General features: G+C 36.4%; 3 protein-coding genes across 4 annotated transcripts; 1 reads left to right on the top strand and 2 right to left on the bottom strand.

Annotated features, from left to right (window-relative positions):
* Positions 1-4567: 4567 nt before the first annotated feature.
* Positions 4568-9954, bottom strand: LOC141684105 (uncharacterized). 2 transcript variants are annotated; one of them, XM_074488944.1, is made up of 5 exons: positions 9797-9952; positions 7133-7301; positions 5863-6825; positions 5090-5126; positions 4568-4911 (listed from the first exon to the last, which is right to left on the bottom strand). In XM_074488944.1, the coding sequence occupies exons 3-4, from the start codon at positions 6693-6695 to the stop codon at positions 5090-5092; spliced, it is 870 nt and encodes a 289-aa protein (XP_074345045.1). In that variant the 5' UTR covers positions 6696-6825; positions 7133-7301; positions 9797-9952; the 3' UTR covers positions 4568-4911. The 2 variants fall into 2 exon arrangements, with proteins under 2 accessions (XP_074345045.1, XP_074345044.1); XM_074488943.1 differs by lacking the exon at positions 7133-7301 and having other exon boundaries at positions 9797-9954.
* A 1486-nt stretch (positions 9955-11440) lies between these two features.
* On the top strand, positions 11441-26190 carry LOC141683914 (L-arabinokinase-like). The gene is made up of 29 exons (XM_074488718.1): positions 11441-11752; positions 13236-13343; positions 13484-13552; positions 13694-13777; positions 13863-13939; positions 14367-14433; positions 15481-15538; positions 15649-15716; positions 15803-15865; positions 16060-16113; positions 16203-16305; positions 16387-16496; positions 16593-16712; positions 17903-17959; positions 18416-18588; positions 18689-18857; positions 19557-19640; positions 19894-20007; positions 20474-20604; positions 20681-20762; positions 21376-21463; positions 21858-21901; positions 22028-22123; positions 22230-22306; positions 22409-22606; positions 22856-23021; positions 23742-23813; positions 25043-25246; positions 25627-26190. Exons 1-29 carry the CDS (start codon positions 11630-11632, stop codon positions 25747-25749), a joined length of 2982 nt encoding a protein of 993 aa, XP_074344819.1. The 5' UTR covers positions 11441-11629; the 3' UTR covers positions 25750-26190.
* A 200-nt stretch (positions 26191-26390) lies between these two features.
* Positions 26391-30607, bottom strand: LOC141683915 (AIG2-like protein D). Its single transcript, XM_074488719.1, has 5 exons — positions 30361-30607; positions 29411-29483; positions 28472-28564; positions 27119-27202; positions 26391-26816 (listed from the first exon to the last, which is right to left on the bottom strand). Exons 1-5 carry the CDS (start codon positions 30507-30509, stop codon positions 26688-26690), a joined length of 528 nt encoding a protein of 175 aa, XP_074344820.1. The 5' UTR covers positions 30510-30607; the 3' UTR covers positions 26391-26687.
* Positions 30608-60948: the final 30341 nt, after the last annotated feature.

Here is a 60948-nt window from a genome sequence, read left to right as displayed (position 1 = left end):
CGTCATCCACAGCTTTTCCTTTACCAGCTCCGGACCCAGAACCAGCTTCGAAATTCTCAGCCCGGGGAGGTTTAGTCCCCAATGTCCGTAGCCTCTTCTTCTTTCTTCCGGACTCAACACCCGAAACTTCCCCAATAGGCCCGATATCCTCAAGATTTTTGAACTCATCCCCAATCTCCATCTCAACGTTCTTCTCCGGAACCCTCTCAGAAGCTTCAACCTCCGGTCTTGAAACATCATTACTCTGGGATCCCTCCTCCACAGAGGCATTAGATTCGGACCCAGCAGCAGTAGCTTTCTTCGGTAACTTAAAAGCTTTGCCCAAACCCTTCAATGCATCACTATAGGCCGAAGACGACATGTCCGGATTATAGGGCGGCAAACCTGCAAAATAACAAAATAAAAAACACAAGTCAAAAACAATAAAGAAGCACAACAGAACAAAGCAAACGACAAGTCCGGACAAGAAAACATATAAGCAGTCTGGATACGAAAAACAGAACTACTTACAGCCTAGCCTATGCATAGTTCAGTGAATCATGAAAGTGTCTCGGGTCATTTGAAAGCCCAGACATTTACAAAATGCAAATACCATCTGAATTGCTTATCCCCGGAGTACATCCCTACGGGCCTGTAGGAGCCACCATACCCACACTCCGGAGCCCGGAACCGAAGTTCATAAAGAGGAAACTGGCCGGACCGGACCAGATGGAAGATATGATGCCATAGCTTAAAGGTCGGCGGAACTTTGAACTAGTTACAGGAAGCAATAAACCAGGTCATCCATTTTATGCCACTAGGCGTTATCTGGATCAGAGAGATCTTGTATACATATTTGCACAGGTGCTTCGGGAACAAGTGCCAATGCGGGTTCCACCCGGACCGGAGATGCTCCAGCCACAATGGAACAAACCCATCAGCCGGCCTGTGATATATTCTCTCTCCGGGCTCAGGCCACCTCCATTCTATCCGAGGATCAAGCTGGAACGCAGTCCGGACTGAAGAATCCTGCGCCGCATAGTCCAAAGAAGCATACTCATCCTTCAGCTCATAGTGCTGCTTAGCCACTATACTACCAACGAACTTCCTGTCAAATTCTTCCTCATTATAAGGCCCCAGACCCGCGTTGGGATACCTAGCGTAACCGGACTCGATACTCCTATAATAGAAACTGTTTTCGATCTCATCACTCTTGGTAATGAAGTACCCCGGAGTCTCAACCCACGGACCCTCCGGACTGCAAGGTACTTTCCTAGAAGAAATCCTGGCTACAGAAAGCTTAGCAATAGCTTCAGAGTCCGAGGTGGAAGCCTTCTTCCCCATCTCAACCCGCTCAGATTCACTGTGAGACTCCAAATCTGAACCTGACGGCCCCGGGTAGCAAGTTATATATGCCTTGGCACGAGATTTAGTCCGGACCATAAACCTAAAATAAGTGATAAAGGTTAGTCTAAATCCCTACAGTTTATTTATCTTGAAAGCTACATGGTCCGGACTGCCCTATTTTCAATTTTATTTAGAGTAAAAAGCAATTAGTCCGGAGACCCGTAGCTCAAAAGCCATAACAAAAACCAAAAACAGATTAAACACTCCGGATTACACAACCCTAGACTTAGCCTATTACTCCAAAGCCAAACACCACAACATCAGTCCGGACTAGGTAACCAAGTCCGAACCCAAACAAAAAACCCTAAACCCAGAAACACTGTCAACAAGAATCAAAAAGCAAATCACGCCTAAAACCATATACATACACGCATATACAACAAAATCCAACAAAAACAAAACACAATATAGAACAAACAAAGAGTTCAATACAGCAGCAAACTCAAAGAATGGAACAAAGAGCAAAAGAGGGACTTACAGAGATAAAGATTAAGGAGCGGTTGGGGACGACCAAGCAACATTAAAGAACCTCTAAAAGCTCTCCTGTAACAAACGGCGGCAACGGCAAAAGCAACGAAGAAAAAGCCTCAAAGAAAACATAGAAGATAATTAGAAGAAGTGTAAAAGTAAAAAATAAAAAGATGAAGGGGGGCCTTTTAATAGGCGAGGTAAAAAATCGAAGGGTCACACCACGTGGCAACATCCCGACCGCTTATCGCACACGGTGATTAATGTTACTCATAATTGTGGCACTCCTTTTAACCAAATCTTGATTTCTGGCTCCGTCCCCGCCTGCGTGTGTGCGTGAGTGGTTTTCTTTGTTACACGACTTCAGGCAATATGATGGTTTTCGATTTAAACAAAGAGGTGTTTAGGACTGATATTCATTTTCCTAATAAAAGTTATAATTCTCGTATCACCGACTTCAATGATTGTATTGCTTGTGTCTACCCGGAGGAAAACGAATCAAATAATATAATTTACTTGTGGAAGTTGGATAATGTGGCGTGCCTGCGCGATGGCGGAGGCAAGGCATCATGGACCCCAATGCTCAATATTGATATAAATTTTACGGTTATTAGAGTTTATGGCTATTTCAGCAATGGTGATCTCCTGCTTGATGCTAAAGAAGACAATTATACAACGTTATTTTGTACAGCTCCCACAATAAGAAGGCAAGAAATACTGTCCCAATTTCAAGTTACCGGTATAAAATCTTCAAATATAATGAGAGCCCAGTTTCAATCATAAGATGGAGAAGTTAGCTAGAATGCTCATGAAGATGACAATTTATCAACACATATTCTAGTTTTATGGTGGTATTGTTTAGTAAATGTCACAATTTTAGCCATTGTATTTGCTTTTCCTACAGATGGGCACAATTTCTGCGTATCGGTCGGATTCCTGGGATTTAAATTTATCTTTTTATTTTTTAATGATTTACTATAAACATTAGAGATTCTAGTTTAAACTTTTGTGTTTTACGTGCTTATGTCATGCATTTGATTCAATTTTCATAAAACTAGTAGTTATGTTAGTGGATTTCATCATCCATAACATCAAATAATATACATGTGTTGTATATATCCCTGCACACGAATCTCCAAATTATTCTATTTCCTGATTTGTCGAATTCATGTAATCCCCGTACTAGGCACCTGTATTCTTGCTTTCTAAGTTCATTTGAAAAAGCTATTAGTGTAGATTCTTGGATACGTAGAATTTCCTAGTTTAGTGCGTAATACTCTCTTTGAGAATCCTAAATTATCCAGTGCAGTGATCAGTAGCTATTAGTAGTTAATTTCTACGTATGGTTTTGGTTGTATATTTCTCATGTGTAAGTGATATACAATTTAAACGAAACAATTAAGCTTCTAAGTTTTTTTTGTTATATTTTCCGGTTTATGAAGTTAAATTATAGTGCAATGCACCATAACTAGAGTTGGCCAATTGTGCGGGTTCGAACCGCCCGCTCGGAACCAGCTTGTACAAAAAACCGAATTTATTCGGTCCGAATCGGGCCAGTCCAAACCCACACAATTCGCTAAAATCAACTAGCCGAATACTAATCCATTTTTAAAACACAATCTTCATCGCTAATTTACATCAACCAGGTGAATTAAGCACACCCAAAAGCTTTTCAGCAGCAAGTGGGTACCGAAATAGAAGTGAGTTTTTTCAAGAAAAATAAGTAAAGAAGCTCTGAATTCAAGTGGGGTTAAGTAATCAGGGAGTGAAAGGTGAGAATTAGGGTTAAGGGGGTGTTTGGGAAGAGGAATTTTAGAGGAAGAAGATATTATGGTGGAAGAATCAATGGAGAGTTTAGAGAGAGAAGTGGAGACATGGAAAACAGTGAAGGAAGATAGCTATACTACGTGGACCAACCCTGTCCAAACACTTAATTCAACCTCCAACCCGCGAAGCCCGCACGGCTCGCGAGTCCAGTATCGGTTACGAGTCCGTGGGTGGCGGTCTAACCCGACCCGACCCAATTCGTTGAACTTGTGTGTCTGATCCAGTGTTCATCTTTCGCGGGTTCAACCCGTAATTATCCTGTCCCGGACCTCCTGAACCGCACTAGTGGCCACCCCGTAATTATCCTGTCCCGGACCTCCTGGACCGCACTACTGACTACCTCTAGCCATAACTTCATACAAGTATCAAATATCAATATCGTTATGATGTGAAGTGACATACTTCAAATTACAGACGCATTTGGATGATGTTTTGTGCTTCTAATCTTAATTTTCTTTGCTTTCCGGTAAATGTAATCATCCTGATCATGAAATTTTAATACCGAGAATAGTTGAATCTCGTTATTCAAACCAACCCTACGATCACCGACTGGGCACGTTTAATGAGTGTTTAGGAGTCTTTCCCTTCGTCTTCCTCAGCCCTGTTCATCGATTCACCGTCTTCCTCAGCCCTGTTCATCGATTCATTTCACTGACGTGAATGTACCGGTGGTCGTTCAGTTTCCTGAAAATATTCATGGTTTTCCAGCGACTTGCAGGTTATTCAAGCCTTTACCAAGCTTCAATTAAAGTTTCAATTCCATTTTTTTACTCCCGTGTTGGAAAAATAATTATATATATGCTAAATTTGATATCTGTGATCACAAAAACATTAATACAATATACCTTCATTCAGATTTCAGAAATTAAAGTGAAAAAAAAACTGCTGCGATATGAAAAGTGCATTTCAGCTAATGAATTGTTAATAAATGAAATATCAAGGATTTCAAATCTTCAAACATTTATAAACAATTTATTAAACTATATCCTGAAAAGAAACAAACCAGCCAACTAAATGTAAAAGATAAAAATAAAGATAAGCAGCCTCAACATAATTACATGAACTTCAAAATCATGTCCAGTGGGCACAGCTCAAACATCATCTTCAATTTTGCTTCAAATTTGAAAACAGTGACACAAGCTTCTTCACAGCTTTTAACATGAGCTGACCTACATAATCAACCAACCCCTTTTGGTTGATCTTTGGAGCTCCACTATCTTTCAGCATTCACTACATACATAGGAACGGGTTTAGTCAACTAACTGACGACCAAAGCCATCAACTTAGCAGCGAGTGATCCTAAATTTGATTTCGAGGACCTCTTATCCAAGGTTAGAACCCTGTATAGAGTCAATTCCACCTACCAAAATAAAAAGGCTACAAGAAACTAATACAAGAGAAAACATACCTAATTGTCAAAGAAGCGAGAGCGACGTCTTCGAGAACTGCAACATTAAACAATAACAACAATATTAGAAAATAAGTTTATCGACCACATTAAAGCTCCAGCTAACAAGATGATCTAAACCTCATAACTCAAATCCACAAGAAAGAGTCCACACTTTGTATGTAGATATCTATACATATATTCACATGTGATTTTCTGCAGCTCACTTTCATGAAATGGAGCAGCAACCCAGTATTGCTTTCACTAAATGTTAAGCAGCAAATCAGTAACTCGTTGTTAGTTTACCTCAACAATGCTACAAAGTTTTGAGGCTATAGTATGCATGAAAGGTGTGTAATTTTTGAAAGTGGCAGTATCGTACATAGTACAGCATGTTCAAAGTGGACTTAACAGTATTTTGGTGTTCTAATTCACTCATTACTTTACAAATATATTACACAAACAACTAGATGAACCAGTTAAATATTGTTCTCCCCTGATTTCTTCTTCCCTAATTCTTCAGTCCCTAAATTTTGCCCATCTACAATCCAATACCCCATCTACATTTTGTCAGATAGAACATGTAACTAAGAGGATTTGTTTATTTAGGCATGTTAAGTATAACTTTCCGATATGACTAATCTAACCGAAACCAAAAATCATAATTAATCAAAACCCATAGATAATAGAACACAGATCATAAATTTATCATAACAATAGTCATAATAGTGATATTAATATGAAATTCTAGTTCAGGAGTTCTGCGCAAACATAATGAATACCATTTCACTGACCTGCGATGACCAGTTGTACTTGAAAGACTAATGTTACTGACAAACTCATCTTCAGTCGATGTTACAGAACCTTCATCAGAATTGGAAGTATCATAATTAATATTTCGGCTTCCTCTTCTGGACTCATTTGCTCGTGTTCTTCTCCTCCTCCTAGAAGTTCTAAAGTTATCAAATACCTGATACAAGATACAAGATGTCCACCAGTTACCTTCATCTCCAGGTAAGTCTTCAAAATCATCTCCAGAATCATCATCTCCATACTCGATTACGTAATCTCCAAGAACCACCCCCCGTGGAACTTCTGAATGAATAGTGCTCAAAACATCGATGATCTCCGATGACTGCTGGAAGTTCTCCCAATCTAATTGTCTAGCAGGATCAATTTTGGAGGGGCAAGCATGAGGATGCTTTAGCTGAGCATGTTCTCGAAGTTCATTGTAGGTGCCAGTAAATGCACATTGTTCTTCTTCACAACGACGCTTTTTCTCATCCAAATGTACACGGGCCACTTCTACAATTGCCCATCCTGTAACTTCTCCTCTACAAAGGGGACATACAGGCTTGTCAGTGGCTTCAAGATCTTTGGTGTCAGTGCTCTCATTTGACAGGGACGTTGCACTAGACGTTCTAGAAGAAGATGACTCAGATAACATGCCATGTGCACTTTTGAAACGGTCTAGACAATTGGAGTGCAAATGATCGGTGTCACATACGAAAGGACGGCATCCTTTCTCAAAAGATGAGCATTGGAGGAGAACACCATTGTGAGGAAATTCTAAGCATATAGGACAACTCACACTTTCCCAATCAGAATTCTGGTGATCTATTTCCATGTTGGAGTGCCGGAGTAGATAGATTCTCTACTGAATTTTTACACCCATCCAACACACACTTTTGGTTCTAAGAACAATATTGAGCCAGTGAATGGTTACCGAATATTGACGTACGAAATTGATAATACACCTGCAAATAAGTACATTGGGTCACAAAAGAGAACTATTTAACTGTTACTTGATGTTTATGATGTTCAAACTTAAAAATTTAGATGGTGAACCTTGTGACCAGTCTGATTTCACGACCCCAATCATACAAATATTGAAAACATTTTCCCCCATAATTTAAAGATACTAGTCGTAGATTATATCGTTTAGGTCTAACATAGTAACATAAACATGTTGTAACACTTCATTCCCATTTCCCGCAATAGAGACATTTTGTTATATATTACTACATCATTGGAGACGGAAGTAAACTTAAGATCATAGTGGACCTGCTGATTGGAGAGGACAGAAAATCAGAAAACTTCCTGACCATAAGAAAATGTCTGTTGGAACTGATTCAACGGGTAGAAGTGGTAGGTTTGATTATGTTGCTGCTGAAGATGATGGACCAGAGTTGGAGAGCCCCGTAGAAGTAAAAATGGTTTCCTATAAGTAAAACTGAGATCCAAGAAAATTATTGACGGGAAATTTATATGTGAATATCATGATACAAAAAAGAAAAAGAAGTTGTATGGTGATTGGAACGAGGGCTGTCTTTTCGAGCCAAAAATGAGAAATGTAATGTTAGAAAAAAATATGGAACCTATCAAATGACAAAGTCATGTCTTCAAGGCATGTCTCTCTGTTGTTTTTGGTGTTCAGAATCTAGCTTTAATATATGAAGAATGCTGTGGAGACAAATGGTTTGTAATCTTCTGGAAAGTGTATATTAGTTTGTGTCTTATCCTGCTTGTACCAACTTGGGCGAATTTTATTTAGTGCAACTCAGTCATAAGTATCTAATGAGAAATATAACTGAAAACTATTTATTGATTTTTTATTATATGACATTGAACCTTCTATCCACAAGCGAGATTAAATTGAACAACCTATAGCAATGCCTCGGCATTGACATAGGCAACACACTTTGTTTTTTTGTTAGAATTAGGGAGTGAATTTAGTCAGTGTCCTACAGGAAACTAAAGATCATTCAGCGAACTTAAATGACTCAAATCGGATACACTAATAATATTGTTTGCAGAAATTTAATAGGATAAAAATGCTATGGAAAACAGCAAAGAAAATTATTGGAGGGAAGGATGTAGTGAAGAGATGTTATAGTAAAATGCATAAAATATTGAAATATAATATAGGCAAATGACTGAATGAGCAGAACCCACATTACAATAAATAAAAGGATGTGTAAAAATGATTAGTATAAGTAAGTAAGAACCAGATAGCATTTTTTCTAAATTTATCTTAACCATTCAGATTTTAGACCCAATGAGAACTAAATAGCATCCTTACTCTATTTATCTTATACCAATCAGACTAACCCAAGAAGAATCACGTCCTAAATTATCTATTTCAATGAACGGGCTCTTCCCAGAATTTTAGTTTTAAATGGATACTAAAGAAGGCCCGACCCCTTTTTTGTTTCCCTCTTTACTTTTTCCTGCTCAAAAAGAAAATTTTTAAGTGTATAAGGATGTTGTAAGATGTTTAATCATTAATGTGGGCACTTTGCAAGGAGAGGTTATCACAAAAAAAGAGAGGTCTATAATTTTTTAACTTTAAATTAATTAAAATTTTATACATAACAAAATATAAAATATTCATAGTTTCTTTTGTTTCTATAATATATACTAAAACTATGGACTTGAACACTTTTACGTAAAAAAAACTAATTGTAAATTCAATGACAATATCTCGTTCAATGAAAATCTTCTAAAATTCGGAAATTAAAACGACCAATTAAAGACAACTAAGATAATCATGAATAGTTTAAAAGTCATTAGATAAAAAAAAAATCCTAAATTAGCACGTAAAGTAAATAAAAATGTGTATTTGATCAAAGATAATACTTCATGCAAAATTTGGGAGCGATATTTAACACTACAATTTTCAAAAAAAATATTAATTATCACAATAGAGGGGTCATTAAATTTTAATACTGGGTCGACCAGGATTTTTTATCAATATAGAGAGGTTATTCCTTCACAGGGTATTAATTTAAAGAGGTTTTACTGTATATGCATCACCCGTTGTCCTACTTCCTATTAGCATACAATGAGACTGTAGGTGTATATTTGAGCTCACCCCACAACCTTACTAACAGGGACACACTCGAAACAAATTTTCTGACTTCAGACAGAATATAGAGGATGGAAAAATACAAAACACGAATACAGACACAGATACAAAAAGAGGCGAAACATTTATTCACATCATCCGAATTACGAGTCATATTTTCTTAACCTGCTTATACTATAATTAGCTTATTCTCATATCTACTTTTCTCATATAAAATTGTATCAACAGTTTTTTTTCAATTATCGGTTAACAATCTGTTAATCCAATTGAAGTACCTCGTACAAGCAACTAGTAATGCAGTAAAAACATATTAATATGCAACTTTCTCCTTAAGTTTGACACACAAAGAGCCACATTCGAATCGGCGGAAACATAGGCCCCTTCATTCTCTAATCAAATAATAAGTCTTAATGATATCATCACTAAAATAAAGCAGCAATAACAAATTAAACCTAAATTAACATTTTGATAAAAACACAAAACATATATAATTTAATTTAACCTAATAAATAAACAAACAAATATAAACTAATTAATAAATCGTTTTAGCATAGACATATAGGCAGTCAAAGCTAATCTGATCTAATATATAGATGGATTAGTCATCAGTCCGCAAATGCTCAGTGCATATGTAAACGAGAGAGAGAGAGAGAGAGCGGAGAGAGAGAGAGAGCGGAGAGAGAGAGAGAGCGGGAGAGAGAGAGGGAGAGAGAGGGAGAGAGAGAGAGAGAGCGAGCGGGAGAGAGAGCGAGAGCGAGCGGGAGAGAGTGAGAGAGGGAGAGGGAGAGGGGAGAGGGAGGGGGAGAGGGAGGGGGAGAGGGAGGGAGAGGGAGGGGGAGAGAGAGAGAGAGCAAACAGACCTTGAATTGAAGTGATCGGAGTTAGATTGAGTACAACAGGAACGAAGAAATGGATGAATCGAATTGAATCGGCATAGTAGTGGTTGAGAAATGGGAGTCTTTGTGGAGTCGCCGTGTGAACTGATTACATAATTTTTTGGCTGATCAATTTTTTTAATTTCTTTTTATTTTGTGTTAGTGTTAATGATAATGTACTACGATTTGACTTTTTTTGTTTACTGAAAAAAAGATCCACTTGGTTTAGCAAAAGAATATTTCCAAAAATGTTATTTTTCTTTGGTCATTGATTTTTTTTCTCTATTATTATTCCACGGCCTTTTAGAGAATGCAATAGTTAGTTAAAATTTAAAATTTACATCACAATAATCATGGAAACTTCCAGCACCAAGAAACCAAGAAAAATCATGGAAACTTTTATGAGATTGCACTTACATTTATTTCAAAAAAAAATATATATTGATTTATTATGATTTTTATTAAGAAAAATATTGGTTTAATACATACAACCAACAAATTTTTCTTAAAAATTTTAATATGTTCAACTGTAATTTTTTATTGACTATTTATAAATTATGTCACGTTTATATTATAAATAAGAGGATTCTCTTCTTTGATCTTTTATAACTCACGCTGTGTTCTGGGTTTTGTTGCGAAATAAAAAATCGAAGATTTGATAGGCACGATTGATACTAAAGATCATTTTTAGAAAGAAAAAGAAAATATATATAAAATTTCGTAAAGAAAATATTAAAAATCGGGCCCTAATTTAACAATTTTTAACATTCCCTTTCTAGGTTTTAGAAATATTAAAAAATAAATAAATAATATTATATAAAGATTTAGGGTTTAAGATTTAGGGTCGGCCCTAAATTCTAGTAACCAAACTCTAATTATTAAGTGGTTTTTAATATTTTAGGGTCGACCAGTTCTCAATTTGGATTTTAAAAATATTAAAATATTTATCTATACAAATAAATATGACCAAATACCCCTTAAAGCAACATTTTAAGTTTGAAACCATTATATTATCTATCCTTCTAATTTAAAAAAAAATGAAAAACTATGACAAACGTTAATTCTACACCTAGCGTTAACCCTAAAACCCAATACTCATGTTGCGTTTTTGCCCCCTAAATATTAACTGAAGTTGCGTTTTCAGTTTTACCAAAAAAAAAACGAACGACGCATCTGCGTTTTCATTTTACAAAAATAAAAAACATTGAAAACGGAACACAAAATAGCGTTTTTTGTTTAAAAATAAAAACGTATCCCGATATCCCGTTTTGAAATGATATTTAGGGTCAACTTTTCCCCATGACCATTTTATTCCAAAAAGTGAAAATTGGGACCAACACCCGAAATAAACGTAGCAAATATAAAAGATCAAAATAAAAATTAAATAGTTGAAATCCAAAATAAAACATAAGAAAACAATATACATGGCCCATGTTGGATAAAAATTCAAACACAAATCATAGATTCCAAAACCCATAAAAAACCAAACCAGCCCAGCCCATTAACTCTAAAAGCCCCTTATCCAAAATCCAATCCGGGTCTCATTTTCAAGAAGAATGGGCCAGACCAAACAGACTTCAATAAAGTGACGCAAACAAACACTCCAACAAAACAAACAGTTACTAACTCAATAACTGATAAGCTCCAACGCCACGTCATCTTCCCCTCACCTAAAACCTCTATAAATTCACTTCAATTAATCAGCATTTGTACATATACATACATACACAATTATAAAACACAATTTGTTTATTTGTATCTATACTTTGATCTATTTTGAGTTAATTTGATCTGTTTTGAGTTGAAGCGATAAGTAGAATGAAAGTTAATGGAGGAGATCAAGTTGGAGATCAAGTTGTTGTTTCCGCAGCTGCGAATCGTCTGATCTTCGCTTATTATGTTACTGGTCACGGTTTTGGTCACGCCACCCGTGTTACGGAGGTACATTTCGTGTTTTGACTGCTTGATCGTTTCGGTTTTTTAGTTGATTAGTTTTTGTTAAAGATATAATTTATGATCATATTAAATTACACGATATGATCATATATTATATCTTAATCTCGAGGTTTTAAGTTGCGGAGTCCCCTAAAACCTAGGATAAAGCAGAATACGATAATGTATTATGTTTTAATTAGTGATTAGCATGAATTTATATAAGTTATAGGGTCCACTAAAACACAATAATGTATTATGTCTTAACAAATTTTAGTGATTAGAATTATTTTTTGTATTATAGGGTCCACTAAAACCTCGAGGTGTTACGAGATAAAGCCGAATAAGATAATGTAGTATGCTTTAAGAAATTTTAGTCATTATGGAATTTTATTTGATTAAGTATGATAATGGATGCAAATTCATGTTTGAGCATAGTAGGAGTTTTTTAAGTAATGTAGTCCATAATAACAAGGTGACACCAAAAATGTGTATGCGGTTAGGGTATCTTATGGTGATTAATTTGAACATAATCGGATGTCTCTTTGTTAAAAGTAATTAAATAGTATTTCAAGACATAATTAACTACTATTACTCACTAATACAAAGCCTTTGGTTTGGTTGAAATGAGAACCGATGGGAGCAACTAAGGTTCAACACATATATAAACGAGGATTAAAGTGCAGGTTTTGGTTTAGATGAGAACCTAAAGGCACCACTAAGTTTCAACACATATACAATCAGAGTTCAACTCACCGGATATGTCAATTTTATTTAATGGCAACAATATATTTGGGCTTCGATGTTAGAGAATACATATGTTTTAAACATAAATGTGTGTCATAAATACTCAAATTAGTAAATAACATGTCTAAAGTGAAATTTGTTCACACATCAACGCTCTAAAGTTTACTTTAAGTTCATCCTTCTTCCTTGCCTCTATATTCGTAATATATTTGTGCTGTTTGCATGCAATTAAAGCTTATATATAGGAATGAATTATTTCTCAGAGCAAATTTTTTATTCCTAAGAAGATTGAACTAAACTTATATTGTTATTTGCATAAAATGAATGCTTATATATAGGAATGTTTTATTTTCAGAGCAAATTTATTTATTTCCAAAGCAGATTCAGCTATATTTCCCTCACATGTGGACACAAAGCATACAATGACTGCTTTGCAAGTAACATTTTTCCTACATAAATGAATTTATTGACTTGTGCCTACGTATAAGGTTGAGTAGTTGGGCACTAGAAAAAGCTGAAAACCTTATGGACCAGATATAACAATACGTGGTTTCCGATGAAAATTGCTTGATATAATAAGATTAGGTAGGTAGTAGAAAGGCGTGCGCGTAAGTTACTACACAAAAGGTCTGGTTTATGAGAGGTTTAGTAATAGTTTGACAATATACAGGATCATTGTTCGACGCCTATATCTTGCTAACATTTGGGCTATTTTTTCATCAATTTTTCTTACAATCCTGTGTAGGTGGTTAGAAATCTCATACTTGCTGGACATGATGTTCATGTGGTCACTGGTGCACCTGACTTTGTATTTACAACTGAGATACAATCTCCTAGACTCTTCCTACGAAAGGTCTGTCAAGTGCTTTATAGTATAGTTGAATATGTTATTTCTACTCCAAAATGTAATTGTTTAGTTGGAATTTATTTTTTACTTCATTTATATTGTACGTATGTTAAGAAAAGAAAGAATGTCGGGTAATACCATTACAGGTACTTCTAGACTGTGGAGCTGTTCAAGCAGATGCTTTGACAGTAGACCGTCTTGCATCCCTGGAGAAGGTATATGTGGTTTAACTTGATGGATTAAAAAAATGTGGTTTAACTTGATCTTCTCAAAAATTTGTTCATGCAGAAACTATGTTTAATATTTCTCCCTATTTCTTTAGTCCTTGAATTTTGTTATGTTTGTTGTCGTTTTAGTATTACGAGACAGCTGTAGCTCCTCGTGGCTCTATTTTGAAAACTGAAGTAGAGTGGCTGCAGTCCATCAAGGCAGACCTGGTGGTAAGTAAATAATCCTTTACATAATGTTTTTATACTTGGTTTTTTATTTGATGTTTTCTAAGATTTCTTTTTTTTTTTTAAACAGGTATCGGATGTTGTTCCAGTTGCTTGTCGTGCCGCAGCTGATGCGGGTATACGGTCTGTTTGTGTTACTAACTTCAGGTACTATATGTAATTGTTGAAATTGGTGCTATTCCTCTGGGAGTAATTTTACCATCATATATTATGCAGTATTGGCATGTTGACTGTGAGCTGTCACTTAAGCGTACTGATTTTTCCATTGCCTAGGCTATTGCACATGTCAATATCAATCGCACTTAAAAATTTGTATTTCAAATATTGAACGTGTTTCTGATACGCATTAAATGTGCCATTGCTGTTTTAGTAGATCTTAGTGAACTCTTATAAGTTTAATTTAGTTGTGTTGGCAGATGCAGGCCAAGCCTATGGCCCTTTTGTAACGTGGTCCTTCTCTTAGGAACATACTATCCTTTTCCCGGTCAATTTTGGCCAACCAAATATATCGATTTATTAAAAAGCAATCCGCGCTTATTCATACATTTTTCGTTTTATCTATTTTCTTCTGCAGTTGGGATTTCATATATGCGGAGTATGTGATGGCTGCAGGATATGATCACCGATCCATTGTTTGGCAGGTGAACCTTCCCTCAACATTATTATTTAATGTCTTTTTCGTCCCTTTTTCATTTATAATATGCCTCAATGCATAAGAAGGGCTATAAGGTTGCAAAATCTGTGTCTACTTACCCTGTAAATTTTGCTTTTTATGCTGTTATGCATTGGGGTAAACTGTCTTCTTCGTATCAACATCTGCTCAAACTCACTTGTCATATATGTAACTATTATTTCAAGGCCAGTATTGATTTCATGTATAAGATATATCGTCAGCAAACTAGACACCGGTTTACACTGGGTTGGATTCAGTGAACTAGAATTTTTATAACTCTTCTTATTTAATCAACTAGTTCTAGAAAAAATTTAAGTTATGTCTGATTTAGTTTATTATAACTTTCCACCTGCTGAGGTATAATTGTTAATGTGAAAATGGCATGTCTTTCACACGGAAATCATGATATCTAAATTTTGGTGGTCAGATAATGAGAGATACCATGGATACATATATTTTAGCAAGAGAATAATTTGACTTATATTTATGTTGGAATGAACAAAATGTTCGTTCAATTGTACTTGAACAAGAAAAATAGCAATGCTGCATTAATTGTATTCTGTGTCTTTTTTTAGTGCAGCGGTACATGTTTTATTTTTTGATACATATAATGCATTTCAAACTTGAAATACCTACATGTTAAGTTTTTTGTTCCAGTTTTCTTCATTTTTTGTGCATGCTAGCAATTCCTGTTTCAATTATATTAAATCTCTTGTTTAGTATTTGTTTGCACTTCATAGTTTATACAACTTATGTACCACAACACTAAATTTTCATCTATTAGCACTTCATGCCACATAAATACTTGTCAGCCGTTTCAAATGTCAATATTTTCTTAATGAGTTGATTTGGAGGGTCACTTGTTTTGTGCAGATGTAAAAGAAGTATAGCTCACGACTATCCTAATGTCTTCAGTCTTCACTATCATGAAATATATCACCATATTCATTAGCTTTTCATGCACTTGTCTTATGTTACTAATTTTTTGCATTTATGATGCTGATGATTGACACAGATAGCAGAGGATTATTCTCACTGTGAATTTCTCATCCGTCTTCCAGGCTTTTGTCCAAGTATGTCAATCCGACACATTTTTTAATATTGAGCTATCATCCTACATTTAACATTATTTTAATGGCTTTACATATTGAAATACTCTTCGAAATTTGTTTTTGATTTTCAGTGCCTGCTTTCCGTGATGTTGTCGATGTTCCTTTGGTTGTCAGAAGGCTGCACAAATCGCGGATGGAGGTCTATAACAGAATATAGGTTTATATATGGCTTTCTCATAATTGTACTAGGTTTTTTACTGACAAACTTAATTTCGAATGTTCTAGGTGAGGAAGGAACTTGGAATTGCGGGTGATGTTAAGCTTGTTATTCTCAACTTTGGCGGACAAGTGAGCTTACTGCCCCCTTTTTCCATGTACTAATCATGGATTTAAATCTTATTTGAGAATTTTCAATTACGACATGTTATCTTACCCTGTTGCTGCCATCCAAATTAACATTTACTGGAAGTAAGCGCTAGTTATAAAAACTATATCTGTGCTAAATTTGTATTCTATTGCTTATAATGTTGATCTTCATACAGCCGGCAGGTTGGAAGCTGAAGGAGGAGTCCTTGCCTTCTGGATGGCTTTGCTTGGTATCTCCCGTCTACTTTAAATGTTGTGCAATCCCTTGTTGCTTATGGTATACACATTAGGTAAATAAAGTTATTTATTGTTTTTTTAGGTCTGTGGCTCATCTGAAAACCAGGTGCTTCCGCCAAATTTCATTAAGCTTGCCAAAGATGTGTACACGCCTGATTTTATTGCAGCTTCTGATTGTATGCTTGGTGAGTTGTCCCGGTACATAATGTACTTAAAGTCTTAAACATACAGAAAGCAAGTGTTGACTCATTAGCTATTCAATTCAGGAAAGATTGGATATGGTACGGTCAGCGAAGCCCTAGCGTACAAGATACCATTTGTCTTTGTGCGTAGAGATTATTTCAACGAGGAGCCATTTCTGAGAAATATGCTAGAGGTACTATATGTCGTAACCATATGCTCAATTCCGTCGAAGACATTGGTGCAGTTCATTTCAAATGAATTTTAGATCTAGTTTTTTTTTTAAATTTAGTATTACCAAGGTGGGGTAGAGATGATTAGGAGGGATCTGCTAACTGGACAATGGAGACCATATCTTGAACGTGCAGTTTCATTGAAACCTTGCTATGAGGGAGGCTGTAACGGTGGTGAGGTATATTTTTGCATCTTAGTCTGTGATTTTTTACAAAATTTTATCAGTGTGTATGTCATGACTAAGTTTACTAGAATGAAACTGATTGTATATCATGGAATTTTTTTTTTATTAAATGTTATGAAATTGATTAAATATTGGATATCCTCAGAAGAGAAGATAAAAATATGTAATAAAGTTATACTGTTAGAAGTAGTGGGAGCATCTTGCAGAGATTATGTAGAGTATGGATTACCTCAACATGGTTTGAACAACAGACTGAGGGTAGACCTGTAGGTGCACTAGTAAGAATAGACCGCTGCAAACATATATACTGCAAGAAAATATATGTAAGGGCCATTAAATCCTGTGTAGGAAATAGGGAGAGGATGATGGATATTTGGTCGTATATTAGTGTTAGATGAAACATACATCTAAATGAATTTTTATAGAAATCATGTCCTAAATAAAGCTTTCACATACAATCTGCACCTGCTACAACTTACAAGCATCGCCCAATAGCAAAAAGAACAACACTGGTTTACATCCAAAGTTCAGTGTGCCAATTGTCCTCTGCCTCTGACTATTTACAGAGCCTTTATAAGTTAGTTGCCCTAATCTGTGAGAAAAAACATCGGGCGTAAATTGGTGAGTGTCCTGATTTGAATATCACTCAAAAATGATCCCAAAAGTATGTAGGCTGAACCAAATTTAAATATGATAATAAATGATGAAGCAAATTCAAGTTTGGAATTATGTTGGTAAACTATATCCTACTTATAATTTAGAAAGAAAAAAAACAAAAAAGAATTATATAGAGAAACATAAGAAAACTGGGACCCCATTCCCACGAACTTCTACAAAACTATATTACTACACGACATACAGACATGCAGACTTCTACATGCCTGAAAAAACTATCACTTATTCATTATCAAGAAAAAATATAATTGATACATAAAATTTGATTTCATGTATAGTGTTTTAAAAAAATAAAGATAAAAGGATAGATAAATATCTAGAACTGGTATGGCTTTACAATAACGTCATGCTCAGATTGTGTTTCAGATTAATTTAATTATTGATGCATCTGTAGGATTTCAGGTGTTTGTTTTGGGCCATGGGTTTCTGTCTTTTCTGAACAGAATTGTATTTCAAATGTATGTTTCTAATAGTATTCTGTATATTTCTAACAAGTTGTGCAAGTGTAGGTTGCAGCTCGTGTATTACAAGACACTGCAGTTGGAAAGAACTGTGCATCAGACAAGGTATAATTATTATCTATGTAGTTTTAACTTATGTCATATATCTAAACACAAAAGTGCTTGATTTATATGCAATCATTTGCCCTGCGTATGTAATGGTTGAGTCCCCGTATTAAATTGAGTTGACTCAAATATAAATGCAGATGTCAACCACCTGTCAGTGTATTAAACTCTTTATGGGTTTTTCAGTTTACCCCCCTTCTCCCAATTCTTTCTCCAAGATAAAGGCATGCTTTTTGATTTTCAGAAGCCTAACTAATCCGACTTGTCCAAAATTGTGAAACTATGTGAGATCAGCGATCTCCGTCAAATAGACCTAGTACATAGACTTGTTAGAGGGGCACAAACACACACGTTCATTGCACACCTACTATTGACTTAATCAGGTTACTAATATGCAACCGAGTTTTAAAATAGGTGTTTTGATCTCACATATTTTTAATTTGCTTGATATTATAGTTGAGTGGGGCTAGAAGATTGCGTGATGCTATCGTCCTTGGTTTTCAATTACAAAGAGTCCCTGGAAGAGATATTTCCATTCCAGAGTGGTATGCAAATGCTGAGAGTGAATTTGGTCTTCGCACTGGATCACAAAATGCTGAAACAAATGAGTCAAGTGTCTTCGAGAACTCGTAAAAAATATCTACCCTAACTGTTTCTGTTGACCATTATCAATTTATGTGTACCTTGTATATTTCTATTCATATCATTGGCTGTTTCTTATTGGTGTAGATACATCGAAGACTTTGAGATTCTACATGGAGATCTTTTGGGTCTCTCAGACACCATGAGTTTCTTAAAGAGCTTGGCAGAATTAAGTACTTTATATGACTCCGGAAAGAATGCTGAAAAGCGACAAATGCGAGAGCGCATGGCTGCTGCTGGTCTATTCAATTGGGAGGTCTCTTACATTTGGATTATATTCTTTTGAACAAAAATGAACTCAGTACTATTACATTTACACCGAACTATCGGGTTAAACAATAATCTGTCTTAATCCTCAATCCTGTACTCTGAAATTGACAAAGTAACTACAAAAGGTTGGCCTGCTTATATATTTTGGAGTGTGTGCACTATATTGTGCTTCTAGGTTCTGCATGTGAAGACCCACTGGTCTTTGATTAATGCATTTAGGTTTTTATTTGTCCTAGCTTATTAATATTTTCTTTTGAAATTACCATTATCTCCCTCCTACCCTCCAATTTCTTTTTACCACGAATCATTGTGAACCAACATTACATAGAATGTAAAACATAAAGGGGGCATCTTTTATCTATTTCTGATCTGCCAAAGAACTTTAAACAATTAAATGTCTGTAGATTTTGCTTTGTATGTACATGTGTATTAAAATGAAGACACTTATGATGACAACATAGTATGCCCCTTCCCCCTCCTTTTGCTAGTTATTTTTTCCTTTCTACTCTAGGTAATATAATGTCTCACGACATAAACAAAACCTTTTTGTCAACCTTATACACATGATGATGAGTTTTTCTTACAGCAACTTTATTAATCAGTCCTACTTGCAAACAGTATATGGTGCTTCATACTTTATAGATTTCATTCTGTAATGACTCCAAGAACATACTTTACTATATAGGAAGACATCATAGTGGCAAGAGCACCTGGAAGGTTGGATGTAGTGGGTGGAATCGCAGACTACTCAGGGAGCCTTGTCTTGCAGGTGAGCTAGACTTTTTCTGGTTAATTGTAACTTTGTTCAGTTAGTTATGAATTTTTTATGGACACACTTTAGAAATCAGTCAGATGATGAATAATAAACAGTTTACTGGCGAGCATTCGGGGCAGGGCAAGTAGACTCAAAGCCTTGGAAAGATAGTAGTGCAAAAAAAAAATTCTTCAAATTCTCCTTGAAATAAATCAGTGAGATGACAGTATGACATGATTTATCAACATCTACTCTACATATTTTGCAGATGCCTATTAGGGAAGCGTGCCATGTGGCTGTTCAAATAATTCATCCAAGTAAACAGAGACTTTGGAAGCATGCCCAAGCTCGACGTCAAGCGTCATCTCCAGTGCTACAAATAGTACATCCCTGACCGTTCTCTTTCTTGATTATTTACACTGTTATACTCCAAATGCATACAAATATTAAATTTGTTGTGTTTTTTGAAGTGAATACCATCATTACCTAGTAAATCCTTGCACGAGCTTTTTAAAGTTATTCTTTTTAGAGCAAGCAACTAGGTTGGAACCTCTCAAATCTTGTTCTTTTATTTGTTTGGTCTGTGGATAGAAAGTCACAGATCATGTTGGGCTTATTTTCTTGCAGATTATGCCTCCTAAAAAGTAGTAGTATGGCTTATGATAGAATTAAAAGTAGTGGTATGACTTATTATACAATATACAAGTTGGTGAAAGCCTTGACTAGAAAGTATATGAGTCCAGGCATTTTCTTTTCTTTTTTGTCTTTAAAACTATATCTTTATACTTATATCGTGTTTTAAAGATTTTACTGATTGTAACGTCGTTTCTGCATAAATATACATACAGGTATCATATGGGTCCGAGTTAAGCAATCGTGGTCCAGCCTTTGACATGGACCTCTCAGATTTTTTGGATGGTGGACAGCCAATGGCATATGAAAAGGCTAAAAATTACTTTGCTCAAGATCCGTCTCAAAAGTGTGCACTCTTTCGTGTTTGTTTTATCTGATTTCAGTGTGCCATAAGATGCTTTACTAACAAGGTCTCATTGTAGATGGGCTGCATATGTTGCAGGAACTATTTTGGTTTTAATGAAAGAACTGGGTGTACGCTTTGAGAATAGTATCAGTATGCTGGTAAGGCTTATTTTTAGATATTATGAGAGTGTTGTTCTTTCGTAATCCCTGCATATTTCATCAGTTTCATTATAGCATTACGAATTGCTAAAATTATATCCTTAATGTTGCATTCCTAAGATAACAAGCGGCTAAGGTGCTACATAATTATTTGTCATCTAATAAGTCCTGCCATTAAATTGCTCAGAGAATAATTTTGTCACTGATTATTGATGGTTAAAAATTTGTTATACTGATATTGGTTCGAAGGCATTCATTAACGGATGCATTTAGCTCGATAAACTATCTTTTACGGGTTTTTTCAGTTTTCCATTTGTTGCTGGTACTTGGCATGGAAATCTGTATTCATGAATACTTAGGAAAACATTTTTGGACTAGTTACCGGAATCATTAATTATATGCGCTCGCTATTTGATGGTAGACACTTGGCTAGACATTGTCCTGTATTCATATTTTGTGTGCACCTGTCAAAAAATGTTTCATTGCTATTTTTTCTTCTTATTGTGAGTTACTACTGGAGTAGTTGTATGTGATATACAGATTTACTAAATATGAGAACTTGGCGATCATAAGCATAAGGTTTTTTTAATTTTTTTCCCTACTTGTTAAATAGGTTTCTTCTGCCGTCCCAGAAGGCAAAGGTGTTTCGTCTTCTGCTTCGATAGAAGTTGCTAGTATGTCTGCTATAGCAGCTGCTCATGGTAATCACATCATTAACTTTATAAATTGAGGAATTTCATGTATACCTCCCAAGTTGTCTTAATAGCTATCAATCACTTTACCAAAGATTTTACAAGTCATTTGCATTTTCCATCTGCAGAGATTCCTGCTACTTGTGATACATGATTTTATAATCTTTTGGATAATATTACCCCTTGAGATTCCTTTACTACAAATTTGCCACTATTTTGTGAGTTTAATGTTTATTCTAAACAAAAATTATGTGCACTAATTTTGCATGATTATTAGTATTTAAACACTGTCTAATATGAAAATCTTAGTCTGCGAGGTTTATTTCGGAATTTTGCTGAGTAATGTTTTAGCATGGACTGAGTGTATAAATTTTTAATTTGTTCCTTGAACTGTGCAATACAGGCTTAGACATCAGCCCTAGGGAGCTTGCTTTGCTCTGCCAAAAGGTCTGACATGCAATGTACCATCTAATTAATAATGATGCATTAGTCATTGACATATAATCATCTTTTCATTTTACTCTTTACAAATATTGTCTCTTTATGATTATTTATATATTTATTTAATAACAGGTAGAGAACCATGTTGTTGGAGCTCCATGTGGAGTGATGGATCAGATGGCTTCAGCATGTGGTGAAGCCAACAAACTTCTTGCTATGGTTTGTCAGGTATGACGTGTGGAATGTGATATCAGTTTCTGTTTTCTAGTGCAGAATGTAGTTTATTGCTTGTGTGATGTCTAAGATAAAATATTTGATCGTATTGGTTTCACAGCCAGCTGAAGTACTCGGGCTTGTAGATATTCCGAGTCACATACGGTTTTGGGGAATTGATTCAGGATTGCGACACAGGTGTCATATATCTGACAACTTATCCTATTATTCCTGCGATGAACATTAAGACACTTGTATTATAATTTTTTCTTTTGCACCCCATAATTGGAAATTATGCAGCATTGGCGGTGCAGATTACGGTTCTGTCAGAATAGGAGCCTTTATGGGTCGAGAAATGATCAAATCTACTGCATCTGCTAAGTTATCCAAATCCCTATCAATTGAAAATGGTGCAAATGCAGATGAATTGGAGGAAAGCGCTGAACCGCTTGAAGCCGAAAAGTCATTAGAGTACTTATGCAACCTGTCCCCTCACAGGTAGTAGGTTCAATCAACCCAATCTTTAGACAGGTTTAGGTGCATGAATGCCAAAATTTGCATTTAAAAATTGAAGTAGAGATATGATCTTTCCTTGTGTATGGGAATTGGAAAAGTGCAGTCGATTTGAATTTTGATTCATTATGATTTCATTTTTCGCAAGACCAAATTGCAGCTATTACCAGCATTCTTTTTTGTAGACTACCAGTGCTTTTCCTCAATCTATAATATAGTTTCTTTCCATTATAGATATGAATCTCATTACGCCAAGATCCTTCCCGAGGTCATGCTTGGTGATACATTTCTGGAGAAATATGTGGACCACAAGGATCCAGTGACAATCATTGATCGGAAGCGTAATTATGGATTAAAAGCAGCTGCTAAACATCCTATATACGAAAACTTCCGTGTGAAGGTTAGCAGTGCTATCATTTCTGCAATATATTAATAAAAAGAGTAATGCTAGAGGTACAAAATTTGGTTACAAAAAATTGTTCCCAGATGACGTGTTGCCTTATTGATGTGGCAGTATGGGATGTTTTGATTGGTCTTATTTATGTGGATGCAGGGGGTCCATTTTATTTAATATTGCTATAACCAGTAATGATCTGCCACATGGCATTTGGTAAATATTTTGGGAACCAATCTGGTACTCCTAGCATTTTCCTAATAGAATACTTAATTTCCTTTATGTCTGCATGCACTACTGGTTTTCCAATCTCTCTAATTAGTCAATAAAGTCCAGGTTCGGAGTAAGTGGTAAACGTTTTTGAAGAGTAAAAATTTTAATATTTTAAGAATACTTTCTAATTCTTCAATTTCATTTAAGAGTCTTAGTGGCTTCAAGAAGAAGATAGGAATACTGTTATTCCAATATACAGTTTTTATATGGTTGTCACTTTTTTCTATGTATTCTGAACATGGAAGGTGTACTGAAAACTCATGTAACAATAATTTTTTTTAGAACTTTTGGGATAAATAGATCGAGAGATGGTGAATTTCGGACTTGTAAATAGCATTTGAATTGATTACTCTTTACTTGTTCTCGGTCTGTCATGATTTTGATAGGGAAATAACAATATATATTCCATGTTATGATTTTTATGAGGAAAGAGCAATATCTATTTATGTCCAGGCATTCAAAGCACTATTAACATCTGCTGCATCAGAGGACCAACTCACGGCACTTGGAGAACTGATGTATCAGGTATGATGCACTTCTATTTTAATTAGGAATCTTTGTTGTCAATACTTGTCGAAATCTGCTTTCTCAGTTGCCAATTTATCATGTTTTGGAGGATATCAGTTCCAATATATTCGAGATCAAATAACTAGTTTTATTATAATATATGTAATTGGTATATGACAACAACCTTTTCTATTTAGTGCAAAGCCTATAAAAATCAGTAGTTAGGGTTCAAAGGTTCCAGCTTGATTGTCGTCGTCATTTATGTCATCCTTCTTGCAGTTATAAAAGTTTTTCCAGCTAGTTATGCCTTGATGGCTAGGTGATATTTGCACTCCCCAAGTGTATATGTATACACTATAAACCCAAGAGAAAAACAGACCAACATGCCGCAGCATGTTTTATAGTTTTTGTTGATAAGAAGCCAAGGTTTTTGAGGGTTTTTTCTTTAACTGTGTGCTACACTTGAATATAAATTACAACTTCTTTTTGTAATATATATTAGTTTTTTAACATTAAATAGCAATATATTCCATAGCCTATTTGGGAATAGTAGGTGACCTATTTTAATTCTTTAAAATTTTCATACAAATATAATTGCATATTTAGGATGCTTACACAGATACATGTCTGTTGAAAAGAAATAGTAGTAATGATAGATAAGGGGATGATTATGAGCAGCTTAACTAAGAATCATTTCCTCTATTAATATAAATGAGAATGTGCCAAAAAAATTTTACTAACTATGCTAAGACATTGTATTTACTAAAATTACTTTTGCCTCTGTTCCGTAATGAAGAAACTCTTTACTACTTGCCATATAACTAAGTTTGTAAATAAAATGAAAGATTTATATAGTCTTGAATGATATACACTATATTGAGACATCAGATGCTTTTATCATAATTCAGTAGATTATTGGATAATAAAATATGTTACGTGTAATTATATATTAAGTTTTCGGTTACTTTGAATAGGATATTTTTCCCTGAAAGAAAATAGATAAGTTTGGTTAATATAGATACTTCATTAGAAGTCATTGCTACATTCTAATAGATTGAAAGTATAAATAATAAAATGTGTGTACAAAATTACAAATTACAAACACATCAAAGGCGTGCTAATATCGCTATATTTTATAAAATTGAAGAATTTTATCCGTTATTAAAAATTGCAATATATAAAATTACCATCTGAAAACAAGCACAATTGATAAAAGGGTTATACTTCATCCTAACCAATTTCTGCAGTGCCATCGTAGTTATAGTGCTTGTGGACTTGGCGCGGATGGCACAGATAAGCTAGTCCAACTGGTGCAAGAAGCTCAAAATAGTAAGTTGTCTAAATATGGTGATGGGACTCTGTACGGGGCAAAAATTACTGGTGGTGGATCTGGAGGAACAATTTGTGCCATTGGTAGGAATTGTCTACGAAGCACCCAACAAATTCTTCAAGTAAGTTACTAATTTACACTCATGTGTCAGAAATATAAAATTTGATCTACGAAATATCTGTTTTTAATTTCATTAGCCAGAAGCTAGCGTGTTTAGAATACACGTTTCGCGTTGTTGTATGGAATAATTGTGATTGTGGTTTGCATTTGTGATGTTATTAATGATAAGTCAATATAGTTTTTTGCCCTAAAACTTTACTTGTCTCTTCTAATTATGGGGTTGAAAGTACATGCTCATGGGGCAAGAAAAACTGTAATAAACAAGGAGAAAAGTTACTATTAGTAAAAAAGCATAACAGAGTTAACTTAATGCATCACTGTTATATGTATAAATCAATTATATTCTTTCGTTAATTAGCTTGTTTCATCTTCAATGTCCAGATTCAGCAGAGATACAAGGCTGCCACTGGGTATCTACCAGTTGTTTTTGAAGGTTCGTCACCAGGTGCAGGAAAGTTTGGACACTTGAGAATTCGCCTTCGCCATCCCCACAAACAAGAGTAATATACAAGGGAAATATTAAACTGAGAACATTACAATTCTGAATGATTAATAAAATATCATTATACCCAAGTTCACCATTACTTCGATATCTGCATGAAGGATTCATATCAGAGGTCTTGGGACTTGTCGAAGTGGTAGGGAAAAAAGGTCTAGGTGTTATAAGTCTATAAGAAGACTTGTGATATTGTCATGATCTTTATATTGTAGTGGAATTTTGATATAAAAAAAATTTTGTTTCTCGATAAAGCGTAGAATTCAAGATATCTTGCTATGCAACTGAATATGAAAATATTCTGGCATTTGTATCGATGAGTGTCAATCTGTGTGTACAGAACTACAGATCAAATTTCTTCAATCGTAAGACAGGACTCGAAATTTTAATGTATAAAAGATGCAGCAATGAAATTGGCTGTCAGTGCAATACTTGTGTATTACTTAAATCTAACATCATTTCGAGCAAAACAGTAGTATATTATATTTTTAATTTTGTACCATGTTACATTCCATGAATAACTGAGTAACTAGGTACTTTTTTCATCATCTCAACTCAAACATACTGTAGTTTTTTCATATAGCTATGTCATCTTTGTGTGAACAGTTTATTTGTGATCAGTGAATAGAAAAGTTTCTCAAAGATGCAATGCTCAAAAACTTATTTTCGGATTCATCTATTAGAAAACCAAGTTGCAAACAAGTTTTCTGCTAATCAGACCTAGCTGTTCATAGACAACTTACTACATTTGCAATATCCACCGCTAATTACAGAAATAATTTGAAAGAGATCAGCTTATTGTAATCTACCTTTCCAATACATAATCTGTGTAGCCAATGTTTGGTAATGAACAAAATGTGGGGTGACCATAGGTACACTGCACGAACCCCGCTGAGGATCTTATTCACTACAGATTGCCATCACATTTTAATCAGTTTGCGGGAGTTTACTTTTTGTCCTGGTGATAGAAAGATTCATAGGCTTCTACTCTTGGCTTTGCTTCAGGATGCTCAAGTTCTTCCGCAAAACCCATGGTCATCTTCACAAAATCTTTCATGTGCACTTTCTTCCATTCCTACGGAAAACATAAAAGCAAAACAAATGGTAAAAATCCTTGTAGGTGAGGAGTGGAGAGATGTGGTAGCAAAGGAAATATAAGCAACAATTTGACCCGTGACCTGGGTAAAATCTCAAAGGAAAGATACATTTAAAAAAATAACTAGGGTGGATCCAAACTCTTTATTCCTAGAAATTATCAGCTATTGAAAAGAAAAGATATTCAGATAAAGTTCAAATACGAAGATATTACAAGCAGCAAACCAGCTGTACAACGAAGGCATGATGGGAAGGGGGATGTAAAAAGGTTGAAAAGTTTACCTCAAGATCCCATTCTCCATATAAGTCTGGATCAGTACTGTTGCCCCAAACATATGCGTACACTTGTAGCTTCTCAGAAGTATCCTACAAAGCCACCACGGCCAAACTATTTAGCATCTTCCAGAGTCGAACGGCCATGAAAATACCAGCAAAGCAAAAACAACGAAAAAAATTTGACAATAAGGAGTCTGTTTAAGTAATTATGTATCTTCTCATGCATGATGGTTTTGCTATTTTACTATCTTAGTATCTATGTAGAAAGTTAACAAGTTTGGAACTTAAATAAAATATATAATATACATATACTGAAGTGTATCAAATAGTAATTTCATACTTTTACACTTCATCGTCTAGATTCTTTTATCCTTTACATTTCTTTTCAATTTTTCAGCAATTTTCTGTATAAATCTCTTGATACGGAAATGGGTACAAACATGGGCATACATGACATTAGGCTAACAAAAGAACTGGTACCTGATGAATGCACTTTATGTGAGAATGTAAACTAAGGGGGGTATATTCAATTGGGATTTTGAAGGATTTTTATGGATTTTAGAAATCATGGGGTATTCAATTTAGATTTTAAATAATCCTTTAAAATCTGAAGGTATTCAACAAGGATTGGAAAAAGTCTTTTAAAATCTTAGTGTATTCAATTTGGATTTTAAAAAATCAATCAAAATTTGGTGGTATTCAATTGGGATTTTAAAAAGTCCATCAAAATCTGATGGTATTCAAAAGTTCATGGATTTTCTTTTATTTAAAAAAGTTGTGGATTTTGATGGATTTGCTAGTACATTTTTACTATCTTGAAATCTCTTCAAAATACATGAGATTTTGATGGATTTCTAAAAAACTCCACAAAATCCACAAGACTCTACAATATTTTGGATCAACTCTATCAAAATCTACGAAGAATTAAAATCAACGAAAATCAAGGAAAATCTTTTAAAATCTATAGATTATTAACAATCCTTTAAAATCTGAAATGAATACACCCCCCTAAGTTTTTCGTGGGGATTCAAAAATTGAAAAAAAAAATCAGAAAAAAAAATAAGAAGAAGAAATGACATATTGACGTTATATTCTTTAATCTAATAATAAGAATGGAGATAGCCCTTCGTCTTTTTGTTGTTGCAGACATAGTACTTTCACATCCTCTCTGCTACGATAATAAACTAATCCCAATTCCCATATGCTCGTCATTATAAAACACTTTCATGTCTAACTTTAACTTATTTACTTTTCATAAACAAGGTTTTAATACCTTAAAGAAAATCTGAATGTTCTACAGAAATTTTACTCCATGTATAAGGGGCACAAAAATAACTGATATGATTAAGTTGTGCCTACCGTCAGTGTAACATCTACGTTCCTCCTTTCATACTCAAAATCCTCAAATGCATCTAGAACAAGTAGTTCAGGATCTGTGATCCCTGAGAGAACCTGCAGTGAGCACTTATAGTTAACATATGATTAATTATAACAATAAAAACTGTTAGAATTCTAATTAAATAAAGGATTGGATCAATTATCTCGCCATTAATTTGTTTTTATTAGACGGTCTGCAAATAAAGTGGCTCATGCACTTGCAAGAGACTCTTATTATGTAGCTGATCGTGTGTTTAGAAGATTAGATTTCTCTCCTGATATTCAAGATGTAATCATGAATGATTTGCAAGTTTAATGGAAGCTTTTTAACTTTCAAAAAAAAAATTAAAAGGATTGGATCAATTATCTCGCCATTCAGTTGTTGCGAGTTCTCTAATAAAAGTAAAAATAATTTCTTTCATTTTATTTTCTCTAAATCCCCGTCAGAAAGTGAGGCAACCCAAAATTCCTAGATAAAATTGTAACTTACAGATTAGTATGCAGTGATGATATGCAAATTAAAATATTAGTTGCTTTTCAAGATTCAGTTATAAAACCAACAGGTAATGTGAATTTTTATATTGAATAGGTTATAGAAACATATCTAACGCCATGTCACAAATCACAACGTGCAAATTGCTCAAAAATTTGATGTCAATAACAAGAGAATTCTCAAGAAGGGCTGAAGAATAAAAAAATTGGTATATCGCGAATTTTCCTCCAAATTTTTATGTACCTTGCCAATTTCATCATAATATCACATGGAAACAAGTAATACTTTAATTTTTAAAGATTATATCTAATGTTCATGACTACAGATAAGACAACTATTTGAAAGAATGAAAAATTATTGATACTATAGAGGGCTAAATATTAATAATGCTATACAGGCTACAAGCCAAGACTGGTTATTAAACAAACCTTCCCAGTAACTTTCTTATCTTCAACAGGTAGAATCGCAGGATACACTCGCCCTTTAATGCTAAACCTATGACTAAATAAAAAAAGTCAGTTCAGAAATGTAAAAAACAAATATACCAATACTCTGATATAATGTTGTAAAAATTATACATTTCATTAAAATGAAAATTAGAACCCTCGTTCAAAGATTGAGTTTGTATAACATTAAATACTCCATGATTCTCCGCCTCCTCTACATGTAATAGAAGGGTCAAGTAGTCGATTGAGTATCAATAAAGTTGTGAATCTAATCCTAGCGAGAACCGTTACTTCTCTGTTCCTATCTAATTTTTGTAAAGTCATCCAGATAAATAATGCACTTTCTTTAGAAGTTTACGACGCCAGAGAAAATTATTCATTTGACGAGATTATTCATTTATCGATAAGACACTGTATTTGTTCAATTAATCGAGTGAGTATCAAAAATTGTAAGTCCAATTCTGGTAACAATGTTTCTATCTACATTTAAACCTCTATAAATGAATAGCCTCGGTAATTTCAATACGGTATTGAGATACTACCTCAGTTTACATTTGATTTATCTATCTGGACCAGACTAAAGAGATTTATTTTAGAATTGATCAAAAACAAAAAAAAAACACAAAAACTGCCATGTTGATCTATATATACATAAACAATAAAACAGTAAAATTCAAATACCCGTAAGTAAACTGAAACGAATAATTTAAAACAAAATGCAACGCAATAATCAAAATTAAATTATTAATAGAGATAGAGGGAGGGGGAGAGAGAGAGAGAGAGAGAGAGAGAGAGAGAGAGTCAGGGAGGGAGAGGGAGAGGGAGAGAGTCAGGGAGGGAGAGGGAGAGCGAGAGAGAGGGAGAGAGGGAGAGAGAGAGAGAGAGAGAGAGAGAGAGAGAGAGAGAGAGAGAGAGAGAGAGAGATGACAAACTAGTTATTAAGAGTGGCTGGAGAAGCGTGAGGAATGCGTTTGAGAAGTACTTTAACAACCTCCTCAGCCTGGAGACTACCGTAAACAAACACTTTGTGAAGGCCCATTGATTGTGTTCGCAACACTACTGATGTTGTGTTCGACTCCATTTTGATCTAATCGATTATGATTATGTTTATGAAAATGATGACTTGTTGCTTAACCTCGTATTATTATTCTTCTGTTTCAGTAATTTGCGGGCCACTACTTCAGAGAAGTTATGTTTTTTCTCCGGTAAATTAGCTAATCGATCATTATATTATACCGACATTTTTAGTTGGGACACTGGTCGACAAAAACTTACAATCGTATCATTAGACTTCACTTAACTTGCAATTATTGCAATTGGATTACTGAATCCATATTATTTTCGTGGCCGTTAAATTGTGTTTGCTATTTAAGTTATGTCGTATTGGTTGTGAAGGGGGCATACCATTTTAGATCTAATTGATCGTTAATAATTTGTCAACTCTCAATTAGATTTTTACCAGTTTTGTTATATGAAATTTCGTGTTAAATAATTTGTGAATTCTTAATTGGATCTTCACCGGAACGAAGAATACAGATTACAAAAATGATAAAGTTGCGGTGAATATAGCCAAGTCATATGGATATATATGATAGGTTGTTAATTATTTTTTTCTCAAAATCAGTTACAAGTTGAGCCTATTTCAAAAGAAGTGAGGAAAATAGCTATCTTGTTACGACTTTATTCTAGTCACTCACCCTATTTTTGACATCCCCTCTTCGAGAATGGTTAACTCTCATAGTGTGATGGGCGGTGTGTACAAGATCTGAACAAATTCAGCGCTGTATGACTAACCTGCAATTATTAACGATCTTGGCTTCATGTAACAATAGAGTTGTTATATTTGAAGGAAACGGATGTGCACTCCGGTATGAAAGATTTACTGTTATCTAGTCCACGTAAGCGGAAAATGAAAATACACCTAGAGGGGGGTGAATAGGTGATTATGGCTAACTAGGATTACTTTTAAATTTTACCCGATAATAGCTTACTGAGATTTTACCAACAGAACTATAATCTGACAATGATAGTAAGCTGAGATGACTAAATGCAATGCATAAAATAATGTGCAGAAAAGTAAATAGAACACACAAGAATTTTAGTCAGGTTCGACCCCTAAGCCCCTATGGTCTACGTCTTGGTCCCTTACCAACTTGGTAAGAGAATATATTATTGACCAATGAAAGTTACAACTACAAGATACAACAATATATCTCCATTTATCCCAGCTGCTGATAATGGCTTGCTGAAACCCTGTTTAAGAACCTGCTCTCTAAGTATTATACTACCCCGTAATACAAACTCCTCTAGCAAGTACCACTAAACCCTTGTTTCCCTTAGCCAACTTATCCAGCAACTAATCAATACAATTTGAACAATACAAATCAATGATAAATTTACAACTCAAACTATAGACTCTCTTCAATAAAATACGTGTATATAATTCAGAGCTCGAAAGTATTTTAGAAACAATAAAGTTCAGGAGTTGTATGTGTTCTTGCTTTTCAAAATCGTCAGTCATAAAACTGCAAGAAGCCACATATATATAACCATACATTAACGTTTGAAAACAGCCTCAACAAATTACAACGGCTAGAATCCAATTCTACTGTGTAAGATCGTTGGGATGGTTTTCTAACGTTCATGTGTACGTTACATAGAAGAGAAACAACGATGAACAACGTTCATAAAATATCTCTTCTATTTTGTAGAGTATAGAACGTTTTAATCAGAATATAGAAGATAGAGTTTGAAAGAGAAACAAACTCCCATAATATAGGAAATCAATTTGAATAAGTTAAAATGAATTATACTTGAGCTCTATATATATAATGCACGTATATTTATTAGAGAAGTCCTTACAACTGATATAAAAGAAGTTTCTATAAAATCTCCATGAAATTCGACTTCCTTGTTGAATCTGGACTGTGCATCCTGGCTTGCTGTTATTCTGAAAATCGTGATCATAGCTTGCTGAAATAGATCACTGTCTTATGACAGCTTGTTGAAATAGATCACTGTCTTATGAAAATGATGACTTATTTGTTGTTGCTTAACCTCGTATTATTATTCCTCTATTTCAGTAATTTGCGGGCCACAACTTCAGAGAAGTTTTGTTTTTCTTTGGTAAATTAGCTAATCGATCATTATATTATACCCACATTTTTAGATGGGACACTGGTTGAGAGATACTTATAATTGTATCATTGAATTTTGTTTAACTTGCGATTAGATTACTGAACTTCAAATTATTTTACTGGTGTGTTGACTATTAATTGAACATTATTAAGATATATCACATTGAATATGACATGAGCATATCATTTTGGATCTAAATGATCGTTAAATAATATGTCAACTCTCAGTTAGTTCACTTAACATTGACCGGTTTTGTTATATGAATCTTAGATTCTTAGTGTTTGGGAAATAAAGAATACAAAATACGAAAATGAGAATGTTCCCGTGAATTTGTGGACGAGTTATATTAAATATGTTGTTAATTCATTTTTTTAGAACCGTAAACGAAACGAACTGTTATAGGGAGAATTTCGTATAACAGTATTGTGGAGGTTCATAGGCGGAACAAGGATCAAGGACGTTGTTTGAAGGCGGAGCAAGGTTGTTTTGTGGTGGTGGTTGAGCTTGTATGTCGACTCCTTAAGAAAGAATAGGGTTTGTTATTCTCTATCAAGTGTCGACTCATGTCTCATACAAGTGCCTATGTACCCTATTTATAGGGATCAAGCCTCACGTAGTTCTTGGGGAACAAATCACATAGGCTAGGGTTAGGGTTCTCCAGCCCCCAATTAGTCACGTAAATCTTGACCGGCTCCACACGCTTCCTACAATCTCGCGGCATCTCCGCATTTCTTCCCGTGATTGTTGGAACAACCCGTGTCGGCCCCGAAATCTATGAGCAACTCAGTCATCTATGAGTCACTTTCCATGTTGCACACAAAGTCCTCTAATACGGACCGGCCTGGTTACCTTCGGCCCGAACTGCCTTCCTTTTTAATCAATAGATACAATGTTTCCTTCATTATCTTAAGATGTGGGCTCATGGGCCCAGCCCGCGTATGGGCACCTAAGCTCAGCCCGCATGTGGTCACCTGAGCCCAGCTTGTGCGTGGGCACCTGAGCCCAGCTCGCGCGTGGGCACCTGAGCCCAGCCCGCGTGTCGGCACCTGAGCCCAGCTCGCGTGTGAGACCCCAGATGACAAGTGTGAGGCCACCTTACATGTGTGAGCCCTGCTCGCACGTGCTGGCCCAAGTCATATTAATCCACGATTTCAACCCACACATGAGAGCCCAACCATTCAATGTTCCCATGGGGACCTGTTTAGGGCCCATGACCGAAAGCGGGCATAACAACTACCCCCAAAATTCCTGGTCGCATCTTGAGGCTAGAAATTTTCCAACATTATCTTTTTATGGCCCCGCAAGTGCGATCCCACGAGGTCGCACCAAGCCGCCTCGCGTGCCTCGCCTCGCATGTATTTTGAACACATGACAGCTGTTGGACAGCTGGCGTAGGGATTCGCGTCGTCCTTTGAGATGGTGACACGTGTCAGTGGTCCTTTCTCTCTCATATCTCCTATAAATATGTGGGATTTCAGTTCATTTCTTCACTTTTCCAAGAACACTTCTCGAATTGCTGCTCAGTTTGCTCAAGGATCTACCACGGCGAAAACCATCATCACCACAAGAACCGTCTACCGGCGGCGATATTCTCCGGGAAAAGATTCATCAGGATCATCCTACACTTCACCTACAAGTACCCCTTTGATCCTTAATCATCCATATTCATTCTGTTTGTTCATATGTACTATGCGAGCATACACCTCGTGTTCGATGCGAGCTCACTGTTAGATATATTTGATAATGTCATGGCTAATATGTTTTATGTTTAGCTTTCAGATCTTACGTGAACAGGATAAATCAGTACTTAACTATTGATCAGTACTTATACTGGAAGTCAGGACTTAAGGATATCAGTACTTATATTATCAGGAGATAATCATCAGAAGATAGATATCAGAACTTAAGTGCTGAAGGACAATCAGATAAGGACAGTAGCTGATTAAAGGAAAGAAGATTGAGATAAACATAAGAAGAGATATGCATGAAGAAGGAATTTCGTGAAGAATGGAATACTTGGAAGAAAAGATATCTGATTGATATATTTTAGGAAGCAGAATTATATTCCATATCAATTAGCGATTATCTTGTAACTGTGTAGTATATAAACACAGACATAGGGTTTACACTATAAGTGTTATCATTATTAGAAAAGATTATTCATTGTAACCCTAGCAGCTCTCGTGATATTTGTTCATCACTGAGAGGTAACAGTTCCATACTGTAACAGAGTTTATTATTTCAATAAAGTTTGTTTTCTGTTACTTAAGTTCTTAAAGTTCGATTTGAGTGTACTATTCACTGTATTCACCCCCTCTACAGTGTGTGTGTGACCTAACAATTGGTATCAGAGCCTATCTGTTAACTTACATACAGTTAAAGATCCAAACACAATCATGTCGGACACAGAAACTCCAACTAAGCCTACCACAACTGAGGAACCACCAAAGACACAAATTCAGAGTCGGTATGAGACCATCAGAGTCCCCATACTGAGACCATCTGAATATCCCATATGGAAGGTAAGGATGACCATGTTCCTGGAAGCAACAGATCCAGAATACCTGGATAGAATCAAGGAAGGTCCTCACAAACCAACCAAACTCGCTGTTGCAGTTGCAGGTGAAGCAGCAATAACCGTACCAAAGGAGAAGAGTGATTATACTGCTGAGGACATAGCATCAATTGCTAAGGATGCTAAGGTACGACACTTACTGCATAGTGCCATTGATAATGTAATGTCAAACAGGGTAATCAACTGCAAGACTGCTAAGGAGATATGGGATGCTCTGGAAACAAGGTGTCAGGGAACTGACACAATTAAGAAGAACAGGAAGACAATACTCACTCAAGAGTATGAACACTTTGACTCAAAGACTAATGAGTCATTGAATAATTTATATGATAGATTTGTCAAACTTTTGAATGATTTGTCATTGGTTGATAAAGAGTATGATCTTGAAGATTCAAACCTTAAGTTCCTTTTAGCTCTTCCTGAATGCTGGGATTTGAAGGCAACGACAATAAGAGACAACTACAATCTTGATGAAACAACTCTTGACTAAATCTATGGAATGCTCAAGACTCATGAGCTGGAGATGGAACAAAGAAGTAAGAGGAAAGGAGGAAAGTCAAGGACAGTTGCTCTTAAGGCTGAAGAAGAATTCCCTAAAGCAGCTTCCTCAAAGAAAGACAAGGGTAAAGCTCTTTTCATAAAGTCTGATACTGAGTCATCAAGTTCTGAGAGTGATGATGACTCAGATTCTGAAAGCTTGCCTGAGACTGATGCTGATGAGGAGATGATGAAGCTGTGTGATCTTATGGTGAAAGGAATCGCCAAGATTGCATACAGGAAGTTCAGGAAGGGAAAGAAGTTTTCCAGAAAAAGCATAAGTTCTGATAAGAAGAATTTCAGAAGATCTGAAGGCAGAGGAGGAAAGTCTGACAGAGGAGATCACACCAATGTTAAATGCTATAACTGTGGTGAGAAAGGCCACATATCTCCTGACTGCAAGAAGGTAAAGGGTGACAGAGGCAAGGCTCTTGTCACAAAGCAGAAAAGCTGGACAGACACTTCAGACTCTGAAAGTGAGGAGAACTATGCATTGATGGCAAATGCTGATAAAGAAAGTGTTGAGAGCAGTTCTGAAGCTGCTGAAACAAAGGTACATCAGACTACTTATGCTTTTCATACTGATGATATTAATGAGTTGAGAAGATATCTTAAAACCATGTTTGTTAGCTATAGAGACCAAACTTTAACATGTGAAAGATTAACTTCTGAAAATCTTGCATTTAAGAAAAGGAATGATTTCTTAGAAAAAGAGTTAGTCATGTTCCATCAAACTCAGAAGGATAGAGATGATGCTTTTTATGTTAGGGATGAAGTGCTAAAAATGAATGAATCTCTAAAAACTGAGTTAGAAAAGGAAAGAGAGATAATCAGGACTTGGACTAACTCTGGCAGAACAACTCAAAATTTGCTAAGTAGTGAAAATTGGAAAGAGGGCTTAGGTTATGGAGAGAATAAGAATGATAAAGGAACTGAAGAAATTAAGCATGTTGTTAAGCAAAAGCCAAAGTTAAAACCTGTTAAGTTTGTAACTGTAAAGTCTGATAATGAGAAATCAGAAGTTAAAGAGGAATTAACTTCTGATAAACTAAAACAGGAAAAGACAGCTGAAGTAAACATAGGCTTAATGACAAAGAAGCAGCTTAAGCATAAGCTGAAAGATGTCAAGAATACAAACAAGGTAAAATCACCTAGGAAAAATAGGAATGGAAAGGAAGGTGTGAATAAAAGCAATGATTATAAACCTGTTCCTGATGCTCCTAGGAAAACATGTCATAACTATGGAAGTTCTAACCATCTGGCTTCTTTTTGCAGGAAAAATAAGAATATTAACTCCTTACCTTCAAAATCAGGAGTTAAGAGTCAGTCTGTTAGATACAAACCACAAAATCCTTGTTTTCATTATGGTAGTTTATGGCATTCCATTTATACTTGTAAGGAATATCATAGTTTGTACTATGATTATTATCAAATAAAACCTTCTTTGAAGAAAGTTTCCATTGTTCCTTCTAGTGTAAATTCTGATTCAAAGTCTGATAATGTAAATTCTGATAAGAAAAATGTTAATATAAACTCTGATGCTAAATCCGCTGCAAATGTTAACAAACTTAATAAGGCCAAAGGATCCAAGCAAGTCTGGGTCCTTAAAACTAATAATTAGTGGTCTTTGTGATTGCAGGGCAACAGAAAAAATATTCTAGTTCTGGACAGTGGATGTTCAGGACATATGACTGGAAATAAGGCCTTGCTATCAGACTTTGTGGAGAAAGCTGGCCCAAGTGTTTCTTATGGAGATGGCAACATTGGAAAAACATTGGGATATGGCAATATCAATCTGGGAAATGTCATAATTACACAAGTAGCTCTGGTCTCAGGACTTAAACACAACCTACTGAGTATAAGTCAAATATGTGACAGAGGTTATCATGTTGATTTCTTTGAAGAACACTGTGAAGTTGTGAGTAAATCCAAAGGCAAAGTTGTTCTGAAAGGATACAGACATGGTAACATTTATGAAGCTAAGCTTTCAACAAGTACTAATGGCTCTGCAATCTGTCTGTTAAGTAGAGCATCAATTGAAGAAAGCTGGAATTGGCATAAGAAACTCTCTCATTTAAATTTCAACAATATAAATGAACTGGTCAAGAAAGATCTTGTGAGAGGATTGCCAAACACAGTATTTGCTCCTGATGGTCTTTGTGATTCATGTCAGAAAGCCAAATAAAGAAAATCTTCATTCAAGAGCAAGACTAATTCATCAATTCTTGAGCCTTATCATCTTATACATGTTGATCTATTTGGTCCAGTAAATGTCATGTCTATTGCAAAGAAGAAGTATGCGTTGGTCATAGTGGATGAGTTCACCAGATACACATGGGTGTATTTCTTGCACACAAAAAGTGAAACTGCATCTATCTTGATTGATCATGTCAAACAGCTGGATAAAATGGTCAAAGATTCTGTGAAAATTTTAAGGAGTGATAATGGCACTGAGTTCAAGAATTTGATAATGGAAGAGTTCTGCAAAAGCCATGGAATAAAGCAGGAATTTTCTGCTCCTGGAACTCCACAGCAAAATGGAGTTGTTGAAAGGAAGAATAGAACTCTCATTGAAGCTGCACGTATAATGTTTGAAGAAGCAAAGCTTCCAACCTATTTCTGGGCTGAAGCTGTGCAGACTGCTTGTTTTACTCAAAATGCAACACTCATTAACAAGCATGGAAAAACACCATATGAGATGGTGAAGAAAAGAAGCCAAATCTGAAATATTTTCATGTATTTGGATGCAAGTGTTTTGTTCTCAAGACTCATCCTGAACAGCTATCAAAGTTTGATTTAAAAGCTGATGAAGGAATCTTTGTTGGATATCCACTTTCCACAAAAGCCTTCAGAGTCTATAATTTGAGAACAAAAGTGGTCATGGAATCTATCAATGTCTCTTTTGATGACAAGAAGATCACTGGTCTTAAAGATTTCGTTGACCATGATCAGCTGAGATTTGAAAATGAAGACTCATATTCTGATACTGAAAATCCTGACAGTCTAAGTCCTGATACTGCAAACTCTGATGGATTAAACTCTGATGTTATTGAAACTGTGGTGACTACTGTTAGGAATGTATGTGCATTAGTTTGATGATATGTTTAACAAAATACTTAAGTAGAAATTTAGTGTCTGTAGCCTCAACGGATAAGACCACTTTGGCTATCCGTTGATGGTGTAGCTTTACTTAGAAATAAGTCTAGTGTTGTAGCATATTTCAGTCTCTGTATTTAAAATGTAATTCTTGGAAGTTGAGAGAAACTATGAGTCATGTTGACTACTAGATGATATGCAGATAGGAAGGCCAATTGTAAATACTTCATGCCTTGTAATTTTGTATAAGTGAAGTGGTATCAACGGATGACTTAAAGACCTTCAACGGATGAGAAGCTAAGCTTCAACGGATGTCTCTAAAGCTTCAACGGATAACATCCTTCAACGGATGAGTGCATCAACGGATGAAAGCTTCAACGGATGTTCTGATGATTAGCCGTTGATAAGGGGTAGTTGTACCTACAAACAGAGGCACATGGGTTGATAGAGACAACTGAGATGTGGTAGCCGAATTTCAGGAACAACAGAAAAAGCAGCCGTTCTTCTTTTGTACAAGATGCAATAGTCAACAAAGTACTGAAGTGAACAGGAAAAGAAGCAAGTGGAGATCTTATTTTATTACTGTATTTTATATTGTTCTTCACTTGTACACTTGGTAGTATATAAACCAAGTAGAAGCTAGTAATTAGAAGAGAGATTTTCCAGAGCTGTTTAGAAAAATATTGAGAGAAAATTCATCTAGTTTGTACTAGGATGCAGCTGTGATCAACATTGTTGAATCACAGATTTTCTAAAATACCATCTCTGGTGGAACAACAAATCCACCAGAAAAGTTTTTAAGGTCTGTTGTGTTCTTTACATTTGTGCTTGAATATATATCTGTCTGTATTAGCTTAAAGCAATTCACACACTTGTTCTTCTTGAACACACAACTTTGATAAACTGCTCAAAACTTGAAAAAGTTTTGAGATTTACATTCAACCCCCCTTCTGTAAATCTCATTGTTAGTCCACTAGGAATAACAATTGGTATCAGAGCAAGCTCTTGACATACAAAGAGTTTAAAGATCTTGGAATCTAACAAAGATGAGTAAGAAGGATATTGGAGTAAAGATCCCAGTTCTTGACAAAGACAGTTATCACCATTGGAAGGTGAAAATTCACCTTCATCTACTCTCCCAAGATGAAGGTTATGTAAACTGCATTGAGAATGGTCCTCACATTCCCCACAAAGTAGCAACAGTTGCTACAGCCACAGTTGCTGTTGGTCAATCCATTCCAAAACCAAGAGCAGAATGGACAATGGAAGACACAGAAGAAGTCCACAAGGATAAGAAGGCTATGAACATTTTGTTTAATGGTCTTAACATGGATATGTTTGATAATGTGATAAATTGCACAACTGCCAAAGAGGTTTGGGACACAGTTCAACTACTGTGTGAAGGTACAGAACAAGTGAAAGAAAACAAAATGCAGCTTCTCATTCAACAGTATGAATACTTTCATTTTGAAGAAAATGAATCTTTAAATGAAACATTCAATAGGTTCCAAAAGCTGTTGAATGGACTGAAGCTGTATGGAAGAGTGTACCAGGTGAAGGATTCAAATCTTAAATTTTTAAGATCCTTGCCAAAGGAATGGAAACCCATGACTGTCTCCTTAAGAAACTCTCAAGATTATAAGGACTTCACTCTTGAAAGATTGTATGGAATCTTGAAGACTTATGAACTAGAGCTGGAACAGGATGAGATATTGGAGAAGGGGAGAAAGAAAGGAAATTCAGTTGCATTGGTAGCTGAAGATGAGAGGAAATGCAGACAAGAAACTGCAAGATCTACATCAAACTCCAAAGATGGTATAAGAAATCAGGAATCAAGCAAGGGGAAAGAGCAAGTTGCTGAAAATGAAGACAACTCCAGCCAAGATGACTCAGATGGTATTGATGAGAATCTTGCATTTCTGTCCAGAAGATTTGCAAAGATGAAATTCAAGAAAAACACTAGAGCCACTAAACCTCACAAAAACACTGTGGACAAATCCAAGTTCAAGTGTTTCAATTGTGGTATAAGTGGACACTTTGCAAGTGAGTGCAGAAAGCCAACTTCTGAAAAGAAGAAATTTGAACAAGTAGATTACAAAAAGAAATATTTTGATCTACTCAAGCAAAAGGAGAGGGCTTTCATTACTCAAGAAAGGGACTGGGCAGCTAATGGAGATGAAGAGGATGAAGATGTGGAGTATGTCAACCTTGCTCTCATGGCTGATTCTGAAGAAAATGAAGTTAGTTCATCAAGCAATCAGGGAAATGGAAGAAATCTATGGTACTTGGACAGTGGTTGTTCAAGACACATGACAGGAGATTTCTCCCTGCTCACAGAGTTCAAGGAGAGAGCTGGCCCTAGCATAACCTTTGGAGATGACAGCAAAGGGTTTACTATGGGATATGGCTTGATTTCAACAAGGAATGTCATCATTAATGAAGTTGCATTAGTTGATGGTCTCAAGCACAATTTACTGAGCATCAGTCAACTATGTGATAGAGGGAATACAGTTTCCTTCAATTTTGAATCCTGTGTTGTCACTAGTAAGAAAGACAACAAAGTGGTTCTAACTGGAGTTAGAAAAGGAAATGTGTACATAGCTGACTTCAACTCTACAGATGCAGAATCCATTACTTGTCTCTTCAGCAAAGCAAGCACAGTTGAAAGTTGGCTATGGCACAAGAAGCTATCTCACTTGAATTTCAAGACAATGAATGATCTAGTCAAAAAGGACTTAGTTAGAGGAATCCCTCTAGTTGAATTCTCAAGGGATGGTTTGTGTGATGCTTGTCAGAAAGGCAAACAAAGGAAAGCATCATTCAAAAAGAAGCTTGAAACAACAATTGATGAACCATTACAGCTGCTACATATGGATTTGTTTGGACCAGTCAATGTATTGTCTATTGCAAGAAAAAGATATTGCTTAGTGATTGTAGATGATTTCTCAAAGTTCTCATGGGTCTATTTTCTTGGATCAAAGGATGAAGCAAGTGAAATCATTATCAATCACATCAGGCAAGTCAACAATCATCCTGACTTGAAGGTTAGAAATATCAGGAGTGACAATGGAACTGAGTTCAAGAATTTGACATTAAGGCTGTTCTGTGAAGAAAATGGAATCATGCATGAATTCTCAGCTCCAAGAACACCTCAGCAAAATGGGGTTGTTGAAAGGAAGAACAGATCTTTAATTGAAGCTGCCAGAACAATGCTTGAAGAATCAAAGTTACCAACATATTTCTGGGCTGAAGCTGTTAATTGTGCCTGCTTCACTCAGAATATTTCTTTGATCAATCAAGCTAAAGGCATGACTCCTTATCAGTTGTTCAAGAGAAGAAAACCAACTCTAAACTTTCTTCATGTCTTTGGATGTAAATGCTTTATACTGAGGAATCAATCTGACCATAAAGGAAAGTTTGATGCAAAGGCTGATGAAGGGATATTTGTTGGTTACTCAGCTGGAAAATCTTATAGGGTCTACAATCTAAGAACCAACATTGTTATGGAATCTGTGCATGTTGCGTTTGATGATAAAAAGATTGATGGACTAACAGACGAGGGACATAATGAGAGACTCAAATTTGACAACATTGAGATATATTGTGATGATAGTGAAGAGGAGACTGATGGAGATGACACTTCAAAAGGGATTCAAAACATGCCCTTGGATAATGCACAAAATACTGCATCCGTTGATAGAGGCAATGCAGTATCCGTTGAAAGACATAGTGCATCATCCGTTGAAGTACAAAATGAAGCATCCGTTGATCATAGTTCATCAACGGATAATCGATTTACATCATCAGTTGATAGAACTCCAAGTTCCCTGCAAAAGACCAACAACTCAGGGGGAGTTTCAACTAGTCAACACTCTGTCTCACATCATGACAATACTGAGGCCACCTCATCTAGAGAGCATCTTCCACCACAAAGGAAATGGACCAAGAATCATCCCTTTGAACTGATCATTGGTGATGCATCATCTAAAGTACAAACAAGAAAAGCCACTCAAGATGAATGTCTGTATAGTAGTTTTCTGTCTCAGGAGGAACCTAAGAAAGTGGAAGAAGCTCTATTGGATCCAGATTGGATATTAGCTATGCAGGAAGAGCTGAACCAATTTGAGAGAAACCAAGTATGGAAGCTGGTACCCAAACCAAAGAACAAGAGTCCTATTAACACAAAGTGGGTATTCAGAAACAAGATGGATGAGAATGGCATTATCATAAGGAATAAAGCCAGACTGGTTGCTAAAGGCTATTCTCAGCAAGAGGGAATAGATTTTGATGAAACGTATGCTCCTGTCGCAAGACTTGAAGCCATCAGAATATTTCTAGCCCATGCAGCCCATGCCAATTTCAAAGTCTATCAAATGGATGTCAAGAGTGCATTTCTAAATGGGAAATTAGAAGAAGAAGTCTATGTAAGTCAACCTCCAGGATTTGAAGATCCAAATTTTCCAAACTATGTGTATTATCTGTTGAAAGCACTCTATGGACTGAAGCAAGCACCTAGAGCCTGGTATGAAACCTTATCAAAATTTCTTTTGGAGAATCACTTCACTAGAGGTACTGTTGATAAAACTCTCTTCTTTAGGGATGTTAATGGCTCTAGTATACTTGTTCAAATTTATGTAGATGACATAATATTTGGCTCTGTAGATGATAAACTTTGCAAAAAGTTTGCTAAGCTAATGCAAAGTAATTATGAAATGAGCCTAATGGGAGAACTAACCTATTTTCTTGGTTTACAAGTTAAACAAGTTAGTGATGGAATTTTCATTAGTCAAACTAAATATATTTATGATCTTTTAAAGAAGTTTGACTTAATGGAATGTTCATCTGCAAAAACTCCCATGGCCACTGCCACCAGACTTGAATTAAATAAGACTGAAAGGTCTGTGGATATTACAAGTTATAGAGGCATGGTTGGTTCACTTTTATATTTAACTGCTAGCAGACCAGATATAATGTTTGCTACATGTCTATGTGCTAGATTCCAAGCTGATCCTAGGGAGTCTCACTTAATTGCTATCAAAAGGATTTTCAGATATCTCAAGGGTACACCAAATTTAGGTATTTGGTATCCTAGAGAATCTGGCTTTGATCTAATTGGTTATTCAGATGCAGACTATGCAGGTTGCAAAATAGATAGGAAAAGTACAACAGGCTCCTGCCAATTCCTGGGAAACAAGCTTGTATCATGGTTTAGCAAAAAGCAAAATTCAGTCTCTACTTCTACAGCTGAGGCTGAATACATTGCTGCTGGAAGTTGCTGTTCTCAAGTGTTATGGATGAGGAACCAACTCCTTGACTATGGACTTCATGTTGATAGAATTCCTATCTTTTGTGACAACACAAGTGCCATAGCCATAACAGAGAATCCTGTGCAACACTCAAGGACCAAGCACATTGATATCAAGTACCACTTCATTAGGGAGCATGTCATGAATGGTACAGTGGAACTACATTTTGTTCCAAGTGAACAACAAATTGCTGACATATTTACCAAGCCACTTGATGAATCAACATTCACAAGATTGGTAAGTGAGCTAGGTATGCTTAATTACTCTTAAAATTCATGTCTTTATTGCAATTGGAATTGAAGCCTGAAATATATTAGTTGCTAAGAACAAATTTGACTTTTAACATAGTTTATTCCATCAACGGATGTTCCCTATCCGTTGAAAGTCAAAATTGCTCTATCAACGGATAGTCATTATCCGTTGAAAGACAAATACATTTCTGGAATTTTTATCCGTCAACGGATAAAACTGAAGTACCTTTCAACGGATGACAATTTGCCTTATCCGTTGAAATGTCACATCAATCGATTCAGGTGTTTAACAGCCGTTGATTCTATTCTCTTAACCGTTGATACTCATACATACATCTGTATGTATTGGTTTTAAAGGTAGTTTTTAGAATACTTACAGTTTATTCTTAAACGGCTGAAATTCACTAACGCATAATTATTGATAAATCTTTATTTCATATTTTTGTTTATTAATTTGAGAAAGCATATAAGTCCTTCTGATTGTTCATTTTTACTTTACGCTTTCTTGAAATTTCAAGCATTTACCATTTTCTCTCTGCAAAAAAAAAAAAAAAAAAACTTCAAGTTATTCTCTGCAATTTCTACTCACAAAAATGGCACCAGTCGTGAAGATTATGTCTCAATCTGGGTTCATCTATGAAAAGAACAATTTCATAGCTTTGGTAGAAAAGAATGAAGCCCACTCAGACTATCACAAAATGATGGACTTCATCAAAAACTGTAAACTTAGCTATGCAATACTGGAAGCCCCAACAATTTTCTGTGAAGTAGTTGAGGAGATTTGGACAACTGCTGAGTTCAACTCCATGGATATGACTATCTCCTTCACTCTCAAAGGTAAAACTCACTGTATTAACTGTGATGATTTACAAGCATGTTTTAAATTGCCTGAGAACAATGCCATGACACCGCACACTGATAGTGATGTATCCAGCATGTTAGATTCCATAGGTTATTCTCTTAACTCTGCTAATTTAGGGAGTATTAGAAGAAAAGGCCTTAGGAAAGAATGGAGTTTCCTTGGGGATGCCTTTATAAAGGTTTTCTCTGGGAAAATTAGTAATTTTGATGCCATAACTTCATCTCTGGTTAATATGCTCTATATGCTTGTTTCTGATAGGTATTTTAACTTTAGCAACTATGTGATGCTAGAATTAGGTACTAGATTGGGTAACAAAGCTAATAGACCTAATAACATCTATTATGCTAGATTCTTTATGTTATTGGCTAACCATGTTGCTGAAGGTTTAGTCATAATCAATGAGAATAATAAACTCAAGTGCTGGGCACAAGAGAAAAGAGTTCTTGCAGACTTGAAGAGAATGGATCTTAACAGCAGTGTGCCATTGGTATATTTACCAATCATGAATGCACCTCAGGTAGGTGAGGTAATTGCTTCTACAACTCCTACTTCTTCCAACCTCTCTATTTCTTTATCTTCTAGTGTGGCCATGAAATTTGTGATGCCCCAACAGATTTCTACCAAGGTCACCAAAACTAAACTTTCAAAATCCAAGACAAAGAAATCCACCTCTGTTGTTTCTCAAAAGACAACAGTTATAACACCAACTATTAACCCTGAGGTGAGTGAACAGGGTGTGAGTGGTGAGGGGAGGGGTGAACATCAAAGAAACCCCCAGGATAAGGAAGGAAAGTTGAGTGCTTCCCAAGCTAGCCAAGCCACAGCTTCTCAAAAAGCTGTGGTGGTTGAAAAGGTATCTAGCACATCCCTAGTAGCATCCTCCCAAAAGGATGTTACTATTGAAAATAGTTCCAAACCAGGAACACAGAACAAAAGAGGGAGGGACACTAAAGCCAAACACTCACCAACAAAAGCCTTTATTAGAAGAAAGAAGGCCAGAACCCAATCTTCTACACAGGGTGCACACACTGCACAGATACATCCATCTGTATCTATGCCTTCTCAAACTCAGTTTGATGTGACTCCAATAAATGTGGAGTCACAGCCCCATTCTCTCACAATAATCACACATCAATCACCAAACACTTCATCACCATCTCTGGATGTGGATATGTTATTCCCATCAATTCCTGATTCTCCCTCTTTACAACTCAGGGAGAAGCCCCACTCAAATACAGGTGATCATCATCTCTTAGATGATTTGTTGGATCACCCGCAAATTCTTCCAGATATAATTGAAGGATCTGTGTCACCACATCTCAAATCAATCTACACAGATTCAACAGTTATATCACTTTCAATTTCAACTTCTTTTCCTTCTTCAACGGATATCACTCATCCGTTGACAAGTGGTTGTTCTTCAACGGATAAGCTTAACAGCAGTTATCCGTTGATAACATCAGTTTCATCTTCAACGGATATTCCACATCCGTTGACAGTCTCAACACAAATAAATGAATTAATTCCAAGTGTAGAAGACATGAATACTGTACAATCACTCTTAGGATTGAGGGAAGGGAGTGACAATTTGAGTGAGAGGCTGGGTTGCTCCCAGGCAAAAGGAGAGATTGAGAGCTCAAAAATGCATGCTATTTCTTCCAGCATGGCAAAAGTAAGTGAATGGAGTACCACCTTAGTAGGTGAAGGTAAGGGAGTGAGATGTGTGAGCCAGGGGGAGCCCTTGATGCAAGAACATAGAGAAAAAGAGAGAAAAGCAGGTACAGTAGATACAAGGGTGGAACCAGCCATTCCTAATGAGTCAATGATTGTGAATGATGCTGAAAAGGAAAGACAATTTCAGCAACATTACAAAGCTGTAATTGATAACATTTCCTTGGATGCTGACACTTTTACTCATCCTGTGACAGCCTATCAACTGTTGGCTGCTCAGGGCAATGAGGAGGCAGCAAGGTCACTACATCTAGTGCACACAACAGAATCTCTTCAAAGGGATAAAGCTGCCATTAACAAAATGCCTTCTACAGCTGGTGAGCCATCTGAGGAATTTGGAGCAAATTCTGATGATGATGACTCTATTTCTTTTGATGGAAGCATGAACTTAGGGGGAGATGAAGGCCCTAGTTCAATTCCAAATCTACCTGAATGGGCCTTGACTAAGGAGTATAGATCAGGGGAATTCAATGTCTCTTTAGTCAAACAAATCAACACTATTCAACAGGCCATTCAGAATACTTCACATGCAAGTATCAAGGCTATCCTTCAAGCTCACCTGGACTCACTGCATCTCATGAAGCTGCAGCAAGTGAAGCAGAATCTGAGTATGGATGATCTCAGGAAGGATATTGCTGACTTGAAAACCTATACTTCAGAAAAATTGGATTCAGTCATGCCCTATGGTACATTGCAGGACTTGGTTTTGAGATTGAAGAAAGAATCTGTTACTGAAAAACGGTTGGCCAAGTTAGAAGACAGAGTTCAAGTTATTGAAGATTCTGTGGCCACCATTCTTCACAATCAACAATCTCAAACCAGTCTCCTAATGCAGCTGGCAAAAGCACAAGGCTTGACCCCTCTCCTTGATGATAACAAAAAGGGGGAGAGTAAAAGGGAAGGGGAAGGAGAGCCATCTACAAAAGTCAACATATCTAAAGTGCTAGTTCCTGCCATCACTACTTCTCCAATCATTCAAATCAAGGGCAAGCCTGATGGAATTGATTTGATTCAGCTAGCAGCAGCTGAAATTCAAGTGAAAGAACAAAGGAGGAGAATTGATGAAAGGTTGCAACTGTTGTTTGGTTCTACACAAGACAAATCAACATCTGTGAGATACAGCACAAAAATTGAACCAATCAACATGGAGCTCATGCCAGTAGGGAGTCATAAGGATGGAGAAGCTTCTTCCAAAGAACTACAAGCTATAATTCTCAAGCCCAATGAAAGATCCAATAAGGACTCAACAAAGAATCCTTTAAAAGAAGTGGACTTTCCTCCTCCAAAAGCTGATGAGAACAAGATTTTAGGCAGAAGTATTGCTTATCTCAAAAAGTCCATGGATGAGGCTGTAAGGAGAAATAGAGTTATTATCATTAGAGAGGGAAAGAGCATATGTGTGATGCAAGGACATCCCAAATTCTCAATAGCCAAGAAGGAAGAAGACAAGCAATTAAAGGCTGACAGAAGAGCACAAGCAAAGCTTGAAAAACAGCTAAAGTCAAGTCTAGTTGAAAAAGAAAAAGGGATTGAAGTCAGGGGTGAAGACAAGACTACAAACCTAGATGAGGTTTTAGGGAGTATATTTGGTGAGAGTGTGGAAGAAAGAGAGGAATGGCAGAAGGGAAACAGAAGAAAGGCCAAGGCACATAGAAGGAGTGGAGATAACACTGAAGTAACCAAATCTATATCTAAACCACTACCTTCCATACCTGAACCCCTTGTTGCTGATCCCACAATAAACATCCATGGTGAACCAATCATTCCAAAAGAGGAACCTATTGATTGGGACACTATCAAATTGCCTACCTTTCTAACCACTCTTCCACTACCAAAGAAACAGAAAAGAAAACCAAAATCTACACCTCCCATAACCTCTAAGAAATTCACTCAAAAACAAAAACCTAAGCCTAAGTCACCCATTTCTAAAGATGATTATGTTCACATCTGTGACATAAAAGAAATTTCAGACATTGAACTCTATCTGGATGAGCTGGAGGATGTAAGGGGAATAGCAGCCTACAGACAGCTACCAGAGAGATTAGTGTTCAGATATAAAGGAGCTGGGGAAAGAACATGGCCTCTCCACAGGATTCTGGATGAAGGCTACTCTACCTTGATTAGAGTCTTTTCATCTATACAAAAGGATTCTGGCTTTACCAGAACTGCCAAGACTGAAATTCTCAACAAGATAGCCAATATAAGGAAAACTTGGAGGGAGCCCAATGCTTTACCCAGGACTTTACTCATTCAAGAAAAGGAAATGAAAATTCACAAATCACCTCATTGGTTGATGGAATTTAGAGATGATAAAGGAGTCAGAAGATTTTTCAGACTTGAAGACCAACTCAAGATTGCCAGCAATGAAACTCTCAAAGAAATGCAATCTAAGTTGGATGTCAGTGTTGAAGATGAAGCTGAATTCTTCAGACAACTCCAACTCCAAATTGAGGAAAATGACAAAAGGCTAGGAAAGAAAACCAGGGAACAAAGAAGAAAAAGATGATTTGCTCAGACTAAAGGAGTGTCCTTGGAAACACTGTAAATCTTCAATTACCTCCTAGTACATACACTTTTGCAGCATTTTTAAATTTCTACTTAATTTCAATTCATATATCTGTTAAGTGTTTTGTTATCATCAAGTTAACCCTGAATTTATGCCTACAATTCTTATAGACATAAATAGGGGGAGATTGTTAGGAATGTATGTGCATTAGTTTGATGATATGTTTAACAAAATACTTAAGTAGAAATTTAGTGTCTGTAGCCTCAACGGATAAGACCACTTTGGCTATCCGTTGATGGTGTAGCTTTACTTAGAAATAAGTCTAGTGTTGTAGCATATTTCAGTCTCTGTATTTAAAATGTAATTCTTGGAAGTTGAGAGAAACTATGAGTCATGTTGACTACTAGATGATATGCAGATAGGAAGGCCAATTGTAAATACTTCATGCCTTGTAATTTTGTATAAGTGAAGTGGTATCAACGGATGACTTAAAGACCTTCAACGGATGAGAAGCTAAGCTTCAACGGATGTCTCTAAAGCTTCAACGGATAACATCCTTCAACGGATGAGTGCATCAACGGATGAAAGCTTCAACGGATGTTCTGATGATTAGCCGTTGATAAGGGGTAGTTGTACCTACAAACAGAGGCACATGGGTTGATAGAGACAACTGAGATGTGGTAGCCGAATTTCAGGAACAACAGAAAAAGCAGCCGTTCTTCTTTTGTACAAGATGCAATAGTCAACAAAGTACTGAAGTGAACAGGAAAAGAAGCAAGTGGAGATCTTATTTTATTACTGTATTTTATATTGTTCTTCACTTGTACACTTGGTAGTATATAAACCAAGTAGAAGCTAGTAATTAGAAGAGAGATTTTCCAGAGCTGTTTAGAAAAATATTGAGAGAAAATTCATCTAGTTTGTACTAGGATGCAGCTGTGATCAACATTGTTGAATCACAGATTTTCTAAAATACCATCTCTGGTGGAACAACAAATCCACCAGAAAAGTTTTTAAGGTCTGTTGTGTTCTTTACATTTGTGCTTGAATATATATCTGTCTGTATTAGCTTAAAGCAATTCACACACTTGTTCTTCTTGAACACACAACTTTGATAAACTGCTCAAAACTTGAAAAAGTTTTGAGATTTACATTCAACCCCCCTTCTGTAAATCTCATTGTTAGTCCACTAGGAATAACAACTACGTTAAAGGAAGATGCACCTATGCAGGGGGAGCATACTCAAGATCCTACCACATCTCAAGAAACATCCGAACATGCATGTGGCTCTTCAAGTTCTGATTCGTCAAGTTCTGATAAGCCAAGTTCTGATAGTGCTGAAAATCTAAATACTGAAGAATCCAACTCAGAGAGCATAGTTTCAGGGGGAGCATCAGAAAATGAAAATGAAGATAGCATGGATCATGGGGGAACATCCAGTTCTAGAGAAAACCTTCCATCTGCAAGGAAGTGGATAAAATCACATACACCTGATTTGATAATTGGAAATCCTGATGCAGGTGTCAGAACTAGAACAGGTACTTCAAATGAGTGTCTTTACAATTCTTTTCTCTCTCAAACTGAGCCAAAGAAAGTGGAAGAAGCTCTTCAAGATGCTGATTGGGTGCAAGCAATGCAGGAAGAGTTGAATGAATTTGAAAGAAACAAAGTCTGGACCCTAGTACCAAGACCAAAGAATAGATCTGTTGTTGGTACAAAGTGGGTATTCAGAAACAAAACTGACAGTGATGGCATAATTACAAGGAATAAGGCAAGGCTGGTTGCAAAAGGATATTCTCAACAAGAGGGAATTGATTATGATGAAACATTTGCACCAGTTGCTAGGTTAGAAGCCATAAGGATATTTTTGGCTTATGATGCTCACAAAAAGTTTACTGTCTTTTAAATGGATGTGAAAAGTACTTTTCCCAATGGAGAATTGGAGGAAGAGGTATATGTTGAACAACCTCCAGGTTTTGTAGATACCAAACATCCAGACTATGTCTACAGACTTGACAAAGCACTTTATGGACTTAAGCAAGCTCCTAGAGCATGGTATGAGACTTTAGCTCAGTTTCTTCTGGAAAGTGGATTCAACAAAGGGACAATAGACAAAACACTGTTCTACCTCAACCATGGAAATGACTTACTTCTGGTCCAGATTTATGTTGATGATATCATTTTTGGATCTACAAATGACAAACTTTGCAAGAAGTTTGCCAAACTAATGCAGTCAAGATATCAGATGAGTATGATGGGGGAACTTAGCTATTTTTTGGGCCTTCAAGTCAAGCAGAATGAGGAAGGCACTTTTATTTGTCAAACCAAGTACACCAGAAACTTGCTAAAGAAATTTGGAATGCAAGATTGTTCAAGTGCATCCACTCCAATGGCCACTGTAACAAAACTGGATAAGGATATCGGTAAATCAGTAGATATTACTGACTACAGAGGTATGATTGGCTCTCTACTCTATCTAACTGCTAGTAGACCTGATATCATGTATGCTACCTGTCTTTGTGCAAGATTTCAAGCAGATCCAAGAGAACCTCACTTAACAGATGTAGAAAGAATCTTTAAGTATCTTAAAGGGACAGCTGCTCTGGGATTATGGTATCCTAGAGAATCAGATTTTAAACTAATAGGTTACTCAGATGCAGATTTTGCAGGTTGCAAAATTGACAGGAAAAGCACAAGTGGAAGCTGCCAATTTCTTGGAGGCAGATTGGTTTCTTGGTACAGCAAGAAACAAAAGTCAATTTCCACATCAACTGCAGAAGCAGAGTATATTGCTGCAGGAAGCTGTTGTGTACAGATTCTTTGGATGAAGAATCAGTTACTGGATTATGGGTTAACATATTTCAAAATCCCTATTTACTGTAATAATCAAAGTGCTATTGCTATGACAGGTAATCCAGTTCAACACTCAATGACAAAGCACATCAGCATCAGGTACCACTTCATCAGGGAACATGTGGATGAAGGTACAGTGGAATTGCATTTTGTTCCCACAGATCAACAGTTGGCAGATATCTTCACAAAACCATTATGTGAAGCTACTTTTACAAGATTGGTAAATGAACTTGGAATGGTTTCAGGTTCTTTCTCTAAATCTGCTTAGACTTGTTCTGTGTTATCAGACTTTATGCTCAGTATTTACAGAATTAATCTCATTGTGTATTCTATGCTTAATTGATAAATGTCTTTAAGTACTGACTGTTGTCTGATATATGTTTCTAAACTCTGATAAGTGATATGTCTGTTCTAGTACCTATTCAATCCTATGAGGATAACTGTGCTAGATACTGACCTAGTAGTCTTCAATAAACAAATGATTCCATGGAAGAAGTAATTATTTCTGTGGAAATCTTATGACACTAGCAAATTCTGATAACTGAGCTTAGTTAAGTTCACTTTGTATATCTTATTACTAAGTCACAAATTAGAATAATGCTACTCATCTGTTAAGTTCTGATACTAGTAAAACTGCTGAATGTACTAAGTGCTGATACACCTCTCTTATCAAAAGAAAAAGCAAAAAGATCAAAGATTAAAATCAGGTACTCCTTTGAGATCTAGAGTAAAAATTTGGAAGGGACGACCCAAGTGCATTGCTGGTATTAAGTAAATATGCATCAGAAAAGCAAAATATTTTCTTGGTGACTTTTCACACTCTATGATTACTGGAGAAATACTCTGAAAATAGCATAAATTCTGATAAACAGTCGTGACTCACTTATACTGAGAAGCCACTGTAAAATAGAATTTCAAAAGATGCATAAAATTAGCACACAACAGTTGAGGTGGACTCAAGCATAAACTGATTCTTCAGTAGATTTCAGGACAATGACAGATCTTTAGCTAAATTTTAGTTATGCCTTATTTCTAAGATGTACTGAAGTGAATCAGACTTTACTCTTTGTCTGTTTTTAGCTTAATGCACACACTAATCACTCCATCTGAATGATGAAAATTTCTGTGGTGGTCTATGTTATTTTAGATAAACAGTCATTGTGTCATTATTGCACAAATTCTGAGGATAAGTTCTAAGTTACACGTTCTGATGATTAAGTTCTGACGTCCATAACTCAGAACTTGTATGAGTATTTACTAAGATGGGCATTCCTTTTTCGAGTTAAGAAATTATGTTCTGATGACTGTTAAGTTCTGGTATAGGTCTAAGTTCTGATTTCTCAGTCTAATCCTTTACTTGGCTTATCTGTGAATAAAATTTGATAACAGTCTCAGTTCGAACTCGAATATGTTAAAGTGGAAGATTAATAGTCACTATGATTAGGATTAATGGTATTTGTACTTGAACAGTCCACTGTTTCTTGTGTCTTGTGCAGTCTAGACCATGCTTCCTCTTTCCAATGACTGTTATTCTTTTTCAAAGTCTAGGGAGACGAGGTAGAATTAATTCTACCTGTCAGCATTAAATATCTTTGCGTCTCCTGGCATTCTCTTGCCTATATAAACAGCCACTTCACATTAGTCTTCTCATCATACTTTTCTCACAAATTCAGTCTTGTTTTTCATTTACTATCACAAATGGCTGAATTTGGCTGGTTCTACAATTACGGTGATGAGACTGTGCATGTCTTTTTGAATGGAATTCCAACTCCCTACCCTATCACCAACATCCCTCACAATCTCTGGATTCAATTTCCAGAGGTTATCAAACGTGATCTGGTGGCCGTTCGAAGAGACCTTCACCTTCGTCGTATCCGTCAGCAAGAGCGAATCATACGACTCGCCATCTTGTTCGTCGAAGATAGGAAGAGGAAGATGACTTAATCTCATCTTCTTCCTGTTCTTCTTCATCATCAGCTTTGTCAGGCTTCTTAGCTAGGACTAAAGCTGTTGACGTTAGGATTAGAAGCTTAGGGAAAATCTTGTATTAATGTAATTTCCATTTCATAAATGTATTGACTTGATATATTAATGAATATTGTTTTTACTTCAAGATTTTGTCTCTGAGTTATTTTATCTTCTGTTGATAAATCCTGATTGATATTCTGATGACCATTTAAATTTTGTTTTTATTTAAGTTCTGATTCTCTATCAGCACTTATTCATCGAAATTATCTCGGTCATTTTTAACATGATTTATTTTCAGAATATTAATGTTGCAGTGAACAATAATTCAATCAGTGCTAACGGTTTAAATTTTGACTTAAAACTGTTTCTCTTGATTAATGGAACGGTTTTTCCTTGAAACAAGGCAACTGGGTAAGTAATCATTCCTGTTTTCTCGAGCCCAGTAACTATCCGTTATTACTGCATGTCTGACAGGTGTCCAACGGTAATATTTTTTTTGTATAAGTACAGCAGAGAGAAGATTTCTTTAATCTTTTTAATTTCTTCATCTTTTATCTCTCTTCTTACTTTTACTCTCCTTCACTTTACTATTTCCGTTGTTTTCATACAGACATTATCTCAAACACCTCACAGGCATACTTAATTCTCAATTTTTTCACATGGCACCAAAGGATTTAATCATTGATGGAGCTAAGTTTGTTCCAAACAACTACGCTGCAATTCTTGATCATGCTGAAGCTCCATCTGAATTGCACTTTGTGCAAGATCTTCTTGCACATAGTGAGGTTGGGTACGCCTTAACTCAGCCTGAATTATTTTCAAGTCAACAAGTTCTGAGTTTCTGGAGGACTGGCGTTTTTGATGATGGTGGTAACCGTGGAACTCCCAGTATTATCTTCCAAGTGGGTGATTCATCTTTTGTAGTCACTCCTGGTACAGTACGCAGGGCTTTACATCTTCCAGAGGATTGTACTTTCTCAGTTCCAGAGGACTCAGCCCTTCGGGAGTTAATGGCTGAATTGGGATATGAAAAGAGTCTGATGAAACTTGGACAGTTGAAATGGGCTAATATCAGAAAAGAATGGAGTTTCTTCTTTGATTGCATCACCAAAGCCTTTGGGAACAAATGTTCAAATTTTGATGCTATCCCAATTCCGAGTCAGCACATAGGGTATGCAATTATCCATCAAACTCATTTTGATTTTGCAACTGGACTAATTGGTTTTATTGGGGATAGGATGACAGAGGATCGAGATGTTGTTTATTTTGCTAGATTCTGTCAACTTATTTACACTTACTGTACTGATGAACCTCATTTAGTCAGCACTCAAACCCCACCTTTTAAGGTTGCAAAAAGGTACTTTAATGATCTGGTAAATGCTGATACTAAGAAGAAAATGGTTAGACCATTACAGATTCCTAAGTCTGTAAAACAGATCCTGGTAAATGCTGATCATGATACCTATAGATCTGTTTACTCTGATGTCCAACCACCTCCAACCACCCAAAATCCATCAACCTCAGTACCTACCTCTCATTCTACTCAACCTACCCTCAGAACTTATCTCAAATCCTATCTCTCCACTTCACAGACTGCTCAACCTTCTTCTTCAGCACCTACTGTGAAGTCTCCATCCTCTAAGCCAAAGAGAACAAAAACTGTTCCTCAAACACCTCAAAAGAGGAGGCGATTTACTTTGAGAGATGAATCAGATTCTGAGGAACAGATTCTTTCTTCAGAACCTGTGGTGATTGAAGCTGAGAAAGCAACTTCTCAGAAGGATTCTGAAATTGGGGGTTCTAGGCTTCTCAAGAGGCTTAGACGTATGATAATTCCTGAAACTCCCAGGGAATCCAAATCAACAAGGAAGTACAAGAAATAGAGGGCACAAAGGCCAGTTTCAGATGATGAGGAGGAAGCAGCTAAGGAAGGGGATCAGGAATCTCTGATCTCACAAGGCAAGGAATTTGCTCCAGTCACTTCTTCTCCATCAACTCCATCTCAGGAAGCTGTATCTGACAAGGCTAACTCCCCATCCGTGTCTCTTGTTGATCCAGGCACAAGTGCTGAAATTGATATTCAGAACTTGGTTGTGCCTGCAATTCTTTTCTTAGAAGCTCCAACAGCAAATAAACCTTCCACAACACCTATTACTGATGCTGTTCAAACTCCAGAGTTATCAACAACACCTTCTCTGCATCAAGATGTTGATGATCAGATTTTAGGTGAGCATCAGGATATGACTGTTGATCAGAACTTAGTATCAGATCAGTAATTAGAGGATGCTGAAGCCTCCATTGCTACTCACACTGTTGTCTTATCAGAAGATACTGATTCTTTAAGTTCTGATGCTGCAAATGTTGGAGATACTGGTGAAGCTGCTACAACTGTAGATGCTGATGAAGCAGGTCCTTCAGGACTTACTCCTCCACCGACTCTTCCTAAGTCTGAACTGGTAAAGGAGTTTGTTATCAGGGATGCACCAGTGCCTTGGAGTGAAACTCCTGCAGGTCAGGAGTGGACTAAGGAATGGAACTCAGTTTCATGTGTTCTAAATGCTTTACATCTTGCTGAGCACCTGACTAAAGCTGATGAAATGTTAAATTATGATGATTTTAAAACCCAGCTTAGAGTCACTGCATTGAGTACTAAACATCTACAAGGTCTTCATTCCAATACTCATGTAGAGCTACACAAGATTCAGGAGAACTTTATCAAACAGGAACAAGTTTGGAAAATTGATAAGAAAAAGTTCTTCCAACCTACCATTGACAGGGTTGCTTATATTGAGAAAACTCAAGAGAAATAACAAGCTCAGATTGATCAAATTCTGACAAATCAAGCTTCTCAGCAATCGCAACTTACTGAAATCCAGACCTTAGTGGAACTACTTATCTCTCTTTTATTACCTGCTGATGCCAAAAAGGGGGAGAAGGTAATTAAGTCCAAATGCACAACCAACAAGACACTGCAAGGAAAGGATGATGGAAAAGATGACCAAGGAACCTCTGGAATGGGTAGTGGTCATAGTCAAGGTAGAAGGTTTACATCAAGATAAGCTAGTCACAGAACAAGTTCTGATACTGGGAAAAGAATAAGTTCTGTTGCTGGTAAAAGGATAAGTTCTGATGAACTTCTAGATCTTGATGAGGAAATGTCAAGACAGTTATTTCTTCAAGAAAATCCAGGGATGGACTTGGAAAGTTTAAAGGAAGAAGAAGCCAGACTTAAATTAGAGAAAGTCACATCTAAATCTGAAGCTTCTGGTAAAAAGTTACTTCCAAAACCTAAAGGCATTGTGATCAAAGAAAGGACACATACTGAAGCAACTTTGGCTAGATCACAACCACAGATAGATCCAAGATCCAAGGGTAAAGAAAAGGTTGGTGAACCTATCAAGCCTTATGTACCTCCCGAGGAAGAAGAAATTACTAATGGAAAAGATGATCTTGCTCTGACTACAAGAAAAGTTCTTAAAACAACCTCTGACATGGCTCAAGTTGTTCAGAGTCAAGAAATTGTTAGTTCTGATATTCAGAAGAAGCAAGTAACCTCTGACAGTGCTCAAGTTAACTTGATATCAGAAAATAGATCAAAGACACTCCTACCAGGATTCACTAAAGCAAAACAGACTCAATCTTTGAAGACTACTGCAAGTGGTTTTGAAGCAAGAGTAGTTACTGGAAAGGAAGCTAGAGATAAAACTGGATTGGGAAGTGCTGATGAAAGAAGAGTACACAACACTACCAATGATCCAACTTCCTTGAGTGAACCAGGTATTGGAGCAACTCCTGAGAGATTGAATCAACTGGAATCTGTACAGAAGGTTTACCATACCTACTTGAAAGAGTACATCATGTTGTATTTCATGACAGATGGTAGGGTTTATCATATAAGACAAAATGCCATTCCTTTGAAGTATTTTGAAGAATTGGAGCATGTACTTTTCTTACTTCAAGTGGATGACAGAATAACAGAGACTGCTGCAAACTACTTAAAAGAACAGATTCAGAGACAGAAAAGGCTTTATTCTGTTAAGTCTGACAGCAGATATGTTCCAAAGTACAGAGATCATAATGGTGATATTGTTGATATGAAGCCTAATACTGCACAGATCAGAACGTATCTTGGTATTAAGGGACTTGAATTCAATCTTGAGTCAGACAAAGCTTATGTCATAAGACTAGATCAGGAGTTAAGAAAAGCAAAGATTAATGATCTCAGAGCTGCAATCTTTCAAACTGGTGAAGATACTGCAGAGCTTAAAGGTGTTAAAAGGAGAATGATTGATGAACTAAGATATGCTGAGAAATATTTGTTGAAGAACTATCTCAGAACAACTCCTGACATCAGAGAGATCAGAAAATGAAGAAGCCAAGTCGAAGATCTACAACTGCTTAAATTCTGATATTTATACAGATTGAAGTTGTTATCAGAAGTTGAAATTGGTAAAAACTTTAAGGACTGTAAGTTGTAGTTATCTAGTCTATTTCTCATGCATTTGTACTTAATGTTTTTGACATCATCAAATATCTGTTAAACTTGTATATTTTGTTAATTTACAAGTTGGGGGAGATTGTTAGATATATTTGATAATGTCATGGCTAATATGTTTTATGTTTAGCTTTCAGATCTTACGTGAACAGGATAAATCAGTACTTAACTGTTGATCAGTACTTATACTGGAAGTCAGGACTTAAGGATATCAGTACTTATATTATCAGGAGATAATCATCAGAAGATAGATATCAGAACTTAAGTGATGAAGGACAATCAGATAAGGACAGTAGCTGATTAATGGAAAGAAGATTGAGATAAACATAAGAAGAGATATGCATGAAGAAGGAATTTCGTGAAGAATGGAATACTTGGAAGAAAAGATATCTGATTGATATATTTTAGGAAGCAGAATTATATTCCATATCAATTAGCGATTATCTTGTAACTGTGTAGTATATAAACACATACATAGGGTTTACACTATAAGTGTTATCATTATTAGAAAAGATTATTCATTGTAACCCTAGCAGCTCTCGTGATATTTGTTCATCACTGAGAGGTAACAGTTCCATACTGTAACAGAGTTTATTGTTTCAATAAAGTTTGTTTTCTGTTACTTAAGTTCTTAAAGTTCGATTTGAGTGTACTATTCACTGCATTCACCCCCTCTACAGTGTGTGTATGACCTAACACCCACACACAATCACGACATGCGATGCGAGCCCGTCTGCTCGCTTAGATACTTAGATGCGATCCTGTGTGAGATGTGAGGACACTTAGGTGCGACCCCATACTTGTTTTTACTTTCTTTTTAGGGCCACACACTAATTTTCACCATCTTTTACAGATGTCGAGCGTGTCTTCAGCCCGTTCTTACGGATCGTCTCGCTCTTCCTCGGGCCCGGCTCGCTCCTCTGCTAGCCCGGTTCGCTCTTCAGCCACTCCGTCTCCATTAAATCACTATCCGCCCGAGCAGCGGGGCTCAAAGAACTTCCAACGCGAGCTAACTTCTCTCTCTGGTCGTCTCAGCCAACGTATTTCCCCTACTTCTGCTATCACCCCTCAAGGGGCTTTGAATATTGCTAGAGCTGAGAACTCAATGCGAGCAGCTTGCTCCGGTTTGCTGGATATTCACCTCGACCCTAACCCTGAAGACTACACCAGGGAGAAGAATATTTATGATTGGAGAAATAGGCCCGAAAGAGAGGTTGTTTACTTGCTACTCTATATGGCTTGTTTATAAGCTACTTAGCAAGACTAGCTAATATACTGAGAGTTAGCATCTCCAATATACCAGCTTCCCTTGGGGTGGAAGAGATCCTAAGCCGCGAGCCCGCTCCTTTGGACAAAGAGCGAGCTGAGGCGATTTTAAGAGAAATGGTTGAAGAGAGGGCGGCTCGCCTTAGGCAAGCTGCAACCAATGACCTCGACCCCATTCAGGTCGACTCGGAGTCTACTGACAGCGACCTGAGGAGTGCCTATTATGACACCAAGAAAGGCAAAGAACCTGTAGTCGTAGAATATCTCATCTTGGGGCTCGAGGGTAAAGAAGACGACTCGTATTGGTCTTATGACTCTCCTCAAAGCGAGGAGGTGGCAGATGTTACCAGTTAGTATAAGATCTGCAATTATAACTATGTCCTTGCGGCCTCTCCTGAGTCCTATGTGCCTCCTGCCTAGCCCGAGCTTGAGGGTGAAATTATTTTTAAAAGGCAGATCATTCTTGATGGGGAGGAGAGCTCAACTGCAACCGAGGAGGTTAAGGTGCTCGCTTGTCGCGATCTACCCACCTCACTTACTCAGAAACACCTGGCCGAGCATATTGAGCAGTTCCAGCTCGAGGGTCATGTTGTCTTGCCCCGGCCTCACATGAGATGTTATAGGTTCAACCATCCAGAGAATGGAGGTATCGTGTCTCGCATGGTCTTGTCCACCTTCCTACTAAGGCTAGGAATCTCCTCTCCCCTTCACCCCTTCATCAAGGATGTTTGCGAGTACTACCAGCTCGCAACCCTTCAGATCAACCCAAATGGGTACCGGGCCGCCCTCGCATTGTACATCATATACCAAAAATGCGGGTTTCCTCCTCTAACTGTGAGGCAGCTGGGCTACTTCCTAAACTTAAAGCATTCTCCTAACAACTTTGGGTATTTCTACCTTTCTGTCTGGCCGTGCTTCAACAAAAAGAGCCTCATC

This window comes from Apium graveolens, chromosome 9 (assembly GCF_009905375.1).
Source record: "Apium graveolens cultivar Ventura chromosome 9, ASM990537v1, whole genome shotgun sequence".
In the NCBI taxonomy this organism is placed as follows: Eukaryota; Viridiplantae; Streptophyta; class Magnoliopsida; order Apiales; family Apiaceae; genus Apium; species Apium graveolens.
Note: the sequence above shows the minus strand (reverse complement) of the source record. Positions and strands in the feature narration are given on the sequence as shown.

Excerpts from the sequence above, each read along its gene's own strand:
- LOC141684105 (XM_074488943.1), bottom strand. The coding sequence starts at position 6,695 with ATGGAAATAGATCACCAGAATTCTGATTGGGAAAGTGTGAGTTGTCCT. Across the intron at positions 5,127-5,862 it reads AGTACAACTGGTCATCGCAG|TTCTCGAAGACGTCGCTCTC; the intron begins GTCAGTGAAATG and ends TTAATGTTGCAG.
- LOC141683915 (XM_074488719.1), bottom strand. The coding sequence starts at position 30,509 with ATGGAGTCGAACACAACATCAGTAGTGTTGCGAACACAATCAATGGGC. Across the intron at positions 27,203-28,471 it reads ACGTAGATGTTACACTGACG|GATACTTCTGAGAAGCTACA; the intron begins GTAGGCACAACT and ends GTGGCTTTGTAG. Across the intron at positions 26,817-27,118 it reads ATGGAGAATGGGATCTTGAG|GAATGGAAGAAAGTGCACAT; the intron begins GTAAACTTTTCA and ends TGTTTTCCGTAG.
- LOC141683914 (XM_074488718.1), top strand. The coding sequence starts at position 11,630 with ATGAAAGTTAATGGAGGAGATCAAGTTGGAGATCAAGTTGTTGTTTCC. Across the intron at positions 22,307-22,408 it reads GATTCAGGATTGCGACACAG|CATTGGCGGTGCAGATTACG; the intron begins GTGTCATATATC and ends GAAATTATGCAG. Across the intron at positions 25,247-25,626 it reads GCACCCAACAAATTCTTCAA|ATTCAGCAGAGATACAAGGC; the intron begins GTAAGTTACTAA and ends TTCAATGTCCAG.